Raw genomic sequence first — 53,519 nt, 5'->3', positions numbered from 1 at the left:
AATATACAGGTGCTGGTCATATAATTAGAATATCATCAAAAAGTTGATTTATTTCACCAATTCCATTCAAAAAGTGAAACTTGTATATTATATTCACTCATTACACACAGACTGCTTCATTTCAAATGTTTTTTTCTTTTAATTTTGATGATTATAAAAAACAAAAAAAAGACAAAAAAAAACCTGACAGAAAAAAAGTGTACAAGCAATAGGGATAACCGCACCCTGGAGAGGATTGTGAAACAAAGCCCATTCAAAAATGTGGGGGAGATTCACAAAGAGTGGACTGGAGCTGGAGTCAGTGCTTCAAGAACCACTACGCACAGACGTATGCAAGACATGGGTTTCAGCTGTCGCATTCCTTGTGTCAAGCCACTCTTGAACAACAGACAGCGTCAGAAGTGTCTCGTCTGGGCTAAAGACAAAAAGGACTGGACTGGACTGCTGCTGAGTGGTCCAAGTTATGTTCTCTGATGAAAGTAAATTTTGCATTTCCTTTGGAAATCAGGGTCCCAGAGTCTGGAGGAAGAGAGGAGAGGTACACAATCCACGTTGCTTGAGGTCCAGTGTAAAGTTTCCACAGTCAGTGATGGTTTGGGGTGCCATGTCATCTGCTGGTGTTGGTCCACTGTGTTTTCTGAGGTCCAAGGTCAACGCAGCCGTATACCAGGAAGTTTTTATAGCACTTCATGCTTCCTGCTGCTGACCAACTTTATGGAAATGCAGATTTCATTTTCCAACAGGACTTGGCACCTGCACACAGTGCCAAAGCAACCAGTACCTGGTTTAAGGACCATGGTATCCCTGTTCTTAATTGGCCAGCAAACTCGCCTGAACTTAACTCCACAGAAAATCTATGGGGTATTGTGAAGAGGAAGATGCGATATGCCAGACCCAACAATGCAGAAGAGCCGAAGGCCACTATCAGAGCAACCTGGGCTCTCATAACACCTAAGCAGTGCCACAGACTGATCGACTCCATGCCACGCCATTTCAGGCAAAATGAGCTCCAACTAAGTATTGAGTGCTGTACATGCTCATACTTTTCATGTTCATACTTTTCAGTTGGCCAAGATTTCTAAAAATCCTTTATTTGTAATATTCTAATTTTCTGAGATACTGAATTTGGGATTTTCCTTAGTTGTCAGCAATAATCATCAAAATGAAAAGAACTAAACATTTGAAATATATCAGTCTGTGTGTAATGAATGAAAATAATTGCGGGATTGCGGTATATTCGCTGGTTTTCTCTGGTCAAATCTTAACCGGTCCAATTAGCGAACAGAGGGAGTGGCTGAGAACGATGACGTTGATGTCGTGCGCTAGTTTGAGATGACATCAACACGACCAAAGGTTAGCGATTGGTTATGACAGATCCAGAGTGGCTCTGGGCAGATCCAATAGTTTTAAACTTCAACAGAGTTCCCGCCTTCAAGGAAGTTAACGCGTGTCAATGGAGAGTGGCCAGACTCTCTGTACAAATGAAATGTACGAAAGTCTGGTAGGACCAGGTTAGCTTTTATGGCCTATATAGTGAAAATATGGAGCTCACAGTCTAGGAGAAGCATACACAGAGCATAAATATGCAAATTGGAGCAGTTGCTGTTATTTATATGGTCAAAAAGTATGATGAAAATATGATAGGTTGTAATGTAATGTAATGTAATGTCAACAAGATATTTGATACTTACATAAGATGCATTTAAAAGATGATATTTAAATGCTATATGATATTGCATGCTTAGTTTTATGACCAAAACTCAGTGGTTTTCATTGAGTGTGTGGGGGGGGGGGGGGGGGGGGTGTACATGTTGCTCACATTGATAATTTAGAGGCCTTAGAAATTTGCATATCAAATAAGTTACTGTAGGCTTCATAAGGTTAAAGCATAGCATTTTTGTGCAAATTCTGATTCTATATATAGAACCCATTAGTGCACAAAACACAAGGACACAAAAGCTTTATGAACCAAGACAAGCTACTCCGAACAAATTACACTTGTAAATCACAGCCACACGCACTGCAACAACAATGATATCACTAGTTTCCTTGCATTGCAGAAGCCTCAATAATTCACCACTCACTGTGAATGACAAATCCATGGATAAAAGAAAGAGGGCAACTCTAAACGATCCTTGTGCCTCTGACTAGGACAGCACTTTTGTGGCCGTGTACCAGAAGAGGCGAATCATCAAAGAGTCAGCCTACACTGAGTGCACTGCGGTGACAAGTCTAACTTTAGACAGCGTTCTCAAGGGAGTGGTTGATAAACTCAATTAAGCCTGGTAGGCTGCAGACGCCGGAGAAGTGATTTATTGTTGGTGTACTTAAACGCTATTCCTCCAGGAGGTCGCTTTTAAGGTTGAGATGGAAAGACAGGCAGAGATAGAGAATATGGGATTCACCCTTACTGTTATCTAAACAATTTAAGTGCACTGAGTAGCACTATAGTTCTCTGCAAGCTCGAAGTATAACAGTGTGAGAGACTGTTGCACTTTCTGTCCTTTCAGAAATATTCAGTCAGTTTTCTAACTGTTAACTATATGCAAAACCTGATAAACAAGCTATTAAATTGCCTTTTTATCTTCCTTACACATCTAAACATAACCACTTCAAGTGCAGGAACAAAAATGCTTGGCACACTAAGGATACTCAAGTGCTTTAAAATCTGTTCTCTTGGATGTTTCCCCTTGAAAGGAAAGGAACAGAAGAAAAAAATGCCTCAGATAATTATTTATGAATATTTTAAAACACTCTGGGACTCACATAATTCAATTCCGTGTAGTTCTTTAAAATAAACTGATTTTAAATGTTACTGCTTGTATCTCCCATGAAAGTGAGCATTTAAAACATATTAACATTTATATAATGGTGGTGAGTTTTTAAGCTAAAGTCTCAAGTATCTGCAGACCAATATTTTCCTCAGACATTAAGCCCACTCACTTACTGTCACTCAAATGAATGCCTGTAATCCCAGAAAAAAATGTTCAAGTGTTTAGAGATAAACATGTCCACATTTCTAAATATAACGTTACTAAACTGAACAAAAAAATAAACAAAAGCTTCAGTTTTCTTGAGTTTCATGGAAGCTTACAGTTTTACAATGAGTCACACTGTCAACAACTAAACGCACACCTCCATGAGTTCCATGAAACCCCCTTTAGCTAAAAATTCTACCAAAGCAAAAACAAGTGAAGTGATATCACAGCAACAACTCAACTTTAATAACATAACTTCACAGTGAATAACCTCAGTTATTTTCTTCATACTCTAAACGTTCATAAATAAAGCAAACGCTCACTCACCTGTGAAATAAAGACACCTGTCTGAGACAGAAAAGAAAAATAATCACATCTTTTAACGGTCCGGTTCGCTCTAGACGCGCGCGCGCGCTGTTTCTGGTGGATGCCAGTGGTCTCGAGATGGGATGCGGCGGCGAGTTTCTGCGCGCTTTCTGTTAAAAAGTTGCCTGCTCTTCCTCCTCCTCCTCTTCGCAACACCGTAATCACTCACTCGGAGAATGTGCTCTTCGGTGACTCACCCTCAGAATGGGTCACATCAGTTTAAAGGTTTGTTGTTGTACTCTGCGCGAACGCTGCGGGTCGTTACTCCACGGTGCGCGTGCCGTTGGATGGAATGGGTCTCCCAGGTGAGCGCAGTCAGATCACTGACAGTTACGTCACTGGCGGTGGAGTAACGGAGTCCGATGATTGGCTGCTGATGTTACTATTATTGGGGAATTTCAATTAACATTAAATAAAAGTGATAATATTAGCATTTATAATATTGTGATAATATTATACGTAAGCATTTTTTTTAAACTGTTTATTTCGATCTTTAGATTTTATTTAATTAATTGTATCATTTTTTATTAGGCTAGGTATATTTGTAAATCTGTAATACCAATAAAATCTTTGATAAAATTCAATTTGAGTGAAAACGAACATATTAAATGATCATGAAATACATGTTCCTGTTTTATTTTATATGTTTATAAAGCATAGTTTAATCAGAAATACTTTTTAAAATATTGTTCATTAAATATTTTGAGTGGGTTATGGCGTGTGCAGTATGCATGTATTCATAATATAAAAAAAAGATTTTTGGAAATGTACTGAAATGAATAACAACGACAATAGTGAGAAGAAGAGTAAGAAGAAAAAGAACAAAAATAGGAAACAAATAATTTCATTTACTGACTTCTGTTTAATGTTAAATGTCATTGTATACACTCTAAAAAAAAAAGGTTCTATATTGCACCAAAAATGGTTCTTGGCTCGTAATCATAGGGGAACCTTTTTTAGTGCTATATAGCACCAATTTTGGTGCTTCAGTGGTTCTTCAGCGGTTCTTCAGAGGTTCTTCAGCGGTTCTTCAGAGGTTCTTCAGCGGTTCTTCAGAGGTTCTTCAACGGTTCTTTGACTAAGGTGCTATATAGCACCTCTGAAGAACCGCTGAAGAACCACTGAAGCACCAAAATTGGTGCTATATAGCACTAAAAAAGGTTCCCCTATGATTACGAGCCTTTTTTTTTAGCCTACTTTTCTGAAAGTTGAATAAATTAAATGAATTTCCGTTCTTTATTTATCGAACACTGTATTTGAAGCATGGATGAAGTTGGAGTTTGTATCTCATTAATCACTATAATGACCAAACTGGTTAATTGCTAGTACATTATTACATTGTGTAGCATTAAATTCATATGCATTGACCTTGTATAGAGCTCAAAACATCAATACTTACATGCAAAGGCTCGATATTCTGCATTCAGAGGCTTTATGAAGTATGTCTCATCACATTATACTGGCTATCGGTGTGTTTCGGGCATTTATTGTTGTAGCCTATGTATAGGTTTTGGTTAAGCAAGTGTGCTGATATGTAATATTGCTCAAAACGCAAATATGCGGAGGTTTACCACCGTGGTCAACTTTACACTGCCATCCAGTAACCACTAAACCCGAAGTGTGAAATTCTGGACCTATGACTTTCTCTTCAACTATGCAGTATCTTCATCCACCACCTGCCATGGTATGTTACTGTTTTTTCAAGGTCTCAAGAGCATGACACATTTGACAAATATTTTGTGGGTTTTTTTTAAGCGAGGAGCCTTATCGTAATATCCTTTTAAAAAACATGTCATTTTAACGATAGATTGTAATGTGTTTTATTTGTCATCTTGTGCCACACAAGTTCGTAGCCTGCATACAGGATAACCCTGTCATTAGCACGGAACCTTTACGCCACCTAGTGGTGACCTAGTCATAGTGTTCCAGATTTATGAAATAATCAATAAAAGGTGTGATATGGTGTCTGACACAGAGTGAGTGGAGGGAGGACACCACAGATAATCTACAAAACTGATCCGTATTGATTTACTACCCACTCTAACTTAGTCTCAGGTTTTATTTATGACCTTAAGGTCAATAAAATCCAGGTTAGTGCTGACCTGGTCATTCTCCTATACTGTAAAACCTCATTGACGACTGATCATTTAAACCTGCCACTGTTAATTTGGAAAAGGGCTTTTAAATGTTGCGCACATCAGCAGCAGTAATTTAACTATCCTCTTGACATTAGTATATTGCATATATTGTGAAGAATGACTGCTGACATGCAGGGATGGGTCATTTTTATTGCAGTTTTATACTGTATATTCAGACAAAAAAGATGCCATTTTATCAGTCAGACTTTAGATCTGAAACTTTAGATCAAATGTATTTAAATCACAGAAAGATTTAATAATAATACAGAAATAATACAGAATAAGACAGTCTAGCCTAGGCCATCTATTGCAGAAAGCAATTTGGATTTATATTCCTCCGCCCAGGGCCGTCTCAAAACCATAATATATTGAGAAACGGATTTGACAGTATTATTCCAGGAAAGTTTTAACAGGGTAAACAAACACAGAGCCGCATTTTAAAAACTTTACCCTCAAACCAGTTTTACAGCACTTAAGCTGATTAGTTCACCCAGTTGGCATTGTTTTCCTCTGGGTCACATGACCGCTCTCTACTCCATTTCTGATTGATTTCATAATCATAATATTATTGATTTTAAAACCTGGTCCTTGATAGCAAACAGAACAGGCTTTATGATTTATTCAAAATGGATAATCTTGTTTTGTATCTGGTTGAATGGGATGAAGCTTCAGGGCTTCAGGTCCCTTGTGAAAAAGAAGCACAATTTACCATAGGTATACTTTTAAAAAGTACTTATTAATTAAATAATATACTTTTAAAATATATATTCTTAAGTACAAACTAAAAGTAATGTTTTTGAACACTAGTTTACAATTCAAAGAAAATGTGTCAACATGGTCGGTCATCATCCTTTATCCCGGGAGGGACACGTTATGCTCTTGTTACATTTTTACAAACGGTATTGGTCACTAAAATCCCTCTTTTGTTCACTCAGAAGGTGATTGTCCTGAAAACATTTACAAAACAAACCAGTCCACCTCCAGATTCAGTAAACACAGTTATCTCAAAAAGACAACATGGACAAAAACACTTTGAAACAATTGAAATTTGGACCAAAACTGAAGGACATTTCCTGGATTCAGATGTGTCAGTGCAGCTGAATATACAGTCTGACAGGAGGTAGGTCTACTGTTTTTGCTTCTATGGTTGGTGACAATGATTCAACCGCTGCCAGTGGAAATGAAAACCTGCTGGTGGTGGTGGTGGAGGATATATGGCTGCTCAGAAAGTACCATCTGTTCTGTGTCTAATCAAACAGCTGAGATTTGATTGACTTGACTGTTTTTGTACTCTTCATGTAAGAGAAATACCGAAGATCTATGACTCAGTGCAGTTTTGTATAGGCTATTCATAGCAGTAGATATTCTGACGATAACAACATCTGAAAGAAACAGGTGTTGTGATGCCCATGGGGCTCGGGGAAAATGAACAATCTAAAGCATAAATCTTGGTTGGAAGTTTTACTGGGCATGATATCAAAGTAAATAGCAGCCTACATTAAATTAGCCTAAAGACACATAGCTAATTGAATCAATTCAGTCACAATGAATAATAAAAAAATACATGCTTGCTATTGACTTTATTTACCAGGAGGAGGTGTTATCACACATCAACGATATAATCCTGACCTGTAATAGACTACTTCTACATGGTGACAGTGAAGTTTCTCAATTGTTTACCTGACAAATAGCCTACTTAGCAGGCCTATGTTATTTTAGCTACACACGTAGGTATTTGTTTAAGCTATGAAAATCCATTCACGTTGAAATCTTTGTCAACAAGAAATGAGATGCACCATATATAAAATTCAAAACTTTTTGGAGGACCGTAGCCGGGCTTTTGAGATTTACAACGGAAATTATTCATAAATCAGGATTTATGACTCAAATTGAATCAAACTCTCGTGCACCCTGTCGCTTTTATTTTGTAGTTAGCCTACTTATTTTAATATATGAACATTTTATCCTACTGTAAATTAATTAAAAAAAAAAAAAAAAATGAAACACGATGTTAGCTTGAATTGACAATCGTTTCGCCTGATTCGTTAAAGAAAAGGTCCGACTCAAAGGAACGATTCGCGAGTCGCTTCTCACGGTCGAACAGCAGGGGGTGATAGCTACTTTGAAGTATTTCACAGATTTGAATATAGATAATTTTCCTAACAAATACAGGTTTCATGTCAGGCGTAGGCCACCCAGTGTGTGGAAATGAAAGGAAATATTTTATTTCCAAATTTAACATCTTTATTGTGGTTATGATTCTTATTAAAAACATGCAGGATTGTTATAGTTAACTAAAACCACATATATACAAAAATAAAATAAATAAAACTTAAACAAAAATAAATAAATAAATAATAAAAACATATTTTAAAAATGTCCAAAACAACCACATTACTAAAACTTTAACTAAAATGAAAAAGAAAACAGAAAATACAAAAATAAAAACTAACTCAAAATATGAATAAAAACTATAACAGTATCTCAAAATACTAAAATAATACGGATGTGGGCTGCAGTACTTTAAAGAGATAGTTCACCCAAAAATGAAAATTCTGTCATCATTTACTCCCCCTCAAGTTGTTCCAAACCTGTACGAGTTTCTTTGTGCTGAACACAAAAGAAGATAGAGTGAAGAATGTTTGTAACAAAGCAGATAGAGTAACTATTGACTACCAAAGTTTTTTTCCCCCTACTATGGTAGTTAATGGTTGCTCTATCTGCTTGGTTACAAACATTCTTCTAAATATCTTCTTTTGTGTTCAGCAGAACAAAGAAACTCAAACAGGTTTGGAACAACTTGAGGGTGAGTAAATGATGACAGAATTTTCATTTTTAGGTGAACTATCCCTTTAAAAGGCAAAAGGTGTTTAGTTTTATTAGAGGATCCTTGTGCCACTAAAATGTATTACAAAATAAAAATAAATGTTTTGAGGTTCAGTCCAAATACTCACTAGAGACACGTGAAAACAAATAAGCACTGTGATTTATTTCTCTCCACTTTATTTTAGTAACCCTGAGCTTACGTGCTTATTTTTGGCTTTAAATACTTCAATATTAATTGCCATGGATTCAAGGACTCTGCTGGTTTTTTACACAAATAAAGAAAGCCCTAAAATGACCACAGAGAGGTCTTTAAACAAAGTCCTAAAATCAAATCAAAGCCATTTAATCAAAAACTTTTTCATTACAAGAAAGCAAAGCCTGTTTCTACATTTGCAGCAGTGCAACCGTCACAAATAAAGACGTTGAATGAACCAGACAAATGAAATCAACTTGATTTATATTACATTTTCTTTAATGTGCACAGCATTATGTGATTTTACAGTAAAAGCAAGGAAAGAGAATTTCAGTTTTCATATAAAAATATGAATAAAAATAGGATCTCATCTACAGAGGAAAACTTACTAAAGCAAATGCATCGCAAAGACAGCAGGTAGACAAAGAGGTGACCAAGTTAAAGCGGGTAGACAAAAGGTGACAGAAGGGAGCATAATGTCAGTACAAAATACTATAGAAATCCCACTTTAGCAGCAGCCTTTGATGCTGGAAACTTTGGTTTGCTGCCAGTCTTTGCCAGTGTGTGTGTGTGTGTGTTTGTGTCTGACAGTGAATTAACAGAGAAGCAGACAGGTTTGTTCATGGGACAAAATTCCAAACCAAATAATGTCAGTTTGTATCGCAGAAACAAAAAAATTCTTCATCTTCAAAGACTGCAAATAAAGTTTAAGTATGTTAAGGCTGTGGTAATGTGCTCTCGTGTTAAAAAAGTTCAATCTTCATGACCTCGCAAGCTTTGTGTCCTATAGTTGCTAGCTTCACATGATGTCTCTCTGGAAGTTGTCTCCGCCACTCAAAAAGCTGTTGACATGATGACCGGTTTGAAGCGTTAAATGTCAGAGCCAGGAACAGTCTCTTTGTTAGTATATGCTGAGTTGGCAAAGGGTTCAGTGAGGGCACCTCTTTCGCCCCGTGTTCGGGCCATCCACCATATTTAGTGGCAACATGCAGTGTGACGGGCAGTCTTAACATCAGCAGGGCCACGCCTACTTTTTTTCTCGAATATTCGTTTAGTTTCCCCGAACCCTCGCCCAAAACAAAAACTTTTGTGTCAGTGATGACAAAAAAGGGTGATAGTACCCAAATGGAAGAATGAACATAGCAAAATTATTAGAATCTTCTATATTATGTTTAGACACAACAACGGAACTATTTTGGACAGACTAAGTGGACGTGTCAATGATTGATAGGGGACAAAAAAAAACGAACAAAACCAAATAAAAAAACCCCAACAAATTCACAGCCTTGTCCCAGCAGGCAAATCTTAAAGGGATAGTTCACCCCAAAATGAACATTCTATCATTATTTCCCCAACCGAATGTCATTCCAAACGCTTATACCTGTAATGTATCTGTGGGATACAAAGTGGAAAATATTTATCGATAAATCTGCAGTCACATGTTCAAATTTTCACGGTCGAAATCCAGTTACTTCAATAGGAATCAGAGCAATTGCTAATGAGGCTGGACCTTGAAATATATTTTTATATATATATATATTTTAATAAAATGATTAAAAATATCTATTTTATAAATAAAATTATATTTATAAAATATATTCTATATTATGACCACTGTCAAGCTCCAAAAAGGACAAAAATCACCAAAAAGGAAAAAGCACCATTAAAGTAGTACCATAAAAGTGGTCAATATGACTCATGTTCTATATTTCATATCATTCAAATATGACTTCAGGAGATTTAAAAATAGCGCACAGTCATGTCATGTGGATCACTTTTATGGTGTTTTTGAAGCTTGACAGACGTGGAATAACATTAGGGCAAGTAAATAATAACAGAATTTGCATTTTTGCATGAACTGTCCCTTTAAAAGTCAGGCTAAAACGGTATTCCAACAGATTACAAAAAATGAGAATTTTTAACACGCGTCCCCTACGCCCCAAGGAATCCAAAGCTGAGAGGAGACAAGCTCACAAAAGCGCTGAAAAGAGACGGAGAGGAGAGTCTTATCTATGGGCCGCCTAAATACAGTGCAAACCTCCATCTCTGTTCACGTTTATTTCACCCTCGTTATTATAGAGGTTTATCTTGTGATTTATCTCCCTGCGGCGGACACTGGTTTCCATTCCCCCATCCCACCCTATCCCTCTGGCTCTTTTCCTTCTCCCTCTCCCTACACCACTTTGGTGGTGGTGATCCGCACACTGCTGCAGCACTTCCCCATGGCTTCGAACAGCGGGTCGCAGAAGGTGTGCACACAGATGGAGTAGACTCGACTGACACAGTGGATCTCGATTAGGTAGCTCTTCACGCAAGGCACCACCGCCCAGATGTGGATGAAGGAGAGGATGGCGAAGAAGATGCCCCATATCAGGGCAAGCGGGATGCCCACTAGGGCCGTCAGCAGCCTGTAGCACCAGTACTTTGTTACTGTGAAGGTGGTGAAACTCGCTTTCCACACGCCGTCGAAGCTGTAGGTGCCGGGAGGCTCAGCGATCACGTCCTCGAAGTCCACCTGGGGAAGAAAGGGATTTCAGAATTCAATCATTTTGACATCATTTAATTTTGCACAACTAACCCACTGAGTGTTTTCCAATTAACCCATATTTGATTACTTTCTAAGGCCTTTACATAATTAACATGAGAAACATTTTTTTCTACTGCATGTCTTCTGCCCTCTAGTGGATTATAAATGATCTTCAGGAAGTAGAAGTACTTTTAATATTATTTCATAAATGTCCATATATGTCACAACAATAAAGGTCTTTTTGCTGGGAAATGCAAGAATAACTTTCAAATTATTATTTAGTGGTATCTATCTATCTATCTATCTATCTATCTATCTATCTATCTATCTATCTATCTATCTATCTATCTATCTATCTATCTATCTATCTATCTATCTATCTATCTATCTATCTATCTATCTATCTATCTATCTATCTGTCTGTCTGTCTGTCTGTCTGTCTGTCTGTCTGTCTGTCTGTCTGTCTGTCTGTCTGTCTGTCTATCTATCGTCTGTCTGTCTGTCTGTCTGTCTGTCTGTCTGTCTGTCTGTCTGTCTGTCTATCTATCTATCTATCTATCTATCTATCTATCTATCTATCTATTGTCTGTCTGTCTATCTATAGTTCTATCTATCTATCTGTCTGTTTCTGTCTGTCTATCTATAGTTCTATCTATCTATCTGTCTGTTTCTGTCTGTCTATCTATCTATCTATCTATCTATCTATCTATCTATCTATCTATCTATCTATCTATCTATCTATCTATCTATCTATCTATCTATCTATCTATCTATCTATCTATCTATCTATCTATCTATCTAACTATCGTCTGTCTGTCTATAGTTCTGTCTATCTATCGGTCTGTCTAGCCATTGTCTGTTTGTCTATCTATTGTCTGTCTGTCTGTCTGTCTGTCTGTCTATCTATGTTTGTCTATCTATCTATCTATCTATCTATCTATCTATCTATCTATCTATCTATCTATCTATCTATCTATCTATCTATCTATCTATCTATCTATCTATCTATCTATCTATCTATCTATCTATCTATCTATCTATCTATATCTGTCTGTCTGTCTGTCTGTCTGTCTGTCTGTCTGTCTGTCTGTCTGTCTGTCTGTCTGTCTGTCTGTCTATCTATATATCTATCTATCTATCTATCTATCTATCTATCTATCTATCTATCTATTGTCTGTCTGTCTATCTATAGTTCTATCTATCTATCTGTCTGTTTCTGTCTGTCTATCTATAGTTCTATCTATCTATCTGTCTGTTTCTGTCTGTCTATCTATCTATCTATCTATCTATCTATCTATCTATCTATCTATCTATCTATCTATCTATCTATCTATCTATCTATCTATCTATCTATCTATCTATCTATCTATCTATCTATCTATCTATCTATCTATCTATATATCTATCTATCTATCTATCTATCTATCTAACTATCGTCTGTCTGTCTATAGTTCTGTCTATCTATCGGTCTGTCTAGCCATTGTCTGTCTGTCTATCTATTGTCTGTCTGTCTGTCTGTCTGTCTGTCTGTCTGTCTGTCTGTCTGTCTATCTATGTTTGTCTATCTATCTATCTATCTATCTATCTATCTATCTATCTATCTATCTATCTATCTATCTATCTATCTGTCTGTCTGTCTGTCTGTCTGTCTGTCTGTCTGTCTGTCTGTCTGTCTGTCTGTCTGTCTGTCTGTCTATCTATCTATCGTCTGTCTGTCTGTCTGTCTGTCTGTCTGTCTGTCTGTCTGTCTGTCTGTCTGTCTGTCTGTCTGTCTGTCTGTCTGTCTGTCTGTCTATCTATCTATCTATCTATCTATCTATCTATCTATCTATCTATTGTCTGTCTGTCTATCTATAGTTCTATCTATCTATCTGTCTGTTTCTGTCTGTCTATCTATAGTTCTATCTATCTATCTGTCTGTTTCTGTCTGTCTATCTATCTATCTATCTATCTATCTATCTATCTATCTATCTATCTATCTATCTATCTATCTATCTATCTATCTATCTATCTATCTATCTATCTATCTATCTATCTATCTATCTATCTATCTATCTATCTATCTATCTATCTATCTATCTATCTAACTATCGTCTGTCTGTCTATAGTTCTGTCTATCTATCGGTCTGTCTAGCCATTGTCTGTTTGTCTATCTATTGTCTGTCTGTCTGTCTGTCTGTCTGTCTATCTATGTTTGTCTATCTATCTATCTATCTATCTATCTATCTATCTATCTATCTATCTATCTATCTATCTATCTATCTATCTATCTATCTATCTATCTATCTATCTATCTATCTATCTATCTATCTATCTATCTATCTATCTATATCTGTCTGTCTGTCTGTCTGTCTGTCTGTCTGTCTGTCTGTCTGTCTGTCTGTCTGTCTGTCTGTCTGTCTATCTATATATCTATCTATCTATCTATCTATCTATCTATCTATCTATTGTCTGTCTGTCTATCTATAGTTCTATCTATCTATCTGTCTGTTTCTGTCTGTCTATCTATAGTTCTATCTATCTATCTGTCTGTTTCTGTCTGTCTATCTATCTATCTATCTATCTATCTATCTATCTATCTATCTATCTATCTATCTATCTATCTATCTATCTATCTATCTATCTATCTATCTATCTATCTATCTATCTATCTATATATCTATCTATCTATCTATCTAACTATCGTCTGTCTGTCTATAGTTCTGTCTATCTATCGGTCTGTCTAGCCATTGTCTGTCTGTCTATCTATTGTCTGTCTGTCTGTCTGTCTGTCTGTCTGTCTGTCTGTCTGTCTGTCTGTCTATCTATGTTTGTCTATCTATCTATCTATCTATCTATCTATCTATCTATCTATCTATCTATCTATCTATCTATCTATCTATCTATCTATCTATCTATCTATCTATCTATCTATCTATCTATCTATCTATCTATCTATCTGTCTGTCTGTCTGTCTGTCTGTCTGTCTGTCTGTCTGTCTGTCTATCTATCTGTCTATAGTTCTGTCTATCTATCGGTCTGTCTATCTATCTATTGTCTGTCTGTCTATCTATCTGTCTACAATTCTGTCTATCTATCTTCTGTCTGTCTGTCTGTCTATCTATCTATCTATCTATCTATAGTTCTATCTATCTATCGTCTGTCTCGTGTCTATCTATCTATCTATCTATCTATCGTCTGTCTCGTATCTATCTATCTATCTATCTATCTATCTATCTATCTATCTATCTATCTATCTATCTATCTATCTATCTATCTATCTATCTATCTATCTATCTATCTATCTATCTATCTATCTATCTATCTATCTATCTATCTATCTTCTATCTATCTGTCTGTCTATAGGTCTGTCTGTCTGTCTGTCTGTCTGTCTGTCTGTCTATCTATCTATCTATCTATCTATCTATCTATCTATCTATCTATCTATCTATCTATCTATCTATCTATCTATCTATCTATCTATCTATCTATCTATCTATCTATCTATCTATCTATGTCTGTCTGTCTGTCTGTCTGTCTGTCTGTCTGTCTGTCTGTCTAATATATAAAATGTGATTATTCATCCATCCATTCTTCAAACCATTTGTCCTTTGTGGGGTCGAAGGGATGCAGGAGCCTATTCATTTTATTATACTATTTTTATTTGTATTATATCATTTTTTTTAGATGAACAAATTACTATAAAAGCTATCTGCTATTTCTGCATGTTTTCAGCCATATCAAGTGGGCTGACTTTAAGAAATCCAGCATAATGCCTCCTCCCTCCCTCCCTCTCCACATTCCTCATAGACAGCATCTTTACATTGTACAGCACCCTGCTCTGGTTCACTCAGACTGGTACGACCTGGTTCATGCCCAAGTCTCTCTGCTCTAACCCTCCTGTATCAACCGCAGATTGGATTAGATAGTGCCTGACACCAAACACTAACATTTAGAGAAGACATGTAAATATAAAACTCATTTAATAAGCCCTGGAAAGCTTGGTTTAGATCTTCCTTGCTGGCAACCCTAACGCCATTTCTGTATAGCAGTGCACTTTCTTTTATATACACACAAGTTTATTTCAGTTGTGACACTTTTGATTATACAGGGAAAAAGCACACACAAACACACCCGGTCCTTCACGGTCACACATGAAAGTCAAGATAAAGCTAATATTTATTTAAGAACTCCTGTTTGAATCAGAATAACTAGTCAACAAATTGATAATACCTGAAAATGAATGTTTTGCTTACTGTAAAGTAGACAACCAAACCACTTTAGATTGTTTGTGCTAGTTTAAACAGCATAGCCTAGACCACTAGCAAAAAAAAAAAAAAATGCTGGATAACCACCACAGTTGGGTACTAGTTAAGTTAGCTAAAAAGCCTGGTAGGCTCACCACCGGGTTTGGACAAAATAGAAGTGTTTAGAGTAAATTGAAGTTCCTGTAAGAGCAAAATGATAAATTACTACTTGTCCAAGGGCTTGAAACCATCATGACTCAAGTTGGCAACAAAATGCCAAATTATACAGTCTTATATTAGGCTATCCTCCCCATTCATTTATCTACAGTATATCCCAACTGGCTGGACACATAGTTTCCATTACTTGCATATTACAACTTTGACTTTCAACAAACTAGTTAAAATAAACAGTTCTTGAGCTGACTGCACAGTGTTCTCTGATAACACCCTCACTGTACTGACAGAAGTATCAACTTGCATTCTTCAGACCTGGGGGCTTGCGATTATATATGACCCGTCCACATAGTTAATAAATCACCAGTGTGCAGTGCACAGTCTATGGAGGAGTAGGAATGCCACTGATCAATTTTCGTCATTTAAAATAAATAAATCACTTTTTAAACGGAATAAACATGATAAAATAAAAATGAAAATAATAAATCACTTCAATAAACCACTTCAATCAAACTGACATATAAGTAGATATTTAAAACTGTTTATTTAATGATATTTAAAAATGTTGAAATATTTAACAATAAAACAAAAGGAAATAAAATAAAAATAAGTTGCTGTTTATTTAATAAATTATATATACATATATATATATATATATATATATATATATATATATATATATGATTTTTTTTACATTTTAGTTTTTAATATACCCTCATAAATATTTTTTAAGATTTATGCAATTTAATTAATTCTATTCCATTAGATTGAATTTAATAATCCTTATGTATTTTAATTTAATTAAAATTAATTCGATTTAATGGAATTTTACCAATTAATTAACTTGTTTAATTGCATCTTAAAAAAGGCTTAAAATATTTTTGTGCATATAAATTTTTTTTAATTAAAAATATGTAAAATATAATATTTTTTAGGGCTGTCAAAAGATTAATCGCGATTAATCGCATCCAAAATAAGTTTGTGTTTACATAATATATGTGTGTGTACTCTGTTAATTATTATTTATATATAAATACACACACACACATTCATGTATATATTTAAGAAATATTTGCATGTATATACTGTATATACATTTATATAATCTATAAAAATATAAATGTTTTATATATAAAAATAATATTTTTTTCTTAAATATATTCATGCTTGTGTGTGTATTTATATATAAATAATAATTAACAGAGTACACACACATATATTATGTAAACACAAACTTTTATTTTGGATGCGATTAATCGCGATTAATCTTTTGACAGCCCTCATTTTTTTTCAAACTGACAAATAAATACACTTTATAATAAGTACAATAAAAAAAATGAATAAATAAAATTAAGTGAAAAAATGTACATAAATAAATCATATTTCAAACTGAAGAATAGACATTTAAATGTCATTAAATATTTACATAAAAATTTATGACGTTTATAAATAGATTAAATAAATGCTCATAAATAAAGATTTATTTTTAAGTAGTCCTCCATACACAGTATGCCTCGAAATATTGAACTTGGACAGACAAAAGTTACGCAAAAACAATGGCATTGTTGAGGATCCACAAAGGTTTAAATGAAAACCATTATAGCTTAAATCCTCGATCACCATATAGCAAGAGCCTGTGACTCATTTCAAATTCATATGCAGTGATTAACAAACCCACCAAAGCCTTGCTACTGTAACTGTATTAGCTATGGAAGGCTTTCCTATTGGTCAGCCAGGATTTATAGTACTTCTGTACACAGTATAATCTAATGCATTCGTGATGACTACTCGGAGGTCACTAGACTGTGCTCTGGCCAGATTCCCACGTGGAATCCTGCTCCAGCGTGCTATTAAAAGAATGCACTTTTATGAGAGGAAAATATTCTGTTCCAAGGGAAAGCTACGCATGTGTTTCTGCACACAAGGATCTTTGATGTGGATGTCTGTGGGAGTGCACTTGGACCACGAGTGCATCATGGTCCAGAGGAACGCCCCATGTGTGTGTGCGTGTACGGAGAATTTGTGAAAATGGAGATGGGAATTCCCTGCTACGGTCTCCTACGCAAGACCACTGCGAGTGCTCAACCCCTTTTAAGGACAAAATAAAGGGACTATGTGCACAAAATGAGTTGGACTATCGGAGCCCTTGTGACAGCAATCCCATAATTCAAAGCAAACTTGCTTTCTGTGTTCCCTGGATTCAATTTTCAGTCAAATCATAAGAGGCATTCAACTGCATGTGTCCTCGGGGATGTGACTCAGTGTCATGTTGTGGTGGGAGGGAAAAAGACATGCGAAAAAGGGTGGAGATGGATGCATTGGGATTGTTTTTGAAGTGTAATCCTGTATCGTCAGGTGACCCGTCGACTTTTCTTTCTGGGAAGGTTGCTATGCAAGGCATCGCCCCACGCCCAGGAAAATTTTGACTAAGAATGTTAGGTGTGCAGTCTTTGCTCAAAAACAGGAAACTGTTAATATTTCCTCTATAAAAAAAGACCTTACTTTGACAGCTCGTCACCGCATGGGAGTTACCACATCAACATGCCTGTCCAAGTGAGAGCAACGGGCTATTATTGCATGCATGGATTTCACAAACTCGTGCCACAGTCCCAACATTTCACATTGCGGAGACAGCTGCTCCAGTGATAATTGTTTCCACCCTGTTGGAAAATCCAGCTTAGGCTGGCAGCTGTGGATCTTAGCTGGTCTAAGCTGGTACTAGTTTACTAGTTTGAATACCATAACCAGCTGGTCTACGAGGTAGAACCAGATTAGAAACCATCTGCTGCTCCAAAACACCTAAGGAAGCCTGGTAGGGACACCAGCATGTCAGTATATTATACTAGAGACAGAGACTGAATGCAAGTGCGTTTAAAAGTTTATGCAAGTTCAATAACTGATCATTCTTCGAGGACTTGAAAGACAGCTGCTGCTTGCAATAATTGTTTTTCCAGTGCCGCTGCGACAAACTGACCAGTGACTCATCGCCTCTGTTATGAAGCCAAACTTTCTGTTCAGTTGTTTTTTAACTGTGTGCATAAACTGTAATGCTCTTTGAAGATGTTTCTGAATATTACATTTAATATAACAAAACATAACATTTAATAGTTATGGTATTTATATAATTATAATACAAATAATTAATACATTAGATTATTTAATACTTTCAATATAATATATACTAAGATAATTACGTATGAAAAGTTGCGTGCAGTTGTTTCATCTTACATTGTAGCTACTAATTATAGGCTAAAAAAATGCATGTTTTATTAAAGTGACTGGCCAAAAAAATGTATAAAAGTTGCATAAAGCAGAAAAAGTGAATTACCTACCTTCACCACATCGTCATTTAAATGCTTTGGGTCCCGGTTGACCAGGTCAATCTCCTTGGTGTGGACATCCCGAAGTGCCTTTTCGTTGAGACTGTCGTTATCCATTTCTTTATTATTTGGTTTGTAAATGTTCCCCTGTTTCCTGATGAACGGCGAGTGAGCGTATTCCTGCGGTTCCAAAGAAAACAGAAAATGAAGTTCATGAGCGTGGAGGAGAGACTGGGGCGCAACTCAGCAAAGCCCTGGCATGGGATGGTTTTAAGCGGATAGAAATGAAGCACCACACCCCTCTGGGACACAGTAGAGCGACCCGCCGCAGGGGGGCGCCATTTTACACGCCGCGCGTGCGTTGTGCTCTTCTCTTATTCCGCAGCAGTCAGAAAATATAACAAATACACCTACAACTGAAAATATCAAACTTTTGGGACGTGTTTAAAATATATTAGTTATTATGAATTATTATTTTTAAATCCGTCAACATGAGCTGCGAACGTGCACATTATTCAACCTACTGGATTGTGAGCAGTTCATTTAGCTAATATTATTATTCCATCAAATTGTGTTTGCACAAAGTGTGCACAAAGTAAACAAGGGAGGCTTGCCGAACAAATACGTGCCTGTAACAGATAAGACCTCGCATTAGCTAACATGCGCGAGAGAAAAACAAAAAACAAATAGTGAAGTGCCAGCGTACCGCCTTCATTGATAAACCCCTAAAAGTGTTTGAGTAATAAGTTGCACAAATTACTCGGCAAAAGCCGGCTCAATGAATTGGGATCAAAAATAAACGTTTTCCGAGGTAAAATAGGTGTCATTCTTACCTCTTCAGGTGTCCCGTCCGTGTATCCACTAGTCATGCTGTCCTGACTGAAGTGCGATCAGATGAGTGTGTGGGAAACAAGAGGATCAGTACAGAGGAAGCCGTGTGGGAGGCGTGTGGAGATGGCTTACTGTGGGGAGTCCTCTTCCTTACAACAACTCTCTTTTCTGCAAACTAAAGTTCCATAAAACTTTATCTATTGAATGTTTTTTATCTCTCCTGCAGCCTCTCATGGCATGAAGTGGGAGTTTCTCTCAGTCACTGAGAACATGCTGTGCGTTCAATGAATGAAACCTTCCATTAGCCTGCCACTCATACAACTACGCAGTATTAGTGGTTGAGGATTTTGACGTGATTTTTCCCAAAATGGGAGGCATATTTGGCATGCCCAGATAGCACTGCCTACCATATTTTCCTGCACGATCAGTAGCCTACACCTACTTGAATCACAACTAAAGCAACACAAATAGGCTGAATTAAGGGTGATTGGGACACTTTTTGCCATTAAGATGACTTTGAAAAAGAGTCCCAAACAACCTTAATTCAGCCCTAGAAACCTACAGGGTCAGGGATCAAATGGTAAACAAACCAAATTATCTTATATTTTTAACCAAATTAGCCATCCTACTATTTTACTGCTATATGCATAAGGTGCATCTTAGGATGTTTTAAATAGACTAGTTTTACTAAACTAGTAAAATAGTATTCAGTATGCTGAACACTTATTGGCTACTATTTTAGTTTAAAGTTTTAGCTCTGTTAAAGGGATAGTTCCCCCAAAAATGAAAATTAGCCCATGATTTACTCACCCTCAAGTTATCCTAGGTGTATATGGCATTCTTCTTTCAGAGTTATATTAAAAAATATCCTGGCCCTTTCAAGCTTTATAATGGCAGTGAATGGCTGTTTCTGTTTTGAAGTCCATAGAAGTGCATCATAAAAATGCTCCACACAGCTCCAGGGGGTTAATAAAGGCCTTCTAAAGTGAAGTGATGTGTGTGTGTAAGAGAAATATCTATATTTAAAACTTTACAAACTGTATTCTCTGAATTCCACTAACTGTCGTACGTATGTTCACGAGAGACTGACGTTCCAGCGAATGGCGTAGGACGCTCCGGTGAGAATATGCTAGTTGTCGCGAGAACCAAGTTTTGTTTTACTCTGTCCTCTATTCTCCTGCATTCATCACCTGAACTTACGCTAAGTATACGTCCTACGCTGGAACGCCAGTCTCTCGTGAACGCGCATACGACAGTTAGCGGAAGTTAGGGATTGTGGTTTGTAATGTTTTAAATATGGATATTTTTCATACACAAACACATCGCTTCACTTCAGACAGCCTTTATTAACCTCCCGGAGCCGTGTGGAGCACTTTTATGATGGATACATGCACTTTTATGGACTTCAAAACAGAAACAGCCATTCACTGCCACTATAAAGCTTGCAAGAGCTAGAACAGTTTTTAATGTAATTACAATTGTATTCGTCTGAAAGAAGAATTCCATATACACCTAGGATGACTTGAGGGCGAGTAAATCATGGGCTAATTTTGAGGTGAACTATCCCTTTAAGACATTCATACTTGACTTGAAATGTATAAAGCTGCAAACGTGACTATACTAAGGTCAGTTTGCATACCAAAATACACCTCAAGGCAAGACTTGCACTTTAGTTTGGAATGTTTTCAACAATAATGCAGCCGCAGTTTGTTTTTCCTTATATTTGTAACTTATGATACTTATTATAACTTAGCAATCATAACATATCTATACATCTTTTAGTGTCATTTTATTGTACCTTACAAATATTTGTATATCCAGTTCAGGTTCTGGGAGGTGCAGGCAATGCAAAATATGCAAACAACAACGACGGTGATTGCGGCCAAAGGTCACTGTAGCTCAGGTTAAAAAAGAAGCATGTTTTAAGATCTGTTTAAACCCTTACACCGTTATCCTCAGGCATATCTGCATTGAACATGTCACACAGAGGGTTTTTCACATTGCATAAAATCTTAAATCTTGTCAGGTTAACATTCCATGTGCCGCAAAGTGATCTCCATGGTCTCTCAGCAATGAAAACAGTCCATTCAACTTCCAAAAATAATTTTATTTGTTAAGTAAAAGCCATTTTGTTCTGTCTTTCATAAGCTGAGCTGTGTTCAGCATGTTTGCTACATGACATCATTCAACAGGGGTGAGGAAACGGCACCTGAGCCTCTAATGTTCCATTGCACAGTCAAATATTCCATTTACTCTGCGGAGCCACTAACAAAGGACAATCAATGGCAAACAGCATGTCAAATGTGGCTTTGCAAGTCAAACCAATCGCCATTTGGGCACTTCATTACAAAAAGAAGTCATTAATACAGAACAAAATATGTTATATTTGAATAGAAGGCTCTCAATAATAGGAATGTACCTGAAAATCATAAATAGTCTTGCCATCAAATCATCTAATTTACTCTTGTTGATAAAAATCGATCAACTCCGAACAATATAAATATTAACTCGCACAACACTACAACCCTATTGGAAGTAGTTGCATAATTTTTTCCTTGCAAGCACATCACGCGCTTATTGCAATATCATATTACATGCAGTAGCACAATATCTTATCCTTAAGGTAAAAATCTCAATCATTACAGTAAAATATTTGAAAAGCTTTGCATTACAACACGAAAGCTTAATTAGACTTACATAACAATATTGAAAAAGCATGTCAGCACTGACGCTGGCACCGCCCATTACGAGGTTGACATGTCAGTGGCCAAATAATAGAATGAATATTGCAATTGTCTACTGAAATGAAAGAAAAGTTCTTTCTCTTCTCTTTGCTTCAGAATTCAAGGATTACTTATCCTTCAGCTAATAACCCTCAAAAAGGAGGCCAAAAGAACATGACAGAAAGATTCTGCAACACTTCTATGCGGAGTTAGATTTGGACAGACTTGCTCAATTTTGCACAGTCTTGACATTGATGGAGGACAAGCACCGTCCAAGGCTGAAGAAGAAAGGCCCTATAAACATGTCCGTCAAGCTGGTCCAGATCACGTGGATGGGGGGCAGTGTCATCATACAGCCCTGGATCACTGGCATCACCACCCTGCAGATGGAAAATAACTCATCATCATGTGTGCTGATATATGGTCTTAAATAATAATCATTCACATCAAGGCGAACGTGTTCCTCTCTCTTTGTTCTGGAGTAAAAAATGGACCCTGGAAAGTGTGCAAAGCATTAACCATCATTTCAGATGGTTCCATTAAATCATCACCTTTGATATTGTTGGCATTAAACACATATGCAAGATCTCTCAGTGAGAGTGACTGGCCCATAAGGGATTAATAAGAGGTGAGAGAATACATAAAGCGTGTTTCCAGTATCCACAGAACAGGTCTAAAATCATATTTTTTGTAACAATCTTCCTATTTATAACATTAAAGGTATTTAGGAAATGTGTCTATTTATGAAATTAACCTAATTTATAATGAACTACATTTTTGAAAGGAAAAAAAAACAAATCTTGAAAACACAAGGTTCTGTGGTTTTTAGCAGATGCTTGGCGATCTAGGTGGTTGCTAGGGTGTTGTTATATGTTTGTTGAGGTTCTGTGAGGTTTTTAGCACTGTACTTGATGTTCTGTGGTTGTTAGGGTGTTGCTTTGCAGCTGCTAAGTTCCTGTGGCTTTTAGCACTAACCTTGATGATCTAGATTGTTGTTAGGGTGTTGCTATATTATGTGTTTGTTGAGGTTCTGTGAGGTTTATAGCACTGTACTTGATGTTCTGTGGTTGTTGCTTTGCAGCTGCTAAGTTCCTGTGGCTTTTAGCACATGCTTGGCGATCTAGGTGGTTGCTAGGGTGTTGCTATGTTGTTATGTGTTTGTTGAGCTTCTGTGAGGTTTTTAACACTATGCTGGGCGATCTAGGTGGTTGCTAGGGTGTTGCTATGTTGTTATATTATGTGTTTGATGAGGTTCTGTGAGGTTTTTAGCACTGTACTTGATGTGCTGTGGTTGTTAGGGTCTTGCTTTGCAGCTGCTAAGTTCCTGTGGCTTTTAGCACATGCTTGGCGATCTAGGTGGTTGCTAGGGTGTTGCTATCTTGTTATGTGTTTGTTGAGATTCTGTGAGGTTTTTAACACTATGCTTGGCGATCTAGGTGGTTGCTAGGGTGTTGCTATGTTGTTATGTGTTTGTTGAGGTTCTGTGAGGTTTTTAGCACTAGGCTTGGCGATCGAGGTGGTTGCTAGGGTGTTGCTATGTTGTTATGTGTTTGTTGAGGTTCTGTGAGGTTTTTAGCACAGTACTTGATGTTCTACTTGGTTGTTAGGGTGTTGTTTTGCAGCTGCAAAGGTCCTGCGGTTTTTAGCACTATGCTTGATGAGATTGTTGTTAGGGTGTTGCTATATTATGTGTTTGTTGAGGTTCTGTGAGGTTTATAGCACTGTACTTGATTTTCTGTGGTTGTTAGGGTGTTGCTTTGCAGCTGCTAAGTTCCTGTGGCTTTTAGCTCTAGGCTTGGTGATCTAGGTGTTGCTAGGGTGTTGCTATGTTGTTATGTGGTTGTTGAGGATCTGTGAGGTTTACAGCATTGCACTTGGTGTTGATAGATGGTTGATAGGAGTTTGGGGAAAGTAATTACTTTTTACAAGCTGCACAATTTGAAGCATCAGATTTACAAAATACTATTAGCATGTTATGCTATGCAATTCCTAAGGTGTACTAGGTCATTGATAGGGCATTGCTACGTGGTTGCTAAGGTTCTGTGTGTTTTTTAGCACTATGTTTGGGTGGTTGCTAGAGTGTTGCTATGCTGTTCATACAGTTGTGTGATTGTAGCACTGTGCTTGCTGTTCTAGATGGTTGCTAAGGCATTGCCATGTGGTTGCTAATATTCTGCCTGATTTTTCTTTGACGTTCTAGGGAAGTTGCTAGGATGCTGATATGCAGTTGCTAAGGTTGTGCGTGGTTTTTAGCAGTTTGCTTGGTGTTTTAGCTGCTAGGGAATTTTGCTAAGGTTCTGAGTAGTATTTTGCACTAAGATTGATTGGTTTCAAGAGTGTTGCCATGCGGTTGCTAAGGTTATGTGAGGGTTTTAAAACTATGCTCTATCTAGGTGGTTGCTATGGCATTGTAATGGACTTTCTAATGTTCTGTGCGTTTTTTTATTACTATGCTTGGTAATCTAGGTGGTTGTTAGGGTGTTGCTATGTTGTTATGTGGTTGATGAGGTTCTGTGAGGTTTTTAGCATTGTACATGATGTTCTAGGTGGTCGCTAGGGTGTTGATAGATGGTTGATAGGAATTTCTACTCCATAACAAGCTGAACAGTTTGAAGCATCATTCATGTCTGTGACACCTTAAATTTACAAAGTCCTATTAGCACATTGCAATTGCTAAGGTGTACTAGGTGGTTGGTATGGAACAGTCCATTTCCAAATCTTTATGATATTCTGGGATGAGATTTGTTTCATATGTTTTAGCATCTACCAGGTGCAAGTACAATCACAGGTACAAGTACATCTATCAAGTACAATCATTTAGAAGAGTAGAAAAGACACGTATTCAACAAACTCCACAATTTAAGATGTCGCCCACTATAGCACCTTAGACATGCAAAATTTACTAAGTAGTTTCTCTTCTCCCTTTGAGCTACAATGACAGATTGACATTTGATCGTATCTGGCTAATTTGTCAGCACTACTCATTCCTAAGCTAATGGGGTCACTCCGCTACTCTGGGTTGTAAAGTTTGTAAAGTGTGCTGTGCACCTTAGGAATACTGACCCTGAAAGAGCTTCTGATCTAAACTGCACAAGGGTCAAGCACCAAGCTTTGCCAAGTTTCTGCTTGCATGTGTCAAACCCCTAAGAAGTCGGAGAAAGCCACTTGACTAGAATGTAAACAATCCAATGAGAGTTATGTGTGGATTTTTCCACCATGTGTGGAAAATGCAGGCCCACGTGTAGGCTACTGTTCAAAACCAGTATGCAAGACTTTATCTGTGGTATTTCTTCAATTTTGTCAAATGCCAGTCTTTATCTAGGTGGGAAGTGGCCAAAGGCAAATATTCTGCAATTGGGCTGTGGAAAATACAACAGAGAGCCAACAGCCTTCCCCAACAAGAAGCCTTTTCATACCAAATATGTATACAGCTGAGGATCCCGAAAACAATCCCCGCAATAAATGCCATGGGGATAGCCAGAAACGTGGTGAGGATCCGGTAGAAGATGTATTTCACCAGCTCGAACACAGCATGACTGCTGATCCACACTCTGTCAAAGCTGTGCGTGGAGATGGGCTCAGCAATGATGTCTTCAAAATCAACCTGTGGAATCAAACATAAAATATGAAAACCAATAGTGCACAAACTCGACTTCCAAATTAGTCCAAAAGTACCCTTTAAAAAGAAAGAAATTGTCAAATTTATATTTTAACCTTACCTTCAAAGACCAAGAGGTCAGTGTTGAATCTCTTTATAGAAATTGTATTCCTATATGAATGCAGTACTATGCAAAACAAACATGCAAATAAAGTAATCTAAACTGAAGTGGTGATAAAAAGATTAATATTGCGCATGTGCAACTACACTAATTCAAATCGAACAGACTCATCCTGAAAAACATTAATGCACGTGAATAGCGGCAAGTGAAAATAACTTCGCATCATACCGTAAACAACACGTTGCCAACTCTTATATCAACGATGTTGTAGCCATCAGCGATAGTAAAATGTCTTGCAATAACTTGTCACATACCTTTAGATGCGCGTTTATATCTTTAGGATCTCTGTCCGGGACCTCTGAATACACTTTCGGTTTTCTCCCAAGTATAGGTTCAATCGATCTATTGAATTCATCCTCATCCATAATGACACTGGTTTCCGATTTTTCTTTTTCAAGCCCCATTTTTTTGTTTTGGAGATGCGAGGCGCGCACTGCTGTCTGTTGCGCCTGCTGTACGCGCGCACTGTGCGCTCGAGGCAGGACGCGTCCACGCCCCTCACGGAAGACGCGTTCACGCGCAGACAAAACACACAAACGGCGCTCAATTCACTGCTCCAAACAAATGTGGAACAATGATAAGGAACCTTTTTAGGAATAAATCCCTGTCTAGCCGTCCTTATCTCTATATATTGTTTATTGAAACAGAATTCAAGGAATGTTAACAGATTGTTGTTATTTCCTCTATCCTATAGGTCGCTATTTGTAGTATTTTTCCTCACCCGTTTCATGAATTCATTTATTCATTCAAATGAAGTTTTTAAACGTTAAAACTTTAGGGATTGCTAAATGTTTATCTCACACTCTTCATTAATCATTAAGCTTCACTGGATTCTTGGAGAAGGAAGGGTAATGGTATTTTCTGTTCTGGTTATTTACACATAGGCCTACTATACAACCGTTTTGTGCTGAACTGTCAAAAATCCATTGAAAGCTACATTGATTTTCTGGATCTCAACTATCCAAGACTAATACACTCTCAACATGTAGCTAGCTACTTGATAACCTTCTTAAAACGCCTATAAGTTTTAGTTCAAAATTTGAAAATCTAAATTTTACTCAAATTGTTGCTGGTTATATCATACAGTCCTTTTTTACTTTCTAGTTTTTTAACAGGACATAGCCTACATGTAAGTTCAGTGTGACCAGCTTTGTTCAGTTGAGGCCTACTTCTATTCTCTGCAAAATAAAAATATATTGAATATGAGACATATTTTGAGTTACTGGTTTATGCATAAACTGTACTGTTTTGAACCAGTATTTTTCAGCTTTCAGACAGTCTGAACTTCAGCCAATAGGCCACTGTCCATATTTTTTTACACTGGAAACTGATTCAGTGCTGGTATTTGCCTTGCTATTTGCCTTTTTTTTTTAAAGGTACAGTTAACCCAAAAATGTCAGGGCGATGGAACTAATATATATATATATATATATATATATATATATATATATATATATATATATATATATATATATATATATATATATATATATATATGTGCGTATATATATATATATATATGTGCGTATATATATATATATGGCCTGATATATTTTTTTTTCTTGAATTCTTGAAAACTTTTTTTTACACTCACCTAAAGGATTATTAGGAACACCATACTAGAACTGTGTTTGGCCCCCTTTCGCCTTCAGAACTGCCTTAATTCTACGTGGCATTGATTCAACAAGGTACTGAAAGGATTCTTTAGAAATGTTAGCCCATATTGATAGGATAGCATCTTGCAGTTGATGGAGATTTGTGGGATGCCCATCCAGGGCACGAAGCTCCCGTTCCACCACATCCCAAAGATGCTCTATTGGGTTGAGATCTGGTGACTGTGGGGGCCATTTTAGTACAGTGAACTCATTGTCATGTTCAAGAAACCAATTTGAAATGATTCGAGCTTTGTGACATGGTGCATTATCCTGCTGGAAGTAGCCATCAGAGGATGGATACATGGTGGTCATAAAGGGATGGACATGGTCAGAAACAATGTTCAGGTAGGCCGTGGCATTTAAACGATGCCCAATTGGCACTAAGGGGCCTAAAGTGTGCCAAGAAAACATCCCCCATACCATTACACCACCACCACCAGCCTGCACAGTGGTAACAAGGATGGATCCATGTTCTCATTCTGTTTACGCCAAATTCTGACTCTACCATCTGAATGTCTCAACAGAAATCGAGACTCATCAGACCAGGCAACATTTTTCCAGTCTTCAACTGTCCAATTTTGGTGAGCTCGTGCAAATTGTAGCCTCTTTTTCCTATTTGTAGTGGAAATGAGTGGTACCCGGTGGGGTCTTCTGCTGTTGTAGCCCATCCGCCTCAAGGTTGTGCGTGTTGTGGCTTCACAAATGCTTTGCTGCATACCTCGGTTGTAACGAGTGGTTATTTCAGTCAAAGTTGCTCTTCTATCAGCTTGAATCAGTCGGCCCATTCTCCTCTGACCTCTAGCATCAACAAGGCATTTTCGCCCACAGGACTGCCGCATACTGGATGTTTTTCCCTTTTCACACCATTTTTTGTAAACCCTAGAAATGGTTGTGCGTGAAAATCCCAGTAACGGAGCAGATTGTGAAATATTCAGACCAGCCCGTCTGGCACCAACAACCATGCCACGCTCAAAATTGCTTAAATCACCTTTCTTTCCCATTCCGACATTCAGTTTGGAGTTCAGGAGATTGTCTTGACCAGGACCACACCCCTAAATGCATTGAAGCAACTGCCATGTGATTGGTTTATTAGATAATTGCATTAATGAGAAATTGAACAGGTGTTCCTATTAATCCTTTAGGTGAGTGTATATCAAAATAATACTTTAACAAAATAATTTTGCCTTTAATTTTTCTGCCATATCAAAGTCATGTGGTGCAACCAACATGCCGAGAAAATGATATAAAGACCCTCATCACTCTTCAAATATCAGATAATTTGACCTAACAAAATTTCCAAGCTGATCTATTCCAAAAATGAAAGTGGTTGGTGAGCAGCTTGGTCATTCTGCAAAACATCCTCTGTTGTATAGTCCCAAACAGTTTGTTTTCATAATTCTTACCAAATGTCTGAATATAATGTTTATCTATAACCAGAAGGAATGGAGGGAGTTTCACTGGAGCTAATACACACGTAAACAACAAACTCATTGTGTTGTAACATTCGGGAGGAAAAAGGGGAGAGGCCGTGGCGGCTCATGACAGCGGAGCAAAAGCACAACAGTGGGAGTGAAAAGCCCATTCTACCCACGGACACGCACAATACAGGCCATAATCCCTATGGATAAACACACAGCTGATTTTCAACAGCAAAGCAAAGGTGCCAAGACCTTTCCTCTGCCTGTGTGATTGAAGTGATCAAACGTTGTCAGCATCATGAACGGCCACTATGATCTCTAGTTTGATGAGGGTGTGGGCCTACTGTATTTTTTTGTTGTTGGTCCAAAATACAGTGAGACAGTCAGACTTTACTGCTAAACTCTTTATTGAAGGTATCAAGTACTATAATCTGTGATGAAGGGTTTGGCAGGCAAATCTGATTGATCTATTCTGGAGCAATCTTTTATACCATCATAATAACTTAAGTTTGCAAGTTCAACAGATTTCCCCTTGAGGATACGGGACCAGCCCATCAAGCTTCTGAAGCAAAGTAATAAGACCAATATATCAACTTAGCAAGTGAATGACAGCTGCCATAAAGTAGCATAAAACGAGTGAAATTTAAAGGGATAGTTCACCCCAAAATTGTGTCACTGTAAAAAATAGTTTTCATGATTTATCACAACTTTTTATCTTTCGTCAGATCAACTTAGATAATTAATGTGGTTCATATAATATTTAGAATTTCTATTTAATAAACCAATCTCCTTCATTGTATTAACTCAAATCTTTAATTTCAATAAACAAAAACAAAAAAAACTGGATCTAGATTTTTCGAAAATACATTACAATTTAAATCCACTGGAATACACCTATTTTTCACGTAAACATTTTTGGGGTGATACAACTGTCCTGGTAGCCTAGAAATCTAGGCAAATGTAATTTGCAGCCAGGGCGTCTAGCAACTCTCTGTTGGCTTGCGAGTTGGAAAAACCAAACTCTGGTCAGGCCAATCACATCGTGTATAGAGTCGGAGGGCAGGCTTAACATAATGACGGCAGAGTTGCAGTGGTTCCGTGTGCTACTTGTAAACAAAGAAGCTGGCGAACAGCGGTCTTTCGAATCGGCTTTGGCCGCGACTCTGGAAGACTTGGAGTTAAGCTTTTCTTTGAGAAAAGAACAAAGAACGGCACTGAAGTCATTCTTAAAAAAGGAAGATGTGTTCGGAGTATTGCCGACCGGATACGGCAAAAGTTTAAGCTCCGCTTCACCTTCCTTGTTGCTCTGGTTGGTTGTAGTGCTATCCTATTGTGTGCAGAGGGAATTTGAAAGACAACCATTTATCCCGCCCCTCGGATTGAGCCCTGCCAACGGTGTGTTCCCAGACCCAACATCTTGATGTGGGTCTGGCTTGTCAGGCTACTGTCCTGGTATCATAATGAAAAAAAAATGTTTTTAAAGAAAAGTTTGGCACAATCTTTTATTAAAATTTTTTTAGGTAAATATCATTTTAAAAATGAATTTATATCAAATAAAATATTAAAATAATATTTTAACAAAACGTCATTTGGTGCAACCATCATGCAGAAAAAAATCATAGAAACACTCATGACAGTTTCAAAATGAATAAGTCTATTAAAATATCAATCATAATTGCGCAATAAACAATAAACAGCATTTTACTGTTACATGTAATGTCCATTTAGATTACAATAGGTTACAATTTTCCCGCAAAAATAGTATGGGAATTTACTGTAAAAAATTAGTGTAATTTTAACAGTAAAATATTGTAAAAACACTATGGAATCAAACTGTTAACAGGTTAACAGTAAATTCCCATACTATTTTTGAGGGAAAATTGTAACCTATTGTAATCTAACTGGACATTACATGTAACAGTAAAATGCTGTTAATTGTACAGTTTTTAGAAGTATAAAAGAACAAATCAACTTATAATACAGTCATAAACTGACATTCCCAGAATTGACACTTCAAGTATGTTTCTTAATAGATTTTGTTATCAGTTATGTACATTTGGGTTTGTTACATCTTCTGTTATTTAATGAATGTTTATTACATTATTTTAGTGCCATCTGTGCACCATCTATATACAAGGATATACACCGAACAGGCAAAACATTATGACTTAATGTCCTAATATTGTGTTGGTCCCTCTTTTGCTGCCAAAACAGCCCTGACCCATCGAGGCATGGACTCCACTAGACCCCTGAAGGTGTGCTGTGGTAGCTGGCACCAAGATGTTAGCAGCAGATCCTTTAAGTCCTGTTAGTTGCGAAGTGGGGCCTCCATGGATCGGACTTGTTTGTTCAACACATCGCACAGATGCTCGATTGGAATGAGATCTGGGGAATTTAGAGGCCAATTCAACACCTCAAACTCATTTATAGTGCTCCTCAAACCCTTCCTGAACCGTTTTTGCTTTGTGGCAGTGCGCATTATCCTGCTGAAAGAGGCCACAGCCACCAGGGAATACCGTGTCCATGAAAGGGTGTGTACATGGTCTGCAACAATGCTTAGGTACATCCACATGGATGGCAGGACCCAAGTTTCCCAGCAGAACATTGCTCAAAGCATCACACTGCCTCTGCCGGCTTGCCTTCCTCCCATAGTGCATCCTGGTGTCATGTGTTCCCCAGGTAAGCGACGCACACACACCCGGCAATCCACGTGATGTAAAAGAAATAAGTGATTAATCAGACCAGGCCATCTTCTTCCATTGCTCCGTGGTCCAGTTGTGATGCTCATATGCCCACTGTTGCCACTTTCGGAGGTGAACAGGGGTCAGCATGGGCACCCTGACTGGTTTGCACAACTTTGCAGCCCCATACGCAACAAACTGTGATGCACTGTTTATTTTGACACATTTCTATCAGAACCAGTATTAACTACAGTAGCTCGTCTGTTTGATCGGACCACACGGGCCAGCCTTCGCTCCACACATTCATCAATGAGCCTTGGCCAGCCATGACCCTGTCACCTTCGTTTGATCACTTTTGATGTACTGTCCAGACTGGGAACACCCCACAAGAGCTGCAGTTTTGGAGATGCTCTGACCCAGTCGTCTAGCCATCACAATTTGGCCCTTGTCAAACTCGCTCAAATCCTTACGCTTGCCCATTTTTCCTGCTTCTAACACATCAACTTTTAGGACAAAATGTTCACTTGCTGCCTAATATATCCCACACACCAACAGGTGCCATAGTGAAGAGATCAGTGTTATTCTCTTCACCTGTCATAATGTTATGCTTAATCTGTGTATTTTTGCCCGTGGAAAAGCTACTTGTGATGAACTTATTCATGATTCTTCATATGGGTTCATCTTTTACTAATTGTATTACTATGGTGGTTGTCAGTATATGTTAAAAATACAAAAATGATTTTAGTAGCAGTGTGCGTTGTTAAATGTATTTACTGGCTTAAATTAAAAATGTCTTGTTTGTAAATTAATTTTATACTGTATGTACTTGTTGTTCTTTAACTAGATTTTTACTGTCTTTTTTACAAAATTATTCTGGCAACCACAGCTACCATTTAGTTTTAAGTTTTTGTAAAAACAACAGTTTTTTTTTTACAGTGAAGATTAAGATGTGTACACACATACTCATGATAAGGAAAACTATTCATCCTAAGGCACAAACAATGCTGGTGATTTTTGATGAATTAGCCAAAGGTCACATTCCATGGTTCCGTGGTCTAATTCTACCTGCAGAAAAACAATGATATCAGATTGGCCTTCCTGACAGTCAGCTCATCTGCTAAAGCTCTCAGCTCTGTGAATCTCCACCGACACATCATAATAAACCCTGACAGTCAGTAATCGTGAGAATCAGCCTATAGCAATGTTACTCTATTGTCATCACCACCCAGGCGTGGAACCTCACATTTTCACATGCATTATACAATTACACTATACAAAAAAATTAAGTGTGAATAGTATTCCTGGCTATTACTTGTAGAATAGGCAATTGGCAATCAAAACAGAAGATTTCAATTAAAGTCTTCAGCAGAAGGAAACAAAAGCTTTACAACACAGAACTGATGAAAGTCTTTGCATAACTCATTCAGACATAAAAGCGGCCTTTGTTTCTGCATTGACTCTTATAAAGTCTGAACTTAAATCAACTTAAGGAAATGAAAGTAGACTAGAGGGAATACATTAGCCTTCATGCTCTCTGCCAGCATGTATCTTTGTCTATACAGATCAAATTTAATGCTTTGTAACTTTTCCAAACACAATAAACCTGTCAAAAGCACTCAATCTCTTCATCTGTACCCACGTTGTTCTGTGTTCTAGCGAACAGCACTGGCTGAAGGTGTGGTAAACACAGCGGGGATCCACCCAGAGCCCGAGGTCACATTAGTCGATAGATTATATGCGCTTTGCGGGAAGAGATAAATACGTTTTTCCATCTGTACTTACTGTGGAGCAGCTTTTGCTGTGGTGTTGCAGGAACAAGCCCTTGAGTCCTCGCAAGCTTTAACCCTGCAGCTTTGACATCGTTGCCCAGTCGCACATGGCGGAATATTCATCATCTCCATCACATGACAGACCCCTCAAACCATTTTCCAGCATAGTTTAGATCAGATAGATGACTCTCAACATTTCAGATCGTGCATACCAGTGCTGTTACTCAACAGCTTCAGGTGTGCTTTTCCCCTTTATTTTAAGCCAAGTCTCATGCACCTCCTTCGAGCTTTTATAAGCTGCCCTGTGATAAACATATCAATTTAAGATTTTCAGCTTCTAGGTGATTTATACTTTGCAGTAAATTTTCATGCCCCCTCATGAAAACTCGTAAACTCAAAATGTTTAGAAATCATACTAGTTGTTATTTATCACATCCCATTGGGTGAACATAGGAGTGTATTTTAAATAATTTATAAATAATTTTCACATTCATGTTAATATTTAATAAAAACTAAAATCGAACTAAAAATTGAAAGTGAAATGTTCTTGTAATCATTTCATGTCCTCAATGTCGCTTTCCATCATGTTACCTCATGTTCAAATATGCCTATTTTCCTACTTTCCGAAAATGATTAGTCCAAAATGAGTAGTATGTCTGAATATGCAGTATTCTTAAACAATGGGCGTGGCGTGACTGACAATTCTAATGGCAACATTCTTCTCCAGAAAGTGACTTCATCTCTGTATAAAACCAAAATGATATTTTGAAAGACAAAGTAAACAAATCTTGCACCCTTACCACATTAAAGGCACAATGTGTAAGATTTTTGTTTCAAAATATCCAAAAACTACTAGAACAGTGTTATATATTTTGTTGACTTATGTACTTACAGTATCCCACATGTTTCCAAGAATGTTTAAATCCAGAGAAATAAGCCATTTTAACCAGGAAAACCATGGAAACACCAAAGACGCTTTAATATATCATGCGTTTTATTAGACAGGCGAGCAACTGTTTGGATTCATTCATCGACAAAAAACGAATCGTTGTTAAATAGCTCAACAAAGTTAGTCTTATTGTCTAAATCTTGTTTTACCATGCCTAATAGATCTAGCTTACTGCAGTGTGCAGCAAGTTTCTCGTAGTAGTCACAGAGCGATCAAACGCACAGATTAACAATACAATATAACTTTCAACACACTCAAATGTATGATTAAACAAGTGCTGCGTTACCTCACATACGCATGACATCTGTGACATAATAAAAACTCTGCGAAATCAAGGAGTCATCAAGCTACACCTTTGTTTTGAATAAGCGACCTCTATAGCAGCGAAAAATGACATATTGTGGCTTTAAGTAAAATTGAAGAATCGTGGAATATTTGTAATAAGTTATTAAATAAATTTAATAGTAAATGTTTAATTTCCCCCAATAGCTAGCTTTGCATATATAAGCATTTACTAGCTACTTCACCAATGTAACATGAAAGTGTCCTGGCTTCAACTCTGCTCTCATGAACTTATTTCCACTTCCACTGGGCTACATTGCATTGCTCTAAAAAGGCACTGATTGCAACAAACAAAAGAGAGCGATAAGCGCTCAATGTGCCAGAACGGTTCACTGTTTGTCTTTTTAAAGCCAAAATGATTTACCAGAACTACATTTATTTAAAATGGTTCACAAGATTTCACTTTTTTACCAACCAAAATCTATCCATCTATCTATCTATCTATCTATCTATCTATCTATCTATCTATCTATCTATCTATCTATCTATCTATCTATCTATCTATCTATCTATCTATCTATCTATCTATCTATCTATCTATCTATCTATCTATCTATCTATCTATCTATCTATCTATCTATCTATCTATCTATCTATCCATCCATCCATCCATCCATCCATCCATCCATCCATCCATCCATCCATCCATCCATCCATCCATCCATCCATCCATCCATCCATCCATCCATCCATCCATCCATCCATCCATCCATCTATCTATCTATCTATCTATCTATCTATCTATCTATCTATCTATCTATCTATCTATCTATGGCAAAAAACATGCATCTTTAATTTATCTTCTTCTTAGTTAGCTAGTTAGCTATGTGTACATTTGAACCAGATGACTGGAGTAGCCGTGTGGTCCAAAGCAAACACTGTCAACCGTCACTGCTCTAGTAGTTTTCCAGACTTGTTTGCACTGGAACATGAGGACAACACTTGAATGAGCTACCCGAATTAGCAAAAACCATGCTAGCCACGGACCCCCAAACTTAGCAACAGTGATGTTTTACAGGAACACTCACGCTAATTCTGTGTCAAAAGGGTGTGGGCTGGATGGAACACAACTAGAGAGAGAAAAGCCCTTTTGTTTTTTCTGTAGTGTTTTTTTTTTATCTTGAGTTGAAGGCGGTTAGCATGTAGCTAATGGCCTCTGAAGTAGTCAGACACGCAAACTTTCATCTAGGGTTCCCCCAAAGTGGAATTCCCAAGTTAAATTTAGTCTTTAATTATGCCTTCTCTCTCCCTCGTTCTCCCCGACCACACTATCAGCTCACACACAGTTTTCTTTCTCTTTCCTTCCAAGCTACGGCGATGAAACGGTTCTGTTGAGGCTATTTTTAGGCCTCGGCTGCCACCTTTCCACCTTGCTCCACAAACATCATCTCAGGGATACCGATGAGAGGTTAATTGTCTCATTTATGAGGTCTACATAAGAGTGTGTACTCTAAATCCATCAATCTATCATTATGGACCTTAGTACACAAGGAAAACTCAGTTAAGTAGGCCTACACTGCATGGCCTTCACTGCAGTCTTTGACACTGTGAACCCCGCAGGCTGAATTCCAAGCTCAGTGTCATCAAACCTTTGTCTTTTCATGGAAAAACAGTGTTTGAAACCAAATACGCAGCTATCGGACCACACACTTCCCGCGGTATGAATGCGACCTGGAGTGAATGAGTGTGCGCGGGTGGGTGGAGTGTCCCAAGGAGTTCAAAAGGAAGCTCCGGTCATGAACACACAATAATGAGACCACCGCTTACCCTGCTCGCTTGATTGAGGGTGTAATGAGTATTTGAAAACAGATGTGTGAGAGATCACTGCTTTTCGCTATCCCAATATTAGCACAAACAATGCACAGACAAAGGACATAGGGCGTGGTCATGAGGAAGCTGAATTTCCATTCGGTGCTCTTGAGGAATGTGATCTTCTTAAGACCTCTTTTGGCTTGCGAAAGCTTTTTATCTGGGTTTAATAAAAGGTTTTAGAGTTGCCAATTTGTTTTCAAACTGGCAGATGCCTTTGAAAGTGTTCCAAAAACCATGATAATGCTAAAGAAACGTCCTTTAGCCTAACAAAAGGCAGCTATTTTAAGTCATGCGAGTACAGCTCCTGTCTAATTAAATGGGGAAATTGCAAAATATCAAACACTTGCTATCACGGTTTTGGGTTTTGTTTGTCCCTTGTTCTCATTGGTTGTTTTTGTCATGTGTTCTCAGTTCAGTTCTGTCATTGGTTCATTGTTTTGATTGTTCACAGGTGTGTCTTGTTTAGTCATATGCTGCGTCCCAATTCGCATACTATCCGTACTAAATAGTATTCGAAAAAAGAATTAGTATGTCCCAAATCTTAGTATGTTGAAAAAAGTATTCCAAAGATTCCCGGATGGTCTACTATTTCCGGTCAGAATCCGAAGTGCAGATCGATGCGCACTCTAACAGCTGATATTGCCCACAACCCATTGCGAGATGGACGAGGATTCGATTAGAACTACAAACGCAGATAAAAAGTGTTTAAAAAACTACAAACATGACGGTTACGCGAGTCTGACGGTTAAGTGGAGAGGATTAGATAAAGTGGTTTGAGTGAGCAATTATCAGTATTTAACCTGACGAAAAGATATATATTCATTATTATCCACATTATATTTCTCCTTCAGCAGCATTGAGAACTTTTGTAATGATACGTTTGGCCATTAACTTTGCAAACATGAGAGGAGTCTCTGCATTAAAGACCCACGAAAGGCAGATCAACGAGCGACTACATTTCTCTCCGATACGGTAGGAAATTAAATTGAAAGCGGGGGATTTGAACTGTGACGATGATTGACAGGGCAGTTTAAACGGTGACGGGACGCACGTAACATAGTCCGTTAAAGATGACGAAGTAGTATGTCCCAAAGCTTGCATACTCTTCTGCTACACACTCAAAAGTATGTACTTTTTCTTCACAAAAAGAGTACATACTTTTAGGACGTTGTATAAGTAGGCGAATTGGGAAGCAGCCATAGTCTTTGTGTATTTAAGCCCTCATATTTGCCTCATTCCTTGGTTGAGTATTGTTTGTTGGGTTGTCAAGTCATGTTATGTTTTAGGTCAAGTCTACGCTGGTTTAAGTCATGTTTTAATTTGTTTTGTTTTGTATTTGCTCATGTTTTCATTAATAAACTGCACTTGGGTTCATCTACACTAGCATCCGGTGGACATTGTTACACTTTCCAAACTCAAATTTCAATAAAGTTTTAATTTAGCAATAAAATCTGACAAGGCTGGTACCATAAATGTTGTTTCTTACCCTTCAATAATGCTAAAAACTCTATATTCTGGAATCATATGGTCCAGCCAATGTAAATGTGCTGAGCGAAGTTTCAAGCAAAGACCAGGCGGTGACTTTGCCGACTAGCTCTTTTATTTACTTTACTGGAGCCACCATTTTGTGCATTCCAATTTCTTCCATAATTCATCCCAGTGGTCCATTGCAGGTACAGTATATAGCCTACAGTCTTAGGCTCAAGTAAAAAAAATGCATTGAATCATTAATGTTTCTGATTATTTCAGATTATTTCCATTGAATAATGACTAAACATCAGAGTTTTTAATATTTTTACATTATAATAATTTCATAGTTATGCTCTAAATTAATGTACAAACTACTTAAAGACTACTTAAAGTATATTTTGAATATTTGTTGCAATGGCATCTTTTTATGAATGGCCAGTATCACTGATACTAATACTGCTACTGATGTCTCTATGAAATTGACTTTTTAAATAAAAAACATTAATAATAGATATTTTAACATTACAGTATAATTGAAAGCTATCAATTTCAACATTTATTAGGCTTTAAACAATCTTCTCGTAAACCCATTATAATAAATGTAATTTTCCTGTGCCCTTCATATATAATCAAATAAAGTTATCAAAGTCTTTACAGTCTTAACTTCATAAATTATACATTAAATATAGATTAATCCAATTTTCTCTGTTACCTTTGTTATTTGATTAACATTATCACAGCAAATGGTTTATTAGGCTGCTGTCAATTAAGAACATTTCTCATTTTCTCATAACTCTTTAAGTTCATTTAAGACATTTTTTAACTAATTTAAGACTGCTCTTATGAGAATACATGACAAAATGGGCATTTTGAACTTTGCATTAAAGGGATAGTTCACCCAAAAATGAAAATGAAGTCATAATTTACTCACCCTGGTGTTGTTCTAATGCAGTATGCCATTCTTTCTTTTTCAGATCACCAAAGGAAATTAAAATAAATGTCCTGCTCGCCCCTCACCATATAATCGCAGTTGATAGCGACCAGCAGGAAGCTTTTTTAAAAAATTAAATAAAAGTATCACAGAATGCAACACATTCCAAGTGTTCTCGGAGTATACAATGGGGTTTGGTTAAAAAACAAAAAAACTAAATTTAAATCCTGACCTTGGCTGCTTGTCTTCTGTGCAGGACTGTGTTTTCATGAGACTCTATTGGCGCAGTTCAATAGAGTCTCATAAGAAAAATAACGGGTAAATAATTTTAAATAAATATTAAATAATATTAATTAAATAATATATTACATTTTAGTTCGTTTTTCTCCAAACCCCATTGTATACCCCCAGTATATACAACTTTTCCATCTTTTTTAAAAAGTTTGATGATGGTCTCTATTCACTGCCATCTTATGGATTAGCATGAGCATGGGACATTTTTTTAAAATTCTCCTTTTCTGGTCCGAAAAAGATAAAACGGCATTAGAAAAACACCAAATGTTGACTGGCTTATTCAATGGAAATATTCATTTTCATTTATCTCTTTTGTGTTTTGAAATGAAATGTACTCAAATGAGTCATTATTTAGACACCATGACAGTCAGTGAAAATATTTTCAGGTGTTGTGAATGGGTGGTTAAATGGTGCTGATGTGTGTTAACAAGTTAATGGAAAGTCACATCCGCTTGTACAAAGGCAAGGAAGAACATGCCTCAGGCTACCTTCTTATGAAGGTTATAAGTACCTCTCAACATGCCCAATTAACTGCAACGTTATAAAAATTAACTTCAAGTTTAAAGATTACACAGTCATTTGACACTTGATTTACTGTTAAAGGGTTAAACTGTGTGTGTGTCCCATTTGGACTGTTGTAGGAATATAGTTAATCTCATAATAGGGATAACACAAAACTACTTATAGGATTATCAAGGTCTTAAAAATGGTAATTTTAACAAAAAATGACTGAAAGGTACTTTTTTTTTTAGCAAAACGTCTGCACAGCTCTTAAATTTGATGGCGAACTCTGAGAGCAAAACATGAAGGTCCACTGGGACTTTCAACTGGGGAATTTTAAACACAGTCCTAAGGTTTTTTTTCTGTGTGGTGACGGCAGGAGCATGGCCATATCAGCTGCTCTGCAGAGTTTAATGTTTCCACCAAAACCATGTAAGGAGTTTTTAGGATCCATGATCAGAGATATTGTAAGGGAAGGAGGGACGGACCACTCACAGAAAAATTAATGTGAAAAATCGCAGCTCTCGAAATGGAAGCCCTGCCTTTCAGTTTAAAGAGCCAATGCTCTGTTTAATAGAGTTTTTGACTCTAGTCTAGAACAAACATAGACTTAAGTTCTAACTTCAAGCCTGAAAAATACACTGTTTTAAAGCTATATGATTGGAGGTACATTCACGATGCTAACATTTAAAATGTTTATTAAAAAAATCTTTACAAACGGTTCAGATTTAAAGTAGAAAGGAGCTCTTTCACTTTTATTCTGCCTTCCATAGTGGCTGCTGAGTGAACTGATTTGCCTTAAAGGGACAGGGCATGATGCAAGCTTCTTAGGGTTTGAAAGTGCATGTTTCTTCACAGATTCATAATACATCACCTTTGAAACAGAAATGTTCCTCAGAGCTGTTGCCAAAAATCTCTGTATTTGCTCATCATTTCCTTGCAGACGTCTCAGGTCGGATACGCTGGCATCCAGCATGAGTAGCCTGTGATTGGTTGGTTCTAAAACCTATGGTCATCCGCTCATCATGCTATGGAGAAAAGGGAGGTTTCAGTTGCTTTGGCATCATCACACTGTTCATGTTTAAAGGCGGGCATTTTCAGGAGGAAGTAAGTATACAGTGACCAATGTGGATTCAAATAAAGAGCAATTGCATTGCCAGCAATTCCTCTGAAGCATCTGCAATCTGTTAAGAAGACACTGAGCACTGTGGTGACAGTGGTTTTGTCTCCGAGAGGGGATATGGACTCTATTTGTGATAGGTAGATTTACATGTTATGAAATATCTAAGAACACAGTGGTTTTGCTATAAACAGATGCTTTGGACATCACAGCGAAATATTGTAAAAACAAAAAAACAGTTCAGACAAGTACAAATCATCTATCAGGGGGTTTTCAAACATGGGGCCCGGAGGATGCTCGAGGGTCCATGGAAAATCTGAGAGAAAAAAAGATTTCTTACCTTTTTAAGTTAGCTTAAAAATAATAAATATGTTTAATTATATTTATAACATTTGTATTATGTAAAATGTTTATTACTATTAATATGATTATGAATATAGTTTTTACATATTTCCCACATTTTTTATTTTTTTATTACCTTTTTTTTTACATATTCATCCAATTTTATATTTTTCTTTTATTACTGTTTTTTTCTCATTCTAAAAACTGACCAGAAATCATGACGTTAATGACAACAGTTTTAATGACAGCCCTTGTTATAGTTAAATAAATAAAACTAAATCTATTTTAAATAGATTTATACATCTAACATGTATAAAGTCAATATTTTATGATAATTATTTAATTTTATTGACCTATTTTAAAGGTACTTTTGATCATTTAACAGTAATAAATAAAAACTAAATCTATTTAAAATATGTTTATACCTATAAAACTATTAAAATGGATGTCAACTAAAAAGCAAATATTTTTAATATCATATTTTCAATATTTGATATGTTATTCATAATGTAAAAGTCTAACTCTCTCACCAACCTGATTTTTCTCTCTCTTTGAGTGGACCGGCCTGCCTCAGTGCTCGTACAGGAAGTTTTGTACAGTTGATAACAGAGAAAACAGGAGGAGTGGGCCAAACTTCTTCCTGAAATGGGATGTCAGTAATTAGTAGAGACCGGGGAATAGCATTTGTTTTCCTTGTGCAGCTGAACATGAAATTAAAGCTTTATCTGGAGGTAACAGGCCATTGGTCCCAGGGGTCAAACTCATGTAAGTGGACCATGCAGGCTCCATGCCCAAACAAGTATCTATAGAAGATCTATTTTATAGCTTCCATGTACACTATGAGCAATTTTTTTCATAATACACTCATTTCTTTAAGTCATATTCTATTTACTCCAACGTCTCTTATATTCACTGTAATTGAAGCTCTTGCTGTATAGTATCCCTCTATTGATATCTCAATCTACACCAAAGAGGGAGTCCCAAGGAGCTGTAATGCTATATAAAGCCCTTTGCCGCAAAACTCCTCTAGTTTTTGCCCATAGTTCTCCCACAGCCAAGCTGCCAAGCCGACACACATTTTCCTGGCTGGAGTTCAGGAAAGTGCTGCTCCGAGCTGAAGGATGGAAACTTCAGACTGCCTTTGCCTGGATACAATAAAAAACACACAAACACAGGGCCGGGTGATTCACAGTGATGCAGACAGTGCCTTCTTTATCAGGAAGGGGGCTCACCAGGTGGATACGTCTCTTATCAGACCTCTATATGCATTAGCACCAGATACAAGTCATTATAAACACACGGTCTGACATGTGAGGAGCCATAATTCTTCACTGTTCAATCTTTAAATCTATCATGCCTTATGCCAACATACTACAAACCGCAAGGGAAAAAGTCTGTCTCATTTTTTTGTGTCCCTCATTTATGTTCAGTGAGTCATACTCGCCTCAAAATGCAACATTCCCATCTCTCTCAAATGATACAGAGGGCTCTGCTCAAATGGTTCACTTTGAGGTTACATGCGAAGAATAAAAGAATAAAGGAACTCTCCCCAGAACAAACTGTACCATAAATAAGAGCCCGGGTGGTTGTATAAATAAATAAATAAATAAAATGGAAGTGCCATCAGGGTATGTAATTAGTGAGTTGAAAAATTGACAAAAAAAGTGAACAAAATGTATTTCTTAGGTTTGTCGAAGTTAACATACTAATAAAACATGCAAGCATACAAATATAAAATAATAATAAAAAACTATTTTAACATTTACCAAATTTTATATTATAGTTAGGCTATTTTAATAATTATAATAATAAGAATATTTTTTTCCATTGACAACCAGAGTAATCTGGTTGAAATAAATAAATAAAATAAAATGTAATACATGGTATTAGGCTACATAGGCATTACATAGGTGTATTTTTAAACAGGGTTGAGATGTGCTTTGTTGTTCAGAACAGTTTTCAAAAATAATGAATTACTTTAATTGGAAATTGCATTTGGATACACAGTATATTTAGACATAATCAAAGACTACTTTCTATCACAGTTTAGATTTTACTTTTTTGTAAATGTTTTTGAATTTTCTGTCTCCAACTTATCCTTTGATCTTACTCTGCCTCTGTGTGTGTGTCAGTCCATTTTATACTTTTGATGGTTTAGAGTTTAAAGGGATAGTTCACACAAAAATTAAAATCCTGTCATTAATAATTCACCCTCATGTTGTTCCAAACCTGTAAGACTTTCGTTCATCTTCGGAACACAAATGAAGTTCTTTTTGATGAAATCTGAGAGAGAGCTTTCTGTCCCTCCATTGGCAGCTACGCAACTACCACTTTGACGCTTCAAAAAGTTCATAAAGAGATCGTAAAAACGAATCCATATGAATTGAACAGTTTAGTACACATTTTCTGAAGAGACATGATCACTTTATATGATTAACAGACTGAATTTAGGTTTTTAATCATATATAAACATTGATCAACGAACATAAAAAGAAGCTCAACGGAACCTGCTTGACGAATGTGAACAAACGTGCTGCATAACACATGAGAATGAGCCTCATTGGTTCTTGCAGAAGCTCAAACTGCGTAACACACGAGAATGAACCTCATTGGTTCTTTCAGAAGTTCAAACATGCTGCGTAACATGAGAATGAACCTCATTGGTTCTTGCGGAAGCTCAAACTGCGTAACACGAGAATGAACCTCATTGGTTCTTGCGGAAGCTCAAACTGTGTAACACACGAGAATGAACCTCATTGGTTCTTTCAGAAGTTCAAACTTGCTGCGTAACACGAGAATGAACCTCATTGGTTCTTGCGGAAGCTCAAACTGCGTAACACACGAGAATGAACCTCATTGGTTCTTTCAGAAGTTCAAACATGCTGCGTAACACGAGAATGAACCTCATTGGTTCTTGCGGAAGCTCAAACTGCGTAACACGAGAATGAACCTCATTGGTTCTTGCGGAAGCTCAAACTGCGTAACACACGAGAATGAACCTCATTGGTTCTTGCGGAAGCTCAAACTGCGTAACACACGAGAATGAACCTCATTGGTTCTTGCGGAAGCTCAAACTGGGTAACACACAAGAATGAACCTCATTGGTTCTTGCAGAAGTTCAAACGTGCTGCGTAACACACGACAATGAACCTCATTGTTTCTTGCGGAAGCTCAAACTGCGTAACACACGAGAATGAACCTCATTGGTTCTTGCAGAAGTTCAAACATGCTGCGTAACACGAGAATGAACCTCATTGGTTCTCGCGGAAGCTCAAACTGCGTAACACACAAGAATGAACTTCATTGGTTCTTGCAGAAGTTCAAACTGCGTAACACACGAGAATAAACCTCATTGGTTCTTGCAAAAGCTCAAACGTGCTGCGTAACACACGAGAATGAACCTTGAGCTTGTTTACCATAACTGATGTGTGAGTTGATGAACGTTTGTATGTGAATGAAAGCCTAAATTAAATCTGTTCAGTGATCAAGTGATCAAGTCTCTTCAGAAAATTTGGACTAAACTGTTCAATTCATATGGATTAGTTACTTATAACTTTTTGAAGCATCAAAGTGGTAGTTGTTTTTTTTGTTTTTTTGTGTGTGTGTGTGTGTGAGTGAGTCTATTTTATGCTCTTGGTTTAGAGTTTAACCCTCTCATTGGTGTGTGGTTTTGCATGCATTACAAGATAAGAAATCCCTTAGGACTTAGGATCTGTTTCTATCAGTTTTAACGACAAAATAAAGGCACAGAAACAATGCATTTGCAGTGCCTAAAACCTAAAGATAAATACTTATGAACTTATTACATTTTGAGCTGCAAATGATAACTTCACACTCATTTGAAAATGACCTATAACATTCTATTAATGTATCTTAATTTAATTGATCTCATGGATGTGGCTATTGTGGCTGCAGTAAATGTGGCATATTCAAACAATTTTGACACAGTTCTTTAAAATATACCTGCTTTAAAAGCACATTGCCCAACATACAGTTGTCCTAAACCCACTGATGTGGCAGTTGCGCCAGGGCTCTGGCCCATCATCATTGCTTACAGCTTTATTTTAACTTGCAACCTTTGGCAAATTGATCCGGCCTGAGATCCTTTCAGAAAATGTCCCCTTTCCAGTCAGAGTACAGTACAAAACTTCTTCTAGATCCTGTGGAAAAATAAAATAAAATATAAATAAGTGGATGTGACCAAAAACGTAGTAACACAAACCTGTAAAGAACTCCAAACCCCAAATTATGTCAGAGAGGGAACTCCCTGACTGAGTGTTAATAGCCAGGCCCATCCAGGAACCCAACGTGAGGAACATTCTGTCAACACACGCCACAGCCTCCCACCGCACAAGTACACAGTTCCAATTCCCACAGCGTTGCCATGGCAGCAAAGAACCCATTACATAATGCTGTGGTGACCCACTCTTTCCTGCAACGGACTCCAGGCAGGATGTGTTTGAGTTGTGAATGTGCTCTCTCTGTGAGATTTTTTCCTGATGCGCCATGTGCAGAAATTAATCATGAGATTACAGGAAAAAATTCTAGTATCCAGGGTAAAATTAGTGGGTAAATAATGTCGTTAAAGGGATAGTTCACCGTCAAGTCTCTTCCAAACCTGACCTACTTTCTTCTATGGAACACAAAAGAAGATATTTTGAGGAATCTATTTTTGTCCATACAATGAAAGTAAATGGGGACCAAAATATAACCTTGTGCTTTAGGAAGATAGAGACTTGAGGACTGGTTGCCAACACAAGTTCTCTTATAAACCGCTTTGTTCCTCGCAGAAGCACATGTGTTTGACATTAAATTTCAGAGACAAAGTTAATAGCAGACATCAGGAACAAAAGGAGGAACAGATGTAAGGTAGGAACACAAGAACGACGTCAGCTGGCTAAAATTATCCGAGGACATCCCTGCTCGCCACGTGGGTCGGCTGTGTGGGAGAACTCTTCTTCTGGAGCGGGGAACTCCTCCCGTCAGTGGAAGCCCATACAAATGGGACAGAGAGCATAAATCTTCCCCCAAAGGCCTCGCATTGTCCTCACGCTCGCAGCAGCTTGAGGAAACGACTGCAACTCTTTTTGGACAGGAGATGTGAAAACAGTTCCTCTGAGAGATGTCTACTTTTACCATTCGGCTTCGGTCGAGAGCTTCCGACTATTGACGCAGGTCATCTTTGCTTTCTCACACAATGCATTTACCAGGTAGAGAACACCAGATGGGAAGATGGTTGAGGGATTTTTCAATGAGGCATAGCAGACGGACGAGGCGCCATTAATCTTCTTTAATGCTGTGCTAATGGAAGGCATCTATCTGAATGGGGAAAGAAGATTATATTTCAGCAACATATATGCATCAATAAAATGCAAAATAGTACAATAAATGTTGCTACTTTAGCTGGGGACATTTCTATTAAAAATGTGATTGGCTGTTTTAACAAAAAGGCGGGGCTTCAATTCCTGCTGTTGCCATAGTTCCCCCATTCATTTCTACTCTCTCTGTCCACCCAACAATTACAAAAACTGTCAGGTTTACTTACCCTCACATTTTAAAAACTCCACCATTGTATGGACAAAAACTGAGACATTTCTCAAAATATCTTCTCTTATGTTCCACAGAAGAAAGAAAGTCAAACAGATTTGGAACGACACTGGGGTGAAGAAATTATGATTTTCATTTTTGGGTGAACTGTCCCTTTTAGATGGTGCAATACTGTTTAGTTTTCATCATTATGACTGAATGAGTGCACAGTGTGGTTACATGGTTGTCAACAAAATGCTTTGTATTTTATTCATAACCCTGGGGGGATTAGCTTTTGCTCAGACTTCAAAAACACCACTGTTTCAATCCCCAAAAAATCCAAAACATGTGTCTGGAGTATTCCCCGTTTCAATTCCAAACCACTTTTTAAGTAATAATTATAAAATGTCATTATTTTCAGCATCATCCAAATCACAACTCTGCACCTGAAATTTATTTGGGCATGTAAGCATGAGAGAAATTTGGTAAGGTAATAATTTTAGTTCGGAGATATTGACAGTCTTGAGGATGTACAACCAAGGTATAATTGTGCAGGCTTTTATAAAACAAGGGTGGAACACAAAGATAATAAAGGCATGGTTCTATGCCAGACATTTAGTGCCACTACAAAAAACAAACAGTTGTAACATTACAAGAATAAAGTCATAAAGTTTTGAGAATAATTTCATAAATCATAATAAAAAAGAGAATACAACTGTATGCCTATCATGACATTATCTCATAGGCCCATAACTGTGGAACTAAAACACTGTTCTAATTATGAGATCATTCTTAAAACATTGTGGCTTTATAAATATATTTTACATTATTATTATTATTTTTATTCCTCTTCACAAGTGTTTATTTAAGAAGGCCAGGTCTGGAGGAATTTTGGAAATGCAGACACTTGACATGAAACAACAGGGCAGGCACCAGCTGGAAGCACCGACATGAATCAGTGGTTGTTTTCAAACCAAGCATCAGCATAGCGAAATCATCTGGAAGATGTTAAAAAAAGTTTTATCAGGGTGTGGCTCTATCTATTCAGCCTCCCTCTTTTTCTCACTCATTCTGTTTTTCTTATACAACACACAAAAATTCTTCCCAAACAGATGAGCTGTGAGCACAGAGGTGTGTCTGAAGTAGCTAACCACGATCATTATACAGTGCTGAGGGACACTTGGGAATTCACAAATATGTCATTCCTCCCTTGTTTCCTTGGAGTTCATTGTGAGTCGCTAAATTTATTGCATGGAAAGACCCCAAACGTTTGGCAGAAAACGGGGTCTTAGCCATTGATATGTCTGTTTGAAAGATGACTGGCTTTGACTGAACTCTGAAGGCCAAGAGATAGAGCATCTTGGGTTATGTGGGAGAAATACTTTGTTTAAAGGGATAGTTCATACAAAAACGTTCGTTTACTTCATGTGACACTGAAGACTGGAGAAATGATGCTGAAAATTCTGCTTTGCATCACAGGAATAAATTACACTGTAAAATACATTCAAATAGAAGAACAGTTCATTGAAATTTCACAATATTACTGTTTTTACTTTATTTATGGTCAAATAAATGCAGCCTCTGCGAACATAAGAGACCTATTTACCAACCTTTTAAACAGTAGTGCAACAGTATAGGGAAGAATCTCATTGAAAAAGCCCTGCCCTGGCACACCCCTCAGTCCACAGATGCCCACAGGGTGTAAAACTACGTGAGGGCGGGCACACAGATATAAATGAGCATATCCTCCCTAAAGCAAAGACGGAGAGGAGAGGAATTTTCCAGAAGTGGTGTGAAAGGCCCATGTGTGTCTTCAGTTTAGATTGCAGCAACAGGAGAGAGAAAAGAGGGAGTGAGGAAAAAAAAGAAAAACAAATTAGCTAATGAAATTGGGTAAACCATGGCTTGCTCAATATATTGTCAATAGATAGCAAGTGAATCCACCCGTGTTGTCTGGGAGAGAGGTGAGGCTGGGAAACTCCTTCAACAAAATGGAGGATTCTCCTTAAATGCCGTAAACATGACCAGAAAAAAGTCATTTGGTTTGTTGGTTTTTCATGAACGATGTGTAGAAAGACTGATCTTCAGTTTTTCTTCTTTTTTCTGTGGAGCAAAGAACCACAGAACATTTGAGCCAATCATCTATCTGGAATAACTTGCACAAAAACAATAACCAATTGTTCCAATCCAAGCAAAATGATAGGTTGGTAACCTGTGTCTGACACAAATTCTGCAAAAAATACAAATGCGATATTGCATTAATAGCCTGAACTATTGCACCATTTAGCCATTGCGAGAAATGAGCTGCTGGTGGATCGCAGAGGATTTCACCCAGTGCCCGATGGAACCTACTTCACACAACTGTTAATCTTTCCACACTGTTGCCGTTTACCAGACTGTTGGCATGGCAATGGGAATAAACTGGTGCTGTTGCTTGAGGAGGCATTTTGTATAACAATATCCTCTTTATTTCAGTGATATCTGATTTATGATCTGAAACCAACCGATGAGTTAGGGGCAAAACACTCTACGCTCATTAAAATACAAGACAGAGTCCCCCTTATACGTGTATATGAATATAAAAGTGGCCAAGTTATATTCAAAGCTTTGATCTGGACAACAATGTGGCTGCAAGCTGTTGTGTTATGATGAAGTTAGTTCATTGCATGACAAAAACCTTTCAAGAAACTCAAGAGCCTGCTGACAGAAGAAGCCAAGCTGGTTTTCTCATTCTCACATTAACTCTAGTTCAACACTTATAGAAAACATGTACAGTATGCATCACTTCATCTACAATAAGTCATACAAAATTTCATAAATTACTGTAAGCATTAGTGGAACATTAATTAAGGCATGGTTTAAAAGAAATTAGCATCAGTGCTTCTTAATTGCATTAGATACATAAGCAGTAGTTATGCTAGTTAGCCTAACTAATTAGGTGAATGCACAAAAAAAAACCATTCTCATTACCATAATGTGAAAAATATATTGTATAATTGTATAGATATTTTAAATAGTAATTGTTAAGTTTTTCTACGAAATGGTTGTATTTTTATATTGCCTTTAACTTAAAATCATGGTTTTTACAAAACAAAAACAAAACAAAACAAAACAATAACAAAAAAAAAACAATCAAAACAAAAGCAAAACACCTAACAAAGCTCCAAACACAACACAAACAAAAACAAAACACCAAACAAAACTCCAAACAAAAACACAAAACAATAACAAAACACCAAAAAAGCATGCAAAACAAAACAACAAGAACAAAAGAAAAAACAAAACAAAAGCAAAAACAAAACACCAAACAATGCAAAACAAAACAAAGCTCCAAACACAACACCAAACAAAAACAAAGCTCAAAACACAACACCAAACAAAAACAAATCTCAAAACAACACGAAACAAAACAAAATGCAAAATAGCAAACAAAAAACAAACAAAATGCCATACAAAACATCACCGAATAACAAATAACGACAAAAAACAAAAACAAAACACCAAACAAAAGTAAAACACAAAACAAAAACAAAAACAAACAAAAAACACCAAACAAAAGCAACAACCAAACAAAACACCAAACAAAACTCCACAACAAAAACACCAAACAATAACAAAACACCATAAAATGTCATGCAAAACAAAACAACAAGAACAAAAGAAAAAAACAAAACAAAAGCAAAAACAAAACAAAACACAGAACCATGCAAAACAAAACAAAGCTCCAAACACAACACCAAACAAAAACAAAGCTCAAAACACAAAACAAAACAAAATGCAAAAACAAAATAGCAAACAAAAAGTCATTCAAAACTAATTACCACCCAAAAATCAAATAACGACAAAAACAAAACAAAAACAAAACACCAAACAATAACAAAACACTAAAACAACAACCAAACAAAGCACAAACAAAAACAAAACACCAAAAAACTCCAAAAAAAAAACATTCATACAAAACAAAATGTGCATACAATTGAACAACAATAATAATAATAATAATAATAATAAACTAAAATGGGCTTTTTTTTTTGGTTTTGCCATGATATATGTGACCCAAACATGCTCTGTGAATTTTACCCATGTTATTCTATAGTTTTTCACATTATCATATATAAACACTGGAGGTTTCTGAAAAGAGGCCAATAAGGATAGCAAATATTCCATCAACATTGCATATCATTTTGTTTCACAACAATGCATGCAAATGCTCTTAAGCTATATTAGCATAACCTGCTAGATCACCTTACACAGCGAGTCCCGGCGAGAGGGTTGAAATGGTTGCTCCATACTTTTCTGCATTTACTCCATTACCTCAGACAGTAGGAATTCCAGAGCCACAGACTTATCAGTACAGCATGTTTATGAAAACACCAGGACATGATGTTACCAATTCATTCCTCGGAATAAATGGCATTCAGTTACAGACTTGGATGAGGTAAACGAACGATTGTTGATATATAGAGGCTGTGCTTCACATCATTGAGACCTGTCAAAGCAAGGCAATCACGTGATTCAGTGTATGTTCATAGAGCCGACGTTTGTTACATGAGTGCCTATGATGTCAGGTTTGTATAGAAAAGAAACTGTAAGGGGCCGTTGAAAAGAATGCGTGTTACCATTTCACTATGGCAATGTTTTTAAATGTAAACATGCACTAGAAACATATTTAACCATTGTGCTCTTGTTGTCTCAGTCTTTAACCGCAAAGACACATTCTGTGCGAACCAGCCCCCAGTCATAACTGCTTATGGCTGCTTTAACACTAACTTATCCCTCTAATTTCCAACAGCTCAAAACCTCATGGCTTAGTGTTTCAAGGCAAAGGAGGTGCAACTAAGTAACATCCAAACAAGTCTGTGACAGTTCATATTGTTCATGATACTTGGCTCCAAAGTTACAGAGACCGGCATTCCATGAGGTGCATTCTTTCAGCAAGCATGGACCAGCTCTCTAGTGAATCAGTCTCAGGGGAAGGGAAATGATTGTGTTGTGTAATGCCAAAACAAGGCAAGCACGGCCATGAAATAATGTTAAACTTTACAGACACACAGGCTAGTTAGCAATCAAGCGGTAAGCAGGTCAAATCGATTCAAATACCTTTTGAGGAAAGGTTCTGACCTGGACAGTTTTGGGCAAAACTACCAAACAGGGCTAACGCAATATAAAGGTTGTGTAAACATGAGAAACACATTCCTAGAATCGATCACCCAAAATGTTTAATTCTTTCATTTTTACTCATGTCATTCCAAATCTATTCGACTTCCTGTCTTCCGTGGAATACAAAAGAAAATATTTTGATAATTTTCATGCTGCTCTTTTCAATACAGTTCAATAGTCCTTTTTGGAGTTTGACAGATGAGGTCCCTTGAACTATAGTTGGAAAAGAGTAGTGTAAAGATCAACAAATGTCGTCTTTGGTGTCAAATTTCAGATTATAAAAAAGGCAACTTGTATTCCAGAAAATATGGTAATATATATATAAAGTGATAGCAAAGTTCTATGAAAAAATGCAACATTGCAAGAACATCCTTGTGAAACTGGGAAATAATTGACAGTTCTTATAATACACCGATCAGGCATAACACCGATTATCTCTTCATCACAGCACCTGTTAGTGTGTGGGATATATTAGGCAGAAAGTGAACATTTTGTCCTCAAAGTTGATGTGTTAAAAGCAGGAAAAATGGGCAAGCGTAAGGATTTGAGCGAGTGTGACAAGGGCCAAATTGTGATGGCTAGACGACTGGGTCAGAGGATTTCCAAAACTGCAGCTCTTGTGGGGTGTTCCCAGTCTGCACTGGTCAGTATCTATCAACCGGAGACAGGGTCATGGACGACCAAGGCTCGTTGATGCACATGGGGAGCAAAGGCTGGCCCGTGCGGTCCGATCAAACATACAAGCTGTAGCTCAAATTGCTCAAGAAGTTAATGCTGGTTCTGATAGAAAGGCGTCAGAATACACAATGCATCACAGTTTGTTACATATGGGGCAGTCAGGGTGCCCATGCTGACCCCTTTCCACCGCCAAAAGCCCCAACAGAGCATCAGAACTGGAACACGGAGCAATGGAAGAAGGTGGCCTGGTCTGATGAATCTGGTGCGGATACATCGCTTACCTGGGGAACACATGGCACCAGGATGCGCTATGGGAAGAAGGCAAGCCGGCGGAGGCAGTGTGATGCTTTGGGCAATGTTCTGCTGGGAAACCTTGGGTCCTGCCATCCACGTGGATGTTACTTTGACACGTACCACCTACCTACACAAAGCAAAAATGGTTCAGCAATAGTTTGAGGAGCACAACAACGAGTTTGAGGTGTTGACTTGGCCTCCAAATTCCCCAGATCTCAATCCAATCGAGCACCTGTTTGCTGAACAAACAAGTCCGATCCATGGAGGTCCTACCTCGCAACTTAAAGGATCTGCTGTTAACATCTTGGTGCCAGATACCACAGCACACCTTCAGGGGTCTAGTGGAGTCCATGCCTCGACGGGTCAGGGCTGTTTTGGCAGCAAAAGGGGGACCAACACAATATTAGTCATAATGTTATGGCTGATCAGTGTAATTGTAATTGTTCACTTGTAAAGTGATCAGTTGACTTTTCAGTTGACTTTTTTTTTTTTTAAG

The 53,519-nt window shown here is 37.3% G+C and overlaps 2 protein-coding genes across 3 annotated transcripts; both read right to left on the bottom strand.

The window, feature by feature from the left end:
• Nucleotides 1–8,358: 8,358 nt before the first annotated feature.
• On the bottom strand, nucleotides 8,359–19,772 carry cav1 (caveolin 1). The gene is made up of 3 exons (XM_079808973.1): nucleotides 19,582–19,772; nucleotides 18,761–18,928; nucleotides 8,359–11,016 (listed from the first exon to the last, which is right to left on the bottom strand). The coding sequence occupies exons 1-3, from the start codon at nucleotides 19,615–19,617 to the stop codon at nucleotides 10,675–10,677; spliced, it is 546 nt and encodes a 181-aa protein (XP_079665099.1). The 5' UTR covers nucleotides 19,618–19,772; the 3' UTR covers nucleotides 8,359–10,674.
• A 1,579-nt stretch (nucleotides 19,773–21,351) lies between these two features.
• Nucleotides 21,352–42,030, bottom strand: cav2 (caveolin 2). Of its 2 annotated transcripts, XM_079809543.1 has the most exons (4): nucleotides 41,900–42,030; nucleotides 40,778–40,931; nucleotides 25,719–25,906; nucleotides 21,668–22,682 (listed from the first exon to the last, which is right to left on the bottom strand). In XM_079809543.1, exons 2-4 carry the CDS (start codon nucleotides 40,877–40,879, stop codon nucleotides 22,532–22,534), a joined length of 441 nt encoding a protein of 146 aa, XP_079665669.1. In that variant the 5' UTR covers nucleotides 40,880–40,931; nucleotides 41,900–42,030; the 3' UTR covers nucleotides 21,668–22,531. The 2 variants fall into 2 exon arrangements, with proteins under 2 accessions (XP_079665668.1, XP_079665669.1); XM_079809542.1 differs by lacking the exons at nucleotides 40,778–40,931; nucleotides 41,900–42,030 and adding an exon at nucleotides 26,336–26,546 and having other exon boundaries at nucleotides 21,352–22,682.
• Between the last annotated feature and the right edge of the window lie 11,489 nt (nucleotides 42,031–53,519).

This window comes from Gobio gobio (genome assembly GCF_949357685.1).
Source record: "Gobio gobio genome assembly, chromosome: 25".
Taxonomy (NCBI): domain Eukaryota; kingdom Metazoa; phylum Chordata; class Actinopteri; order Cypriniformes; family Gobionidae; genus Gobio; species Gobio gobio.
Note: the sequence above shows the minus strand (reverse complement) of the source record. Positions and strands in the feature narration are given on the sequence as shown.

Bases quoted from the DNA above. Each gene is read 5' to 3' on its own strand.
- cav1 (XM_079808973.1), bottom strand. From the start codon at position 19,617: ATGACTAGTGGATACACGGACGGGACACCTGAAGAG. The intron at 18,929-19,581 runs GTAAGAATGACA...TTGGAACCGCAG, and splicing joins CGGACGGGACACCTGAAGAG to GAATACGCTCACTCGCCGTT. The intron at 11,017-18,760 runs GTAGGTAATTCA...TTTCTTCCCCAG, and splicing joins TAAATGACGATGTGGTGAAG to GTGGACTTCGAGGACGTGAT.
- cav2 (XM_079809542.1), bottom strand. From the start codon at position 26,485: ATGGGGCTTGAAAAAGAAAAATCGGAAACCAGTGTCATTATGGATGAG. The intron at 25,907-26,335 runs GTATGTGACAAG...TTGATTCCACAG, and splicing joins ATATAAACGCGCATCTAAAG to GTTGATTTTGAAGACATCAT. The intron at 22,683-25,718 runs GTATGAAAAGGC...TTCCATCTGCAG, and splicing joins CTCAGCTGTATACATATTTG to GGTGGTGATGCCAGTGATCC.